The sequence below is a fragment of the Lissotriton vulgaris genome, chromosome 8, assembly GCF_964263255.1.
Source record: "Lissotriton vulgaris chromosome 8, aLisVul1.2, whole genome shotgun sequence".
In the NCBI taxonomy this organism is placed as follows: domain Eukaryota; kingdom Metazoa; phylum Chordata; class Amphibia; order Caudata; family Salamandridae; genus Lissotriton; species Lissotriton vulgaris.
In genome coordinates, this window is record NC_141696.1 from 237,410,800 (window position 1) to 237,482,888 (window position 72,089).

Genomic DNA, 72,089 nt, shown 5'->3' on the forward strand with positions numbered 1-72,089 from the left:
GACGCTTCGTCGGATTAATCCTCGTGCTAAAAAATACAGAGGATAACGTTGAGTGACGGCTCTGTAGATGGATACAAGCTCTACCGTCTAAAGGGATGTGGTTTACCTTTCACTATCCGGAACACTACGCGGAACTCCGCCGGGAGACGCCGGAGTTCGTACTGGCTTCTTGGTGAAGGCTCACGCATGCGTATGCGGTATATTATAATCCGATACTAAAAACGGACTTCAAATAGACTCAGGCTGATGCTTAGGGGTTCTAGTGTGTGTACGCCCGCCATATGTAAGCAGGCGAGATAGCTACAGAGATAGTATGTAACTGCTATGAAATGGACAAGGGTTAAAAATAGAAATGGAAAGAAAAGTAGTTTTAAAGGTGTGTGTTGTTTATTACAATTTACTTAAATTATAAGTCAACATTCAATACCATGCATAAAAATATTTCGGAGCTCATGACATTTCAGCATAATTACATTCTTGTAATTTCCTTTACATGTAGAACACAGGTCGCACGCAGGCGACTTAGGAGCAATTATTAGAGATAACATCCTAAATCTACTCGATAGTTGATCCCTTTTGGATCCTGAGAATCTAGTTTCCTTATCCAAAAAACTTCCCTTTGAAGTAATAATTTTGTCAAATCCTTGCCAGGGGTGGAATTAACTACCTCGAGCACCTGGAATTTAAGCTGTGCTATAGTGTGCCTATTTTTGGTCCAATGTACTGCTAAACTGCTGTTGGGATTGTTATTACGTATAGTACTTTTGTGTTCTGATATACGTGTTTTTATCTTTCGTTCTGTTTTGCCTATATACAGAAGCCCGCAGGGGCATTTTATGGCATATATCAGATTCATTGAATTGCAGTCTGCATTGTGTCTTGTTTTTATAGTTTCCCCTGTGTAGGGGTGCTTTACAGTGTCGCTTACTATTACGTTATTGCACTGTACACAGTTGTGACATTTCCTTGTGCCTCGATAGGTTTCTTGGAGGTTCTTTGTTGGTGGTTTTAACATTTCTTTGATGTTTCTGGACCTTTTATATGCAAAAATAGGTCTTTCTTTGAATTGTCCTTGAAAACCACTTTCATTGCTGAGCAAGTCCCAGTGCTGATTAATGCTCTTTTTAATTTCTCGAGAACTGGTAGAATATTTTGATTCAAAGACTTGGCGTTTTTTCTCAGGTTTAGTTGTAGATGTTAATAGTGATTCCCTGGTTTTTTCTGCTACTTTGTGTTTAGTATCCTCCAAGAGTGTTTCAGGGTATTTTTTATCCAGATATTTATCTGTAATAATTTCCAAGTTTTGCTCAAGTGATTGCGTGTCCGTGCAAATCCTTTTGGCTCTTAGGATCTGTGAATACGGCAAATTTTCGATTAAATTCCTAGGATGAAAACTGTTGTACATCAAAGCTATATTTTTATCTGTCACTTTATGGTGTACCTCAGTCTGAATTTCCATATCTTCTATTTTTACTAAAACGTCCAAGAAGGGAATTTTCGTGTTTTCTATGCTCTTAGTAAACTGCAAATTTTCATCCTGTGTGTTGAGTTGAAATATTTTCTGTTCGAGCATCTCTTTACTGTTGTGCCATATTAAAAAGATGTCGTCAATATAACGACAGTACAAGGTTGTGTTGTCCATCCATTCTGGGTCTGCCAATAAAAATGTTTCTTCAAATTTCGCCATGTAGGTGTTGGCATACGCTGGTGCTCCAGAAAATCCCATGGATGTTCCTTTATTCTGTAAAAAGAACTCGTTCTCGTATTTGAAATACCCATGGTGGAGGCAGAAGTGTAAAAGTTCCAATAGGAATACTTTGTCGGCTCTAAGTTCATCTTGTTTTAAAAGAGCCCATTCAACCGCTTCAATTCCTCCAATGTGCGGAATAGAGGTGTACAACGCTCTAACATCCAAAGTGCACATTAACATGCCTTCTTTGAATTGAACAGTAGCTAGTCTTTGTAGAAAATGAGTTGTATCTTTGGTGTACGAGTACCAGGTCTGTACAAAGGGTTGCAGAAAATGATCAAGGTACTTGCCCAGGGGTTCGAAGATAGTGCCACACCCGGCAACTATGGGACGAAAAGGTGGTTTCTGAAGGTCTTTATGGATCTTAGGCAGCATGTATATGCTTGGTTGTTTGGGGTGCTGCACTGTTAAGAAATGTCTGGTTTTGGCTGAAATCTATTTAATATTTTCGGCTTGGTTTAATAGTTGGTTAAGGGTTATTTTAAGGTCTTCTATAGGATCTTTGTCCTTTTTCAAATAGATTTCTGTGTCATTGATGTGCTCTTTGATTCTATTTTCGTAGAACTTTTGATCCATAATAACAATGGCTCCTCCTTTGTCAGCTCTCTCAATCCGTATATTGGAATTTTCAGCTAGTTCTTTCAAAATTTGTCTCTCTTCTTTAGAAAGGTTCATGGGTCTCTTTTTCCATGTGTTGATTTTCTTTATGTCGTTCAATACTAGGCTTTCAAAAGCATCTAGTATCTTGCATGATGTCGGGGCTATGAAGGAAGATTTAGGTTTGAATTCTTCGAATTCAGGGCCTCCATGAATTGTTCCAGGATCCGGAATATTCATAAAGAAAAATTTCAGGCGTAATACTCTCATAAATTTAAAGAAATCGATTTCAGTTTCAAGTTGATTTGTATGATAAGTGGGTACAAAATTAAAACCTTTGTTGAGTACTTTAATTTGTTGATTATTGATGACCTGAGTGGAGATATTCACCACTATGTTTGTTTTGTGCTCCTCAAGTTTGGTTTTGATATTTCTTTTCCCTCGCCTGGTTTTCCTTTTAATTTTCCTGGTGGTTGGCTTGTATCCCCATCCTGTGGAGAAAAAGACGTTTTGCTGCCTGATGCTCCTCCTGTGCTGGATTCTCCTACGGCTCCAGTGGTTTTTTCTGTTGTTTGTACGGTTGGGGGTGCTCTGTTAGTGTGAGTTTCACTCTCCGAAGTCACACTTTCTTGGGATGAAGTATTGGTTGTTTTTTTGAAGTATGTTCTTCTTTGGGCGTAAACATCTGACCACGTATACACCTCGTTCAACTTGTAATCAAGGGTGTCGCGTTTATACTTCCTCAGTTTACCTTCTTGTATGTCTTTGGTGTATAGGTCGAGTCTTGTGTTCATGTCCTCTAGAAATTTTGCCCAGTCTGAAGGATCCATCCGACTTTCTAAATCGGTTTCTATCAGAGCTATCTCTTCCGTAATTTCTTTAATCACCACTGCTAGTTCTTCAATTAATAGGAGTAACAAATCTAAGGAGCACTTGTTTAGTACAGCGTACCATTTGTCCATAAAGTCCTTTTTCATATGAAACCTAAATAACATTGGCTTAATGGGCATCCTCAGTCCTCTCGGGATCCTTTTAGCTCAGTGGTATTGCACCAAGGTCGATGCGTGCAATCGTTGGTTCAGTTGTCTTTTTGTCAAGAATTCTAATTGTTTAAGCTGTTGCGGGAGACTGCTTCCCTGCACGTTGAAGGAACGTATATCATGAATTAATGAGTATATTTCTGTGGCCTGTTCATTAGTATATGCCAAGGCATTGGCTCTATTTTCTGTTAACCCTGTAATAGCGTCAAATGACATTTTGTAGTATGGGTGCTCCTGCCCTTAGGACTATTATTCAAAATGTGAAATGGAGGCTGGGCACACCTTCTCTCTAGGTTTATATAACTCAGTTTCACAGTTCTAGTTATGCGTGCTGCTTAGGTTAGCACAATTTCCATCTTATGCTTATCTACAATACTAACAAAAACCAAGCGAAACCACTTGACCTAATGCGCACTGTTGCACTTCCTGCTGGAGTGCTACTGTTCAATTTATCAACATAAGTCTTTACATTTGTTGGACAACAGAACCATTACATAATTCAAACAGACATTGCATGATTTCCTTCATTATTGTTTACTTGTGTTTTTCAAAAAATATATATCATTTGTTAACCAATTGTAAGCATCATTGGATTACATTATTAACAATCCTAGTTATAGCATTGACATTTTTTAAACTTGCTTTCGACGCCCTATGCATTTCGAGTCCCTTGGCCCTTCCTCAGGGGCTGTATCTTGAAAAAATCAGAATAATTCATAATGTTTGTTGAGGTCCTTCAACTATGTAGAGTATGCAGTCAAAGAATATCAAACAAAATAAATCTGTGTGCAACTACTTATATGCATGCCATTAATGTGAGAAATAACTGAAGTGGAGAAATAGAAAGGTTGAAAATGGCAGAAAGTGAACAACTTTCTACGTCGTATTTTAATGTGACTAGTGAAAAAGAAGGAAAGAAGGAAAACCTTATGCCATACACTGTGCCCTCATGGCCCAAGGGGATATGTATGCTACCCGTGTCACACATTCATGACTAGGTGTATACCCTTGCACTCTAATTACTAACCTTTGCTCTATGTAAACCTGGAGTCAATAGTACTTCACTGGGCGCGTTCTAGTATCCGAGCTGGTGCTGAAATGCATATATAATACCACTAAGTTGTCACTTCACGGTTATTTATGCTTCTTGCTACCGAGATGCTTCAAACCAATCGTACCTGGGTGTTTGCGTGTTGCTCTTAGTCAATCTTAATGGAAATGCTGTGATACATCTAAGGACGCTTCGTCGGATTAATCCTCGTGCTAAAAAATACAGAGGATAACGTTGAGTGACGGCTCTGTAGATGGATACGAGCTCTACCGTCTAAAGGGATGTGGCTTACCTTTCACTAGCCGGAACACTACGCGGAACTCCGCCGGGAGACGCCGGAGTTCGTACTGGCTTCTTGGTGAAGGCTCACGCATGCGTATGCGGTATATTATAATCCGATACTAAAAACGGACTTCAAATAGACTCAGGCTGATGCTGCGGGGTTCTAATTATTACAGATAAATATCTGGATAAAAAATACCCTGAAACACTCTTGGAGGATACTAAACACAAAGTAGCAGAAAAAACCAGGGAATCACTATTAACATCTACAACTAAACCTGAGAAAAAACGCCAAGTCTTTGTATCAAAATATTCTACCAGTTCTCGAGAAATTAAAAAGAGCATTAATCAGCACTGGGACTTGCTCAGCAATGAAAGTGATTTTCAAGGACAATTCAAAGAAAGACCTATTTTTGCATATAAAAGGTCCAGAAACATCAAAGAAATGTTAAAACCACCAACGAAGAACCTCCAAGAAACCTATTGAGGCACAAGGAAATGTCACAACTGTGTACAGTGCAATAACGTAATAGTAAGCGACACTGTAAAGCACCCCTACACAGGGGAAACTACAAAAACAAGACAAATTGCAGACTGCAATTCAATGAATCTGATATATGCCATAAAATGCCCCTGCGGGCTTCTGTATATAGGCAAAACAGAACGAAAGATAAAAACACGTATATCAGAACACAGAAGTACTATATACCTATATGAGGGGTATCCAAGGGGGAAAATGTTCTCCTGCTGCTTTGATGTTGGACGGATTCCTAAGCTCATTACCGGTGAATACAAACAGGGTGGTATTGGGGGATTTTAATACCTGTTTCGAACCTATGGGGTTGGATGATGGTATGCTCACCGAGGACGAGGATTCTTTGTGGGGCATCCCGGGTCTGGAACTACAACCCATCAAGAAATGGTCCCAATCAGCCATATTTTTGAAGGGTCTTTGTTTGAACCAGGGAATGCGTGCAGTAACTGGGCGTCTGAAGTCCGATAGGATGGGGGCAATGACTTTTGATAATGGTAGATCTGGCTCTCGCATTGACTATATCCTGGTGAATGTGGAAATGTGGCCTAGTTTGCTGGATATGGTGGTAGTAAATAGAGTCGAGAGTGACCATAATCCCTTGGTTCTATCGATTAAAGAAGGAGCTTTTGCAGTGCACACGGTGGCAGAGGCGTCCCTGCCACAGGTCTTATTGACCAACAATGAAAGAAGGGTTAGTTGGCCCAAAATAGCCCTGGATGAGAGGTTCTGTTAAGGATTAGAACCATGCTGAGCGATACAATGACCCAAATCAGCGGGTTCAGTCAGGAGTCGGCCCTTCTGGATAATATTACATCACTACATAGGGATCTTTTTTTAAATCTCAAAACCTTCTTTATTAAATCTATTGGCCCTAGTAGGAACAAGCTGAAGCCCCTAGCTTGGTATGACAGCGCCTGCAGGGAATCACAAAGGGCGCTACACGCAGCCTTAAGATCAAGTGATCAGTCCTTAATTCGCTGTTGCAGGGCCACTTATAAAGTTGTGCAGGCCACTGCTAAGAAGAATTGAGACGAGACCCGTTGGAAGGAATTGTTGGAGGCTTGCCAGAGTAATAACATGACCAAATTCTGGTGGCAGCTTAAATGGGGCAATCGCCCACAGGACAGATCCCCCCACAAATAGTGTAGAGCCAAGGGAATGGGTTGAGTACTATGGGAATCAATTCAAAGAGAATGTTACAAGTCCCGCAAATTTGATGCACATTACTACCAACGAAGCCTTGGTTTTTACACCTACTGAAGTTAGGGCAGTGCTAAGGGTTATCCCGGGGGGTAAAGCACCAGGTCCTGACTGCATACCAGCTGACATGTTTAAGCAGGAACAGGACCTTTGGGTCCCATATATTGTTCCCCTGGCCAATGCATTGGCAAGGGGTGCGAAAGTCCCTGAATCATGGCTTGGGGCAGAGATCCTCCCCATTTATAAGAAGGGTGACCGTTCAGTAATTGCTAATTATCGACCCATAAGCCTCATTGATGCTGTACAAAAGATTGTGGCCCGCCTTCTTTTAGGTTAGGATCCAGACTTGGATTTCTGACCATGATGTTTTAAGTCCTCTCCAGGCGGGTTTTCGGCAACATATGGGGACCTTAGAGCAAGTTTTTAGATTTATGCTAATATATTGGAAGGTGGTCCATCTTGGGGGAGGCCTGTTGTTTGCGGCATTCGTGGACCTCAGGTCAGCCTTCGACCTTGTACCCAGGATTAAGCTCTGGGAAGTTTTGCTGGATCTAGGCATGCCCAAAAAGTTGGTGGTGCTCCTGATCAATCTGCACACAAACACCTACGCCAAAGTAAGATGTGGGTGTCCAGGGGAAGTCACTGATAGCTTTAAAGTTGCTAAGGAGGTTAGACAAGGGTGCATGTTGGCACCCACCCTTTTTTCTTTGTTTATTAATGGAGTGACCAAGTATTTCTCTAACTACCCAACGGACGCGCCCACCCTTGCTGGAAGGAAAATTCCCCTCCTCATGTTCGCGGACGACACGCTTATTATTTCTAAAACGAGGCAGGGATTTCAGTCCGCCCTGGCCCGTTTTGAGTGTTTCTGCAGTGAGCACGAGTTAGAGGTGAATGTCAATAAGACCAAATTCATGGTTCTGCGAGGCCCCAAGGCTGTGAAGGCCAAGGTGTCAATGAGCGGCGCCATTTTGGATCAAACGGAGGTTTTTACATACCTGGGTTTCACATTAAGTGAGAATTTGAGCTGGAAACCTCAAATGGATCTTATGACCCTGAAACATGCGCAACTTGGGGGAGCCTTATTGATGGAGAATGCAAAATCTCTCACCAAACCCATGGCACCGTTGGTTAAAATGTATGGTTCCAAGGTAATTCCTGCAACTATCTCCGGTGCCGAACTGTGGCGGTATAGTGATTTATCCTCTTTGAGGGTGGCTCAGAATAGGTTCCTGAGAATGGCAACTGGCCTCCCACAATCGACACCCTGCTTACCCTTGCGGCTAGACCTAGGTGTCAAATCCATAGAGGATGAGGTACGGTATAGACCACTGGCGTTTTGGCGGCGTCTGTGGACTACACCGGAATTATCCTTGTTCGCTGAGGCCATTGATGATGTGAGGGGTCTTGAAGGGTCTCACAGGGTACCCTGGTTCTGTCACCTCAGGATGCTCTTGAAAAATCTAAACCTGGAGGCACTATGGGTAGATCCAGCATGCGCGACCTTTCCTTCAAAGAAGGCACTTAAAGATATTTACTGGCATTGGATCACTGAGAGGAGATCCGCTATGGTTGATGGTCCTAACATGACACTGGAATTTTTGGTTGTAAAAGATGTCCCTAAATATGAAGCCTATTGGGACTTAATCACCAAGCCAAATGATTGCAAACTGTACCACCAACTACGAGTAGGCTCGTTACCTGTGCGGGGGCTTACGCACTCTTGGACTACTGGTGGTAGTGATAAGTGTCCCTTCTGTGTAACAGCAGTAGAGAATACTGAACATCTTTTTTTCTGCTGCCCCATGTATTTGTTACCCAGGAAAGTTTGGCTTTTACCAGTTTGTCGGTTACTAGGCACCAGATCTGCTGTTGCAGCGTCTAGGATACTTAAAACTGATACTTCTCCCTCCATCGCTATTGGTGTAGCAAAATTTGTGAGCTGGGCGTGGTCAATTCGAACCCGTAACCTTGGCAAATGATGTTCCTATTATACAGTTTTTATGACTATTTTTTTAAAGTAGCGCTGTTTTTATGTAGCAAGGGGTCTTCTCGTTCATCAACGTCTAAAAATGTAATACCTTTTTTAACATGTTTTTAAATGTAATGTATTTATTATCTTATATGTAAAATGAATCGTTTTTTTTTTTTAAAATATTTATGTATTGTCTTTTATGATGTGAATCGAATGAAGACCTCTTGACTTGAACTATACATAATAAGAATCCCAACAGCAGTTTAGCAGTACATTGGACCAAAAATAGGCACACTATAGCACAGCTTAAATTCCAGGTGCTCGAGGTAGTTCATTCCACCCCTGGCAAGGATTTGACAAAGTTATTACTTCAAAGGGAAGTTTTTTGGATAAGGAAACTAGATTCTCGGGATCCAAAAGGGATCAACAATCGAGTACATTTAGGATGTTATCTCTAATAATTGCTCCTAAGTCGCCTGCGTGCGACCTGTGTTCTACATGTAAAGGAAATTACTAGAATGTAATTATGCTGAAATGTCATGAGCTCCGAAATATTTTTATGCATGGTATTGAATGTTGACTTATAATTTATGTAAATTGTAACAAACAACACACACCTTTAAAACTACTTTTCTTTCCATTTCTATTTTCAACCCTTGTCCATTTCATAGCAGTTACATACTATCTCTGTAGCTATCTCGCCTGCTTACATATGGCGTGGGTACACACACTAGAACCCCGCAGCATCAGCCTGAGTCTATTTGAAGTCCGTTTTTAGTATCGGATTATAATATACGCATGCATGAGCCTTCACCAAGAAGCTAGTACGAACTCCGGCGTCTCCCGGTGGAGTTCCGCGTAGTGTTCCGGCTAGTGAAAGGTAAGCCACATCCCTTTAGACGGTAGAGCTTGTATCCATCTACAGAGCCGTCACTCAACGTTATCCTCTGTATTTTTTAGCACGAGGATTAATCCGACGAAGCGTCCTTAGATGTATCACGGCATTTCCATTAAGATTGACTAAGAGCAACACGCAAACACCCAGGTACGATTGGTTTGAAGCATCTCGGTAGCAAGAAGCATAAATAACCGTGAAGTGACAACTTAGTGGTATTATATATGCATTTCAGCACCAGCTCGGATACTAGAACGCGCCCAGTGAAGTACTATTGACTCCAGGTTTACATAGAGCAAAGGTTAGTAATTAGAGTGCAAGGGTATACACCTAGTCATGAATGTGTGACATGGGTAGCATACATATCCCCTTAGGCCACGAGGGCACAGTGTATGGCATAAGGTTTCCTTCTTTCCTTCTTTTTCACTAGTCACATTAAAATACGACGTAGAAAGTTGTTAACTTTCCGCCATTTTCAACCTTTCTATTTCTCCACTTCAGTTATTTCTCACATTAATGGCATGCATATAAGTAGTTGCACACAGATTTATTCTGTTTGATATTCTTTGACTGCATAGTCTACATAGTTGAAGGACCTCAACAAACATTATGAATTATTCTGATTTTTTCTAGATACAGCCCCTGAGGAAGGGCCAAGGGGCCCGAAATGCATAGGGCGTCGAAAGCAAGTTTAAAAATGTCAATGCTATAACTAGGATTGTTAATAATGTAATCCAATGATGCTTACAATTGCTTAACAAATGATATATATTTTTTGAAAAAACAAGTAAACAATAATGAAGGAAATCATGCAATGTCTGTTTGAATTATGTAATGGTTCTGTTGTCCAACAAACGTAAAGACTTATGTTGATAAATTGAACAGTAGCACTTCAGCAGGAAGTGCAACAGTGCGCATTAGGTCAAGCGGTTTCGCTTGGTTTTTGTTAGTGTCACACAATGTCTCCCACCGATCGGCCAGGGAGGCAGGACTCTCGGGCGCTCCTGAAGGTGCCGTGTGAGGCGGCACCTCCACCACTTACTCTACGTGTAGGGCTCCTTGCTCCGCCAGAGCACTTTGGGCCCCACGGGCCGAGATCCGTCCACTCTTCTTCGTGGCACCCTGTCACTCTCAGCTTGCCTGGACCTTGGCCCCCTTGCCTGCTTCCGTCTAATATCGCCGCCTCAGGTCACTATGAATGCACTCCACCGTCAGCCCCTGCCTCCAAAGCTCCGACCCGGTGGTCTCCGGTAGTCCTCAAGCCACAGTGGACCTCACCCTCTCCTTCCTCTGCTTCAAGTGCATTGCCAGTCTGCCCAGAGCTATGAGTGCACAGACCTGCAGCTACCCGCCGACCCTCTAACCCCGGGGTGATCTCTCAGGCACAATCCAAGCTGTCTCCGCCAACACTGTCACCGTCAGCCGCAGCACACCCCCCAGGAGAGGCTCACGGGCCGGTCCTCCAACAACACGGCACTGTCATCCAGCTTAAAGCTAACAGGGTCCCCTGCAGCAACTCCGCTCTCCTCTGTGGTGCTCAGTCCAGCAAGCGGCGGCTCCCCAATCCCTGCCACTGCCGAAGGCCTCCAGCCAAACTCCGCTCGACTCACCGGTATCTGCCGCGGGCCTCTGCGGTCGGCCTCCTCTGCTATTTCCGGACCCCGCTAAGCAGTCCACGCGGTAGGCCTCCGCAAATCGGCGCTCGGGGCCTCGCTCATGCCCTGATTCCAGCCGGGTAGTCTGTTCTTGGGGTGGTATCTGGCCACTTCCCATGCGCTGCGAGCCCAGATCCCCCGCTCACCGGCAACTCCACCAGGGCTTGTGCTTGCCTCTGCTTCTGTGCGGCGAGTTGCCCCGCAGGCCCCCTCAGTCTCCAGCCCAAATGCTCCAGGTGTCCGCGCAAGATGGCGGCCGGGCTCGACCCTGATGAGGGTCCCCAGTGTCCGGCCGCTTGGGAGGGGGCACCAGCTCGCCCCTGCCAGGATCGCCACAATCCTGTCCGACGCTCCGTCTGCAGTACACGGGCTCTTCAGCCCAGGAAGGCACGGAGCAGTGTGGCAGGGCTCACAGCCGCCCACCATGGTCCCAGACCGCACAAGTCCTCCGCCAGCCACCGCAATGCTCAGCTCACCTCTCCGGGCTAAAACCGCCCTCCAGGAGCCGCTCACTGGCTCTCAGCTGCACCTGTCGGACCCCAGTCAGATTCCGCACTGGGATATGGACCGACTCTAGCGATTACAGCCCGAAAGCCGGTGCTGATGTAGGCCGTCGGCAGGAGCTCCGGAGCAGTGCGTCTGCTCACGCGGCCATCTTAGCCACGCCCTTATGTATACTTTTATAATCGAGAATCACTTGCCACCTTCACACATACTTTGCTCCCATCTCTCCCCACATTCTGCATTCTGTGGCATAGGTGCAATGCCATGTTTGGTTTGTGTACATGGCAAGCCACGGTTCCCACAGTACGTAGTGTTGTTGTGTCTGCTAGGTGTTTTTTTGTCATGTTGTATGTGATTATTCCCATCCACACAAGTAACTCCCAAAGTTCAACTTGGCCTTCAGTACCTACTTTGAAAACAGATTTCATTAAACTGAGCAAACTGAAAGCGCTTTTGTTTCAAACAGAATTGTCCCTCACTTCTGCAAAAGAAATGTATCGACTGCAGCTAGCACGAACTTCAAGTAAAATACAGTCCCTTTTAAATACGAACCTCCCATTACAATTTGTGAATTGTAAGGACGGCTACATGTCGAACGGGTAAATGGATTTACCCCAAATTTGGTGGGGAGAAGGGTTACAATGCTCCTACCCTCCTCTTTCCTACTTTTTTGGGCCTTTTTTCCCCTTACTCGCTTCAAAAGAATCACAAAATGGCTCCCAACACTTCCTAGTTGCAACCGCTTGCACCGCTCACAGCCAATAAGCAGCAAGCTTGTGCTCGTACCGCCTCAGCCAATCAGATGGCAGAATTCCCAAATATCGATATCTGTAGATTTCGTTATTTCTCCTTACTACTGAACGGATTTACACCAAATAAACAAAAGCGTGCTTTCTAGACCAAGACCCTTCTCCCTGCCAAATTTGGGGTAATTCCGTTCACCCGTTCGACCTGTAGCCTTGTTTAAAGTTTCCTATGCAAATTGTATGGAGAAAACACATTTGGGACCTCCCTTTTTTCTCCCCCCCTTGATGAATCACCCCCAAACTTCCAACACAGGAGCTGATATGAACAAAGAATTTGTCTGGAAAATTCATGAAGATTCATCGAACAACGCCAAAGTTATAAGCAAAACAACCAATGCTCTTCCAATGGAAACTTGGTCCTAACTGCCGCTCCGTCTTCATCCCAGGTGCTCACTCCAGAGGTGGTGTGCCGCTAGTAAATCGAAAAACCAGGCAAACCCTTTTGTAGCCAAACAGAAATCACACACAGAAATTAATTCAAGCAAAGTGCTTTATTGTGCAGAACCCCCTGCACTGACAGACGCGTTTCGCCTTGCAGCTTTTTCAATGTCAGTTTCTTTGTGCTAGCACGAAAGTATTTAAAATAACAATGCATCACGTGTTGTTCTTAAACATCAAAGCCGGACTCATGCAACATTAAAAATCCAATTCATGGCGGCTATCTTTGAATGTGCTAATTACAATAAGTGCTATCTGCAAAGGGCAAATGTGCATAATTAAAAACATCATTACAATTTTTAGGGGAGGAAAAGTTCATGTATATTCACTTATTGGTGGTATTCCAATCTGAAATTATAAAGCATTCTTTGAATTAAAAAAATATGCTAAAAACATATCCAAATGAAATAAATATTTGAATTCGTAAATGTAGCAAACACTGTAGAATCTTTCAACATCAAATTAGTATCTACGCACGGGCACTTCACCTTAGCTATGATGTGTACGGTATACAATGTGTTTTCATGTTGTTCGTGATGACCATCTAGGTGCAGTTATCATGTTATCAGAAGTGGAACATAGTTGTGTGAAGTTTTGGTGTATGTGAGAGACAAATGTACAAATGATAATTGTAATAAACTAAACAGCTACAGGCACATGAGCAGCGAGAAGCTGTGTCCCTATACACAAAAATGGTGGGTAACCCAAGAGGGCCCGGTTATTAATAGGGAGATATTCACTAGACAGAGATGCTGTCAAAATGAGTAAATTCAGTGTTTAATTTGAGCCTTTGACCTCACCAATGCTCATTTTTAGGGACTAGCACTTATCTTTTCACATCAGACTGTTGTGTTTCTATCTGGGACCCTAATTCGATATTCCCGATTCATGCCCTTGTGTGGTTATAACAAATAATATCCTTATAAAGGCATAGGAATCATATCCATATTTAGTAATAGCCCATGCAGTCCAAACACGGCAAGGCTACTCACATAGACTCCTAGAAAGCACAACGCGGAATTCCCCATGCTTTTGTTTTGATTTGCACAAGAACTCCTGGAGTCCAGAAAGAAATGTTAGTTCTTAGTGACGTTTTATGTCCAACCTTACGTCAAACCCGGCACCTTTCAGGTATAAATATACCAACGTTGCCTTAAGCAAACACTTGGTGGTGGGAGCAGAGCGACGTTCTACTTGACCGGGAGCCCAGCTGTTGCTAGAGCCGAAGGAAACCGCCCCTCCCTTTGACGCACTGAGAGAGACGCTGTCTTTTTCTCCAGCCGAGAAAATCCAGCTCCGGTGTTCCCACGTCACCCTCGCGGGTTGCTGGGAGATCAAGTCCTGAGAAACGAGATACAAGACCTCCTTCATTCTATAACCAAGGTACGGAGATTAAAACCTTAGAGAGAATTCTTGATTAAGATTCTTGGCAAAAACCTAACTTAACTTAAAACTGCAACTTACTTACTCCTTCCCACGTATTAGGCTTAGGTCAGGTACACTGGGGTAGGTGTATCTTAGAAGCACCAGTTGGGTTCGTTAGTCAATGTTTTTATGTATGTATATATTTTATTCATTTTAAAGTATCATATGGCTAAGAAACCATATCAATGCTTTTAGAGTACTATTTCATAATACTACTTTTACTGTATGCACTTTACTTTATAATAAGTATTGCAATTGTGGCAATTCATTTCTCTTGCATGAGAAAGAAGACTGCTCAATAAAATAAAACCTTTTATTGAAAACGCCCGTCTCTCTATTTCTCTGCACTCTGGTGAAAATAAGCATGCACGATTGACTGAGTGAAATAGTTGTCTATTGTTTTCACACGAATCTAGAGATATAGGGCCTGATTCACAGAATGAACTTAATACTCAATCCTAAACTTACTACTATTTTGGTATTCACAGAATGTACTTACTACTTTTGGCATTCACAGAATGAACTTACTACTTTTGGTATTCACAGAAGTTAGGATTTTGTCTTAAGTTTGTCTTAAGACAAACTTAAGACAAACTTAAGACAGACTTAAGACAAAATCCTAACTTCTGTGAATACCAAAAGTAGTAAGTTCATTCTGTGAATGCCAAAAGTAGTAAGTGCATTCTGTGAATACCAAAATAGTAGTAAGTTTAGGATTGAGTCTTAATTTTTTTCTGTGAATCGGGCCCATACTCTTTATTCTGAGGGAGCAAAGCCTTCATGTTTATGTGGTTGTCAGAAACTAATCCCTTCTTGTCTAAATCAGGACGGTTAACCCTTTCCTGAACATTCGAGAAAGTTTCTAGTGACCTCTGAGCTAGCTGGCAAAACTAATTAAGTCTAACATAGTCAGTAGAGACCTAGATGACCTCAGTCCTACGTCTACACTGATGTTATTCCAATGCGCAGAGCCTATTGGGAATAGAGGAACTACACTACATGGCGCCCAACAATTGGTAAGACGATAATCTAACGCAAGAAAACTAGAGTAACTCAGTCGTGCTTTTCACACAGACCCCTTTTTCCGTGAAAACTCCAAAAGACGTCTGGAGTAGATAAAAGGTTAATATCCGCCGGAACTTAGTAGGATGAGAATCCTATGTATTCGTTTTTAGTTTAGTCAACATTGAAGGATACAGTGCTCCAAAATATTGTGCACCTAATATTTGTTTCCTTGAAACTTGCTCTGCAACAAAAAAAATTTTAGTCAATAAAATGACGGAAAGTGAAGAAGAAAGAGAAAGAGAAGCCTTAGCAACTCAACTCTTAGCGGAAGACACAAGTCTCCGGCAAGATGACCCGAATGCTATAATCATTCCGGTCAATATAAGAAAAACTATAACTCTTAAACTTATAGAAAATGGACTATCACCAAGAGGTGGTACGGTCATATTCGTGATAGAGGCACATGAGTATCGGCAGACAGAGGTATTCTATTCATGGATACATTTTCCAGCAGCACACGCTGTGACAAAAGATTTCCACTATAACAAAATAGAGGAACCTCCGGATGTATACACTCCTTTCGAGGATGTTGAAATCCCACTAACTTACCAAGAGCACCTGTTCTGGTTTAATGACGCCCTAAAACATCAAAATCACATCACCAGGCACGGTCCACTAGCTAGACCAGGAGCCACGTGGCCGGTTCTAGCCAGCTACACACCACATCCCGACATTGAAAAAATGTCAAGCGAAGAACTCCTAGTTAAACTAAAAGAATTACCAAAGGCATAGAGAGAATTAGTTCAATTGGCAAGGGACAATATAACGTACCTGCAAAAATTGAAGGAGACGGATATAACAGACCAACGATTTAAACTTGCCAGAATTATAGAAAAATCCTATGAAGAACTAGGAAGAGATAGTTTGGGTGGGAAACCAATAAAACCCCAACTAACTGAAAATCCTGAAAAAACATTTATTACAAATAATCTAAACACTCCAAAAAAGAGTTGGGATGGTAATAAACAATCCACTCCCAAGGAAAAACGATTCCAGTCCAGAGGAAGGTCTCCTCAACGGAGAGAAAGATCTCCTGGCCGAGGAGGCAAGTCTCCCCAAAGGGAACCCTCTGAGAAAAGATACAACCTTAGAGATAGGGATAAATTGAGAAAACCTGACAGATATCAAGATATTGATACACGTCCCTCTCGATCTTTTCAGACTTCCTGACAGAAATCGGAAAGAAGAGGACGTTCAGAACACAAAGAAGAGCACGTCAAGTCCAAAGACCAGGAACCTGCTCATCAAAGTAAAAAATTACATTATCCAAAGAAGAAGGTAGCCAATATTAAAATTAAACATGCCGAGGATTCTGAGGACAAAACGGAAAAACGGAGAGTGGACCCAGACAATGCTAGACAGCGCAGGGGAGTTGACCATAGCTCGCAAGATCCTGATGAATATTCTGGAGACAGTGGACACGAATGAATACATTCAAGTGGAAACTGCAGACACCAGAGTTAGCAAACCCCATAAATTATACGAAATAACATTAGGCATAGAGGGGGACAAGACTAGGAAAGTGAGGGGTCTCTTTTGGGATAACCTTTCGAAAGGCTATGACATCCTGTTAGCTGAAAAAGACTGGCCACCAGAATTTGTCAGGGAGTGCACTCATGGCGAAGAAATGATTATGCCGTCCTTCTCAAATCATATTCCAATTCCTAAAAAATACACATTTGCAAGAAAATGGGCAGTGGCCTAAGCTCCTGCTTTATATAAAAATCATGTAGGATGGGATGAGGACTCTCCTCACCACAAAATCCAATTAAAAAATCAACCCAGTGCACAAAGGCAGTACACAGTTAAACAAGAAGCTAAAAAGCAAGTCAGGGAGATTTTAGATCAACTTGAATATCAGGGGGTGATTGAAACATGCACCTCACAAATGAACAATCCTTTGTTTCCTGTCTCCAAGCCAGACGATTCATATCGTCTAGTTTTGGACTACAGACACCTAAACTCCTGCTGTAAAACATTTGCAGTACAAAACTCACACAGTGCAGCACTAATGAACAACATCGTGTGCAAAAAATATAAAACGACATTAGATAGCTCTAATGAATTCTTCTGTCAAAACATTGCACCTGAAAGCAGGTATTTGACCGCTTTTTCAATAATGGGGTCGCAAAAACAATTTTGTCGACTCCCACAGGGACTCAAGAATAGGCCAGGATTATTCTCAGCAAGGGTAACAGAGTTACTACAAATATATGATGATGAGGCATTATCCGATGTTGATGACATCTATCTTACAGACGATGACCTGGAGACTCACTTAAAAACAGTGAACACCATAATACTTGGGTTCGCATCAGAGGGTTACAAATTCAACTTTAAAAAGTCAAGAATTGCCCATCTAACTGTCCTACTTTTAGGATATGAATTATCAAGTGAAGGCAAAAGCCTGGCAGACAACTTCTTAGAGAAGTGTGCAGTACTCCAAGCACCAAAAACGCTGAAAAATTTACAATCAATACTAGGTTTCCTGAATTTCGGAAGAACATACATTCTAAATTTTGCACAGAGGGTTAAACCTCTCTATGAATTAATAAAACCTGATTTCAAACCAATAAATTGGACTCAGAAACACACAGAAATTTTAAGATCATTACAAACAGACATGTTAGCTAAAACAAAATTGCAAACACGCGAAAACGTACGCAACATTTTAATCCGAGTCATCCCAGGAAGATGCGGATTCACGTACCTGGCCTCTAAAGAGGGGGAAACGGTACCAATAGCTTACAAATCACACTTGTACACACAAGCTGAAATGAAATTCAGTTCAACTGAAAAACGTTTGACCGCGGTTCAAACTGCTGTAGCAAAAGAAAGAGCCATGGCACAAGGTAAACGAATAATAATCGTTACACCAGTACCTGCCCTAGAAGCAGTAACAAGGGCAAGCATTCCAAACGCTAAAGCTCTACATCCGAGTTGGATACAATGGGTTAATTCTCTTGCTGCAACAGACGTAGTGTATGAATTCGATCCTAATTTAAAAACACAAGAATTCCTCCAATATGAATACGAACGTCCTCTGCCAACCGAAATCCTGCCTCTGGAACATTACAGCTGTATAATATATACAAACGGATCAGCACAACCCGCAGTTGGGGGTAAACAAGCATATAATGCTGCGTGCACGATCATTAAAGGTCATTGGCACGAAGGAAAATTTAGACCACTGGTCACTAAAACCCAATCTCTAGGAGATTGTACAACTCAGCGAGCTGACCTTCTGGCATTTAAGATGGCGCTTGAAAATACCGATTGCAAATTCCCCACACTAATAGTGTGCGATTCATATTACTGCGTTCAATCTTACAATGAATACTTGCAGAACTGGGTTCAAAACGGCTTCAAAGATGCAAAAAGTGGCACAATCAAGCATAAAACGCTTTGGGAACAAGTAGTTCTTTTACAGAAAGAACTACAAAAGACTCACGTGATACATACACTGAGTCATCAACGTGATGGTGTTCACGTTGCGGGGAATTCATTGGCTGATGAAGCTGCGAAGGCAGCTGTGCAAACGGCTTCCGTAGCTGCTATCACCCGGTCAAAAACAAAAATAGACAGCGATATAATGCAAGCTGTCAGTGTTTCAGTAAAAGATGATAGAAAAACACTCCCGAAAGGCTTTCCAGTAAAGTATTCATACATAACTGATGCAAATAATGTTCCATTTGCTCGAATCCCTGGAGTGGGGGATAGGGCAATTACAAACATGGAACACAGATTAGGACTTATTTTAGCGGCACACGAAGGGCTAGCTTCTGCACATGCTGGTATTTCTGCCACAATATTGTTATTAAAACAGAGATATTGGTGGCCACGCATGAGAAAACAAACTAGGAACTATGTTCTAGAGTGTGAAATATGCCAAAGAATGAAAGTATCAACGGTGAAACGACCAGCGCAGACGCCCCTTCTAATCTCAGATAAACCATTAGCATGTGTTTACCTGGACCACTGTGGTCCCTTACAAAGGGATGGCAACTATAAATATATCATGGTCATAGTGAATTCCTTCACGAGATTCATTTGGATGTGGCCCCTGCGCTCGGCTGACGCTGGAACTGTTATAAAAGATTTGCAAGTCTTTATCGGCACATACGCAATTGGCATGCTACATTCTGACCAGGGTCCTGCGTTTAGCTCTCGAGCTTACAAAGAGGCCATGACCAGCATGGGCATTGCATTGCGGTACTCTTCTCCCTTCCATCCTGAGAGAAATTTGGTAGTGGAAAGAAAAAAACGTGAAATAAAGCAATCTATAACAGCGAGGGTATTAGGTTTGGGTGACGGGTGGATCAAACATCTAATAAGTGTCCAACGTAGTCTTAATAACATGCCAATAAATTCTCTAGGAGGTATCAGTCCGTATGAACTTTTGTTTGGTACTAGAATGATTATCCAAGATTTGGATTGTCAAACTTCAGTGGTAGAAGAAAAAACCTTTGATATCAAAGATCGTTTGGCTATTTTACAGGACTTGAATGAAACAAGAAAGAGTCTAAGTAACATAAAGTTTAAGCCAACAACCACTGAAGAACCACCTGTCCCAGCAAGACCTGTCTGGATTCCAAAGATTGGGAATCTGGTCAGAGAAAAGATCACGGTGAAGAAGAACAATTTGGGCCTTCTTACAGAAAAGCAGTACCTGTCTTAGCTGTCAGCGGAACAAGATCAGTAGTACTACCGCCACTTGCTGGTAAAAAGGAAAACAGAATTTTTTCCATCGACCTGGTGAAACCACAAACATGTGGCCGATAATAAATAGCTGGCCCAGTGGACTCCCAAGAAATAGCAGAAGACCAAACTTTGCTACAATCCAAGAGGTTCAAACTGAGAGACTAATCATATTTGATAAACCTGCAGTAAATAAAAAAGTTAAATATTTGTGAGGATATCCACCATTTCTTGTAGAATCATTGGTCCTAATCCTACAATTCAGCTATATCTCTTTAGATCTTTTCTTCTTGTTTGCTCCATAACATACTGCAGTATTCCTCTGTAAATGGTATATTTTTGTATACACAAATTCGCTACATATATGGTATGATTGATCATAGTGGTTCTGCCGCCAGATATATTCCCTGAAGCCTGACTTTTCTTGAACAACATCAACTGTTAATATTCTTATAATGGCTGCCCACCTTGTGAGTTGTGTCTAAATTTGAAACCCTCTGCTCTTAGTAGACACATTTAGCGCTTCATTGGATCGATAGATATTCACCACAGTAATAATAATCTCTTTAAGTTTATGGGTGAAATCTATAATCCTTTAAATAGTTTTATTCTATGCTGATCCTTTTCAACCAGTTCACCTTAGTGTTTGTCAAACACTCACTGGTTAAGTATGATGTTCATTAGAACAACCTTTTACTACACAAAACATTATTTGCACTTTAGTATCACTGTACACTTACTACTTTTTTGCTGCGAATACAGTGTGGGGTCATAGGCGTTCATTTCTTTTTTTGATAACCAATTGGTAAGGTCTGCACAGATAAGTTCATCTTAAGCTGTTTTAGGCTTTTCACTACGTGACAATCATATTTATGCATTTGGGCATTGGATCTGTGATTAGTGTCATGTATTTAGAACTCTTCTTAAAAGCATTTATGAACTTTAATGTTTGAAACACAAGTGTATAATGCTATGATTCTAGTACCTACAATGTTTTATTGTATGATCATATGCTTTAACAGAACACTAATATTTGTACATATATGCTTTTTTGTTTTGGAATAAGGCTTTATTACCAGATTTGGGATCGTAGAATTAATGTGCTGGTATGGACAATCCTACAACTTCAAGGACAATTGTATTGGTACAAACAATCACTCTTGACGCCACTCATTAGACAATAACATCTGTCGTTTTCCAAATTGTCACAATTGTATTAGGACCGTTAATATTTGCAAATCAATTGACATAATGTAAATATCTAATACAATATTATGATGTATATAAATGCATTTGTGCAGGTATTATTTTTTGGAAAACAGACTCGTAATTTATATTGCAGTATGTTTTCACTTTTTACCATTTGTGTAGTTCAAGCAATCACCTTAGCACTGTCACCAATGTATTTAAATTCAGTTGTTTGAGCAGCGAGGTTATGTGAGCAAGGCTACACGTTAGCCGAAACGCGTCATCCTGCCCGACATCTCGCACCATTTATAATTAAATAAAGTCACTGCAGCCAGCAGTGTATGCTGATTTTGGAGTCCGTCTCTTTCTCCGTTTGGTGGTTACAGGCGCCGGAGCGGTAATTGTAAATAAAAAAGGACTATGCAACAAAGCCATGGAACTTGTTCCTCTTGAAACCCAAATTGCAACAGTTCATGAAGATACACCAATCTACAACGATGTAGCCTCGGACTATACAAATGTAACAAAAGAAAATGCAAAGATCAATGGAAATCTGGAAGCAATCCCACCAATTGACAGAACTGCATCTGGCTACTTTATCAACTTTGATGACTTTTCCGATGATCCAAGTGAACATGGAGACAAGCCAGCAACAAAAATTTTCAAAGAAAAAACTGACCGAACTTTTTCACCAACTAAAAGAAACATATCTGATTTCACAATGGATTGAATTTTGGACTGTGTTAGGTGTACTTTTCCTCCTGCTTTGGCTCATCATGATTTTATGCTTGGGTAAGTTCATTGATGGAAAATATAGTACAATGGACACAGCAAGTCAGAACATCAATTTGGTCCTAAAGTCTCACAGATCCTCTCACATCGAGAAAAGTGAACTATCATCAGTGAACATCACAGCCAATCCAATACCCGGTGGGATAGCATGGGACAGAACTGATTATGAAATCTATGGCCCGATTGAGCTCTTGAACTATCCACACCAGTTAAAGGTTTCGTTAGGTGACTTTGTGATACCAAGTTCTTTCTCTGATGATTAGGACTTTGAAAATATGAATAATATGATGTCAGATTTAGTAATGTCAGCTAAATTCACAGAACATGATTATTTGCAGGGTTCATCAAATTATAAAAGAATTATACTGTTACAATCACTATGGTCATCACTATTTGCATAAATCTGCTCAACCTTGAAATATTTTTACTTATAATCAATGGGAACATTGTCCAACTCCACCAAAAGGAAGTTCGAAGACATTTTATGAGAAATGTCCATACTTCTCAGGGTTTAACAACAGTGATCCAGAAACGTTTTATTTTAAAATGTTAAATAAGACAGGAATGAAAATAATGTTGACAAATACTAAATTGATTTAATCTGAAAAATTGTAAGACAAAATGTGTACATTTGATTTTGAATTTTGGAAAAATAACATTGAAACAAAAACCATCTGGAGTACAAAATACTGGCAGGTACAAGGTCTAGAATCATTATTTAGAGCCTGCATGATCCCAGAACAAATAATATTCCTGAATGATACCATTCAACAAACTAGTTGTCTTGGTTTAGCTAAGATAAAAGATTTAAATAAACCGTCTATTCCGAAGCCCATACCTGATAGTGATAGTACTGCAGATGTGGAAATAGACGTATCCCATATTTTTCATCAAAACAGAACAAATCCTGATTGGAAAAAATGGTTGATCTGCCCCAGAGACACAAATAACTGTCAAGATAGATTCCTGAACAAAACACAGGGGTTCAAACCGACCAGACCAGACCCAAGATATTCCCAGAGACAACATCCAGGGATAGTTACAACATACAGTGTAGGGAAACTATGCCTTGAGTGGCTACAGAAATCCACACTGGCTGAAATTAAGCAACACTCACTTAAAGAAGGTGCTGGCTTGCGAGATTTCATAATGGAACAGCATCAACAACGTTTCATAGCGGCCGGTATATACACTGCATGCAATGAAGCTTGGAAAGTAATGCAAATTGAAACAGCAGAAAAGATATGAGAATTTGATTGTATACATTTGGAAAAATCACTTTCTGTAGTGGACAATGGGATAACGACTCTGTCCTCCAGAATATATTCACTGGACAGCATTGTATCAACTGCCTTTTATATAATAGAGAAAGACTTGCTAATGTTACAACATGGTCAGTCCCAATTGCGTTCTATTGTACAGCTTGGCTGGACATTGCAAAACCTACGTTCAGGCTACGTGCCATGGCGTCTAATCAACATAACGTCATTATTTTCTATCTTTAACCTTACTGATAAACAAATCAGTTTGGCACAAAAGGAGCAGACTATACGATTCTGAGCATTGAAAAACTTGAGAGATTACCATTGACAATGTCAGAGAGACCTGTCATTGAATAGATAATACACGGAACAATTACAATTCGGATAACAACTTTCCAGTTTAAATATTGCCAAGAATATATACCAGCAGGCCAGTATGTAAAGTTGGGTAAAGGATACATCAAATCAACCTGGGATTTACCTTACACACACAAATGTTATAGTGAAGGGAAAAAGGAGGTATTCCTTAGTGGTAATAATTGTAAAAAATCACTAAGAGGTACACTTCTGTGTCAAGGTATTAACTTGCTTGGAACCTGCGAAGGGTCTTCAAATAACCTTTCATGTCACCTGCAAGGCACTCCTACAACACAGATAGAGCCATTTTTCAGACAGCTATCCAACGGCAGCTACGTTCTAATAAATGACCACAGCTGTTGTGGAATGGTGCCAGGAGAATCCTATCTCGTAACCGTTACTTCCAGGGTCATTTGCTGTATGCAAGTATTGTATCCAAACAGCAATCCAGACATGGAGGCGGCAATATGGCCTTATGTGAATATCTCTTCTATTCGAATTGATACTTTAAGCAGAATGAAGTCGAATCTTTTACAGAGTACTGTGCCTTTGACATCGTCAAAAAGAAACCTATGATCTGCAAGTTGCAAGGACAGCGGCAGAGATACACACCCTTTTCTCGACAAATTGCGCCGAGCATTTCGTAGAAATTTTAAGTCAAATTTTAAACATGTCTGATACCAGTGGCATCGCACATGTATTTAAGACAATTTTTTCGGGACTGTTAACACCACAGTTCTGGGCATCTTCCCGAATTTTGTCCATTCTGTCTTTGGCGGCCTACCTTTAATTTTGGGACTCGTTGCAGGAATTTTATTTTTGTTCCTTCTGCTACGATATTGCAAACCAAGCCACAGACAAGACTCCAGCAACGATGGAAGAAACGATCCTAGCAATACGCTACCGAGACAAAATCACTAAGGTCCTCGGATTAGCCCGGCTAAGAGATCTGAGTACAACTTGGTTTCTTTCATTCAACCAATCTGGCAAGATTGCATCTTACCTGTGCTTCGATGTCTGCTATGCGGAGAAGAATGCGTGTTGGACGTCTGTCTTACACTATCATCAGCAGTACCAATGGATACCGATACTTTACTTTGTCCGGTAACGACTCATGCAACGTGTTGTCCCCAGCGGCTACCTATTCTGATGACGGCATTCGTTGAGACTTCACCATTACGAGTAGGTGGTGGTGAAGTATGAGAGGAAAACAGCACCAAACAGGTACAACCTTCTGTGAGCATTGCTGATCCAAACATCGATGATAGCAATCACGCTCACAACTGCACAGTTACAGCATTTTAAAACTTGGTCGAACTTTCACCTGATGTTGTAGACCAATTTTTTGCAAACCTGTCTGATATGATGTTCTCCCCTGAACAACGAGAATAACTTTTAAAAACAACAAGCACACAGCGTTCCCTGAACTCTGAATTCGGCCTTCAGTTTTGTTACATCAAATATTTACCCTTTTTTCTGGCACATGGTACTCTGCTTAAAGTAGAACTATTCTTAGAGAACGGAGCTTCTATTTTTAGAGACATTAGAGACAATATTTTACCTCAGCCTCTAGCACATGTACAGTATCGTATAAATATGTGATAAAATGGTCTCGACCTTCTTTTCTGTGTACAGAGCCATTTCATGTATAATTTTCACAATTCATTCAGCTGATATATAGATGCATTTAACTGAATGATAACCCTGCTTGAAAAGCGTACAGTACCAATACTCATTTTCGTGTATAAACCATACACCATTTCAAATGCAATCTATGTATTTTGGGGTGGGTTGGAAAACACACATGCATCGTTATATGTTTAATATTGCTTATTTAGTAATGATGGACATTAAAACGTGGAGTGGGTGTTGTGTTTCTATCTAGGACCCTAATTCGATATTCCCGATTTATGCCCTTGTGTGGTTATGACAAATAATATCCTTGTAAAGGCATAGGAATCATATCCATATTTAGTAATAGCCCATGCACTCCAAACACAGCAAGGCTACTCCCATAGACTCCTAGAAAGCACAACGCGTTCTTTAACCCCTTCACTGCGGCGGCTATTCCGCCGCAGTGCTATGGGGGCGGGGTGGAAATGCGGCGGGCGCATGCTGGTGACGGAACCGCTCCGTCACCAGCGTCGGTTGCGCTGCGCTTATGACGGAGCGGTTCCGTCATGGCCCCGCCCGCTCAATAGAACGCTCAGTGCAGGCACGGAATTCGCGCCGCGCAAGAGCATCGGGCGGGCCATGACGGAACCGCTCCGTCATCAGCACAGCGCCACCGCGGCTGACGACGGAGCGGTTCCGTCATCAGCAGGGGAGGGGTTAAACAAACCAAGCCTCCAGCAGCCCGGGAATTCCCCCTGCTTTTGTTTTGATTTGCACAGGAACTCCTGGAGTCGAGAAAGAACTGTTAGTTCTTAGCGACGTCTTATGTCCAACCTTACGTCAAACCTGGCACCTTTGAGGTATAAAGGTACCAACGTTGCCTTAAGCAAACACACGGTGGTGGGAGCAGAGCGACGTTCTACTTGCCCTGGAGCCCAGCAGTTGCTAGAGCCGAAGGAAACCGCCCCTCCCTTTGACGCACTGAGAGAGACGCTGTCTTTTTCTCCAGTCGAGAAAATCCAGCTCCGGTGTTCCCAAGTCACCCTCGCGGGTTGGTGGGAGATCGAGTCCTGAGAAACGAGATACAAGACGTCCTTCATTCAATAACCAAGGTACGGAACTGATTAAAACCTTAGAGAGAATTCTTGATTCAGATTCTTGGCAAAAACCTAACCTAACTTAAAACTGCAACTTACTTACTCCTTTCCACGTATTAGGCTTAGCTCAGGTACTCCAGGGGAGGTGTATCTTAGAAGCACCAGTTGAGTTCGTTAGTCAATGTTTTTATGTATGTATATATTTTATCCATTTTAAAGTATCATATGGCTAAGAAACCATATCAATGCTTTTACAGTATTATTTCATAATACTACTTTTACTGTACGCACTTTACTTTATAATAAGTATTGCAATTGTGGCAATTCATTTCTCTTGCATGAGAAAGAAGACTGCTGAATAAAATAACACCTTTTATTGAAAACGCCTGTCTCTCTATTTCTCTGCACTCTGGTGAAATTAAGCATGCACAATTGACTGAGTGAAATAGTTGTCTATTGTTTTCACACGAATCTAGAGATATACTCTTTATTCTGAGGGAGCAAAGTTGTCATGTTTATGCGGTTGTCAGAAACTAATCTCTTCTTGTCTAAATCAGGACGGTTAACCCTTTCCTGACAATTCGAGAAAGTTTCTAGTGACCTCTGAACTAGCTGGCAAATCTAATTAAGTCTAACATAGTCACTAGAGACCTAGATGACCTCAGTCCTATGTCTACACTGCTGTTTATGTTATTCCAATGCGCAGAGCCTTTTGGGAATAGAGGAACTACACTACAAAACATTTACGGAGAGCAAGAGAGGGAAACCACACAAGGAGTAACTAGGCGGAAGACAGAAAAGCTGTGACAAAGAGAAAAAGCAGGAACCTGAAAGAATGAGATAGAGAGGCAGGGATTGTCTGTTAGTGGATTAAAGAGTGGCCGAATACGCAGGATGCATATTCAGTGCCCGGACACTTAATAGCTCCTGCGCCCAGCAATGTATTTATTTTTTACAAATTAAGCGCTTAGCAAAAGGAAGCTAAAAGGTCAAGAGCGGAAATTGGTGCTATAAGCAGTAGTCATGCACCATTTTAATTTATATTTGTTTATTTAATAAACTATTTGTTTGAAGGCAGGAATATTGCCTACTGCTGAATAAATACACGCCATGAAGAAGAAAGGAAGTTATGTGTTGCCTTAGTATCATAACATCTGTTGACACAAATATACTGTCAAATATCTTGTGTTGTCAAAAAGTAACGTGCTACAGAATACTGCAGGTAAAAATATTGTTTTAGATTCAGCATATGTTTTTTTAAATTCAGTTGAATTTTATATAGCGTTTTACATTATTTTGTTGGGTTTTATAGTTTTTTTTGTTATAGCTTATTATTATTATGAATAGTAAATATGAGCCTTCCAAAGTCCAACATTTTCCATACAGTTGCTTACGCTGGGTTGGAAATAGTGAACTGGCCCCTCAAAAGTCTAATCCTTTCCCTACTGTTGCTAAAAATTGAGTGGGACAATTAAATTTGACCCCTTCAATTTCCAACATTCTCCCTACTGTTGATTACATTGGAGCAGGAATGGAAAATCTGACCTCTCTGATGGACACTTTCAGTACTGTGACCTATGCTGGGATTGGAATAGTAGATCAGACTTCTCCAAAGCTTAACACTTCCTTTACTGTTGCTCAGGTTGGAGTAGGAACAGAAAAGTTGATACCTCCAAAGTCCAACACTTTCCCTACTGTTTATTAGTTTGGAATGGGAATGGTAAAACCTGAGTTGTCCAAAATCCAACACTTTCCCTAAGATTATCTAGTTTTGGGTCGGAACAGTAATCTGACCCCTACAAAGTCCAACAGTTGTCCTACTGCTGATTATTTTGGAGTGTGAATGGTAGATTGCTGGGAATGTTTCTCTCCCCTCACCCCAGATGCAGTTGGTTAAATACATAACTTGGAATATTAGAGAGCTCAACGTTTGGCGGAAGGCAAAACATGCTAGCGCACTTACAACGTCTTAAGGTTCACATCTGCCTGCTACAGGAGCTGCATCCGGTGGAGGCGGCTCAGGCAAGTCTGCGGTCAGGCTGGATTGCACAGTAACATGTGGCATATTACTTTAACCATGTGCATGGGTTGCAGTGTTTAAGGCATCCCGTGGCATACATGTCACGCACTGTGCGATAAGCAGGGACAATATGTAATATTGGCAGGCACACCACAGAAACACCCCTTGATTATTATATTGGTTTATGGCCCCACTGTCGATGATCCACATTTTTTTGAGGAGGTTTGGAGACTGCCTTGGATGGTTAGGCTGGAGGCGATTCTTTGGAGGAGATTTTAATGCGATCCTAGATGCAAATGAGGACAGATAAAGCACCTTTCGACACCCACACCAGAAAGCCACTGCACAACTGAGCGTCATAATGACAGATAACAATCTTACTGATGTTTGGTGATTTCATCATTGCAGCTCAGAGGGCACATGCATAGCACCTACTCACAATACGTGTTCGAGTATCAATTATCAGTTGGCGACTAGAGATGTGTAAATGCTTGGGCCATCAATGTTATACACCTCCGACGGACATTGTCCGATCATGCCCGGGTGCTGCTGGAAATGCACCCCCCCCCGAGTATGTAACACACACTTTCTCCTGCTGTGTGAAGTGCAGATGGCCATACTTGAATACTTCGAACACAAATGTACACTTGTTCTCCTCTCTGCCCACTCTGTGGGAGGCATTCAAGGTGGTGATCTGTGGGGTCTCAATATCTTAGCAAGCTGGACTACTCCAATGGCTGCAGGGAGAGCTGATGCAGTTAGAGGTGAAGATTCGAACCTTGGAGCTCCAATACTTTGATACCTGCAGCAAAACTATTCTGGCATCCATTAGCAGCAACCTCTCAGAATATGACAAGGTAGCACACAGGGAAAGACACTACCTGGATAAAGATGCCCTTGCACAGCCATATGATGAGGGGATAGAGTGGGTAAGTCCTTGGCAAATCTGCTGGGCAAACCCTGGGCGAATGATTATATAGCTGAGCTGATAGGGTATCAGCAGAATGTTCATGCTGGGGTGGACTCTTAACAATCTGCTATTATCTCCTTCTTTCCTGACTTAGGTACGTCCTTATAGCAACAGCCCCCTTGACTTCACCCCCTATTTGTACTCCATGCAACCGTTCTAACTGGAGGAGGACCACTGGCACTACCTTGAGGAGACATCATGGCAGAAGAGATTGTCCAGGTTATTAGTGCACTTCCACAGTCAATGCCCCATCCCTGGATGGCCTCACGGCCGCCATTCTAATGATGTATGATGAATCCTTATCGAGTTGAGTGCTCCCCCCTTTCTTTCATGTATCTCTATTTGTCACCATTTTAATACCTGATAAAGACCCCTGGTGATACAAATCATACAAGCCCCTTCTCCATGGCAAACATGGATAATACAATCTAGCAAAATGTATAGCCTTACTGCTCCTCCAGCTTCTGCTGAGAATAGTGTGATCTGTTCAGCCTGGGTTTGTACCCGGCCATTCTGCATACTTTATTTGCTCTCCTGCACACAGTCTTTTTATACACAACTAAGGCATTTGATTCGCTCAAATGGCCCTACCTATTCAAGCTACTAATGCGACTTTGGGGTGGGAGGCATCTTCACAAGACTGACATGCCTTCCCTGCTTCCAGCGTACTACCAAATTGTGGGTCAATGGAATGATAACTCCTCTTTCCGAGATGTCTCGTGGCACACAGCAGGAACGCCCACTTTTGCCCATATTATTCTCGAATGCAATGGAAATTTTGGTAGCTAAGCGGCAGCAACACCACTTGCATCGAGGGTTAGGTTTACCCACTAACAGAGTTTTGGTTTCCATGTACATGGATGATGTCACTTTGTACATAAGGGATCCTAACAACAATCTAGATCTGCCTATTAGAGAGTTTATTCGATTCGGCAGCATTGCAGGCATAATTATAAATTGGGCTAAATCTATTCTGTTCCCCCTTATGACGGCGACCCGGCAGTTTGAGTCCAGATTACTCCTGACATCGGCACAGGACATGGTCCTTTGCATGGGGATCTGGCTTAGCTAGGACCTTGATGAGCTCTGGTGGGCTATGATTGATGTCCTAGCTTGGGGATCGTGTAGAAAGATGGATGAAGCTCCCATTGTCCCTCGCTGGGAGAATATCTCCAAAATGGTGGTCCACCCTACATTTTTTGTATTAGTTCATTAATTGACCAATACTGTTGGTGTGCTGCTTCCTCATGTGGCTTATTTCTCATATCATAACACTGGCATGTGCAGGCCAGCAACCCCGGGTGGCTTCGGAAATATCGACAATTGCCTTTGAACAGGGCGGACGTGGAGCCCCCGATATGGACCTATACTTCTTTAGTGCACAAGCACAATTTGCCCATTACTGTCTCTATCCAGCACAGTTATAACTGGACACAGCACCTGAACGTGATCATGCTGCTCCTTGTTCATTGCAGACAGCTCTATACCTTCCCCGTGAGCGGTCATATAGACATGGTGGCATGCACAGTGGGAACATGTATCAAATTAAGATGAATTTTGTGGCAGGATCATTTATTTGTCCTGTTGGTGCTAATTATTGGCCATCCTTCCATTCTGATCATTATGGATACTGGCACTCATGACCTGCTGTGCTGAGCAGCATACCTGGGCGCACAGCAAGATGCCAGCAAGGCCAACCCTGCTCCCAGGTCTCCTGACCTTGTTAAACATGATCTGGAGCTGCCCTCCCCTACATGGAGCCCTGTCCCCCAGGCTGATTAGTACTGTACACATTTTCTAAAGTCTGTTGTACAGAGAGATGTCATAATAGCTGCAGGTACCACATCTATGGTTTAGTCCTCGCTGCGTGGTTGGTCTCACTTTCCTCAGCCCCTCCCTTCCTCACTTCCAACCCCATGTTGCACATCAAGTCTTGCTGTATACTTTTGGACTCCTTGTACCTTGCATGCAGTCATTACTGTTTGTATGGTATTCTTTATTCACTGAAAAACTTTAATAAAAACTATTTTTTTTAAATCACTCCGGGGTACATTGTGCAATACGGGCCATTTTCATGAACGTTTTACGTATTGCTTGTTGGAAACCTCTGTGATTTTGTCCTTTCTACTTCTGCCCATTGTTTGTACTTATTTTCATTTGATGCTAGTTTAAAACAGAATATGAACCAACAGTGGGTTTCAGTGCTTTTTATGACTTTGGTAGTTGGGTCTTGGCTTGGTGTTACTACCTAATAATGATTGACGTGTTCTTGTCTGTTAGGCCAACTATACAAGCTGAATCAGGGATTCTGTGCTTCATGGCCCTCATGTAGTTTGACATTGAGGACCATATCTATCAAGGGCTTGTGTTGTCCTTGCATCACACAAGATGACGCAAGAGCAATGCAAGCCCTTAAAAGAGATGTACTATGTCATGCAGAGCCACCTTGAGGCATAGTAAATCTGGAGTAACGCAATGCAGCACAAGCTGTCACTCTGCCCTGGGGAGGCATTCCATGGGTGGAGCATGGGTGTTCCCATGCATCCACTCATGCTTTTTTGGTGCATTCCTGGATTTACTAACACTAGTAAACCTGGGAATGCATCGAAATGCAACGCCTTCTCAGGGGAGCCGTAATGAGGACAAATATGCTGATGTCAATGATGTCAAGCAAGCTTTATTCGACGATTGCCATAAAAGCATATTCCACATATAAAAATACATGCATAAAATGAATAAAACTAAGTTGAAATTTCCAGATCATAAAATTCATAACATACATAAAATACAATCAATTCATTACCAATACAGGTATGGACAATACTATTGCACAATGGTTTAGCAAAGATACATGGCCTACATAATTCTGATTATTCTTTCAACAATCGGCCTCTAATTGACCATGCCCAGCCTAAAAATATGCTTATTTCTCCTCATTGTTTCTTCTTTCTATGTGTGCTGCAATCAGAAGCACACGTAGAAAGAGGAAAATGCCTCAGAAAGTCGTTTTTGTGCAGGAAGGTTCCTTCCTGTTGCGCAGGCACCTTGGCACCATGGCGCAAGCGTGCCTGCGCTGGCTCAAGGCTGCACCCCAATGTACATATTCACCATTTTCCTTAATTATTGGAGTTTTCTCCCCCTCTTTACCGCAATTTATATAAATAATTAGGATCACTTTAGTTTGTGATATATATTAATGTTGGATGTTTAAAAGTTAAAAGAAATAACAAAAAAAAAATTCTTCAAACAAATAAAAAAATATTTTTGAGATACATTTCAAGACTGAAAGAGTGGTCTATGAAGTTGAGAACGAGGTGCTCAGCTTTTTGGTTCTTTGAGAAAATATTTGAGCAGTATTGGCAATTGTTTCGTTGTACATGAATCTGGCGTAGCCTTACTGCGCTTAAGCCAAACCCTTCTTTGTTTCTAGAGCATCTAGTATGCCAGCACAGAGGGAGAGCAGGGATGCGCCATATCTTAGTAGATATGGAGGATTCCTGCCCTCTCAATTTGACACAGCGCAGTGCCGCAAGTTGTCTTGCTGCCTTCTGTCAAATTTTTGCAAATCTGCCCCTAAGTTTGAAGCCATGGTCAATGCAAGAGTGCTTTTGCGTGTAGAAGTTGATCTCTGATATCTTATATCTGTTTTGTATTGGTCGTGTGCCAGTGTCATCCCATCGTGCTCTTGAGTAAATGGTGGCTCTTTGCTCCACCTTTGAATTGGGAAAGTGTAAAATAGATAATAATCACTGGATGAGCCATTTGTAAGAGAAGTAAGATTTATTCTAGAGAATGAAAAGTCCCTTCCATCCAGTAGCTGAAGCCAGGTACAACTGACTCTTCCTTTCCACAGAAGATTATATTTCCATGGTACAAGTTGAAATAAAACAACATGAAGCAGAATGTACAGTGGGGAGAACATGGGGAGAACTGAATAAGAGGTGAAAGAAAGTATGTATAAAATAAGCACAATATTACAGAATGGAAGAGCATTTATTTACACAACAATCCACACAGTATTGTGAAATCCAATTGCGTTATGTTTTTCCCTCGTACTGTAGTTTAGTTTGGAGCAAACACTGTTTGCTCCATTCTGTGTCTCCAAGCAGTAATAATGAGGGAAATGGATTTGCCTTTTTTTTGTGCAGCAGTCCAAACTTTCAATGATACGCCTCGAAGCCACTCACCTAAATTAAGATTAACAGAACGTGTTCATGTAGCAGGATGTTATACAGTGAAATATGTTCAGTGGTCAGTTAAATACTGAAATATGCACATTTACTGGCACATTCATTACATTGCCTGACGCATTTTATAGCAATTTGTTGGATTTGGTTAAGACAGGAAGGATTACTCTGTTATATACCAATTATGAGACCATTAGGTACTCGTGGCCATGAATCAGGGAGAGCAGTAAACATGTTTTTGAGTTCCAAAGTTCCGTAAAAGTGGCTGAACATTTGAGCTAGATCGGACTTGATCACATTCCAAATGGATTGGCCTTTTCACAGGGCTGGAAACCTGGAAATAAATATATCTTATGGAATGCTGTTTTAAAAAATGCAGTTATTGTTCCTTTATGATTTAGAAGTAAGATCCCAAAAGGCTATGTCAGACCTTTCTGTCTACCCTCTTCCTCAGCTAGGAGGAATGGGGACGGCCTGCAACCTTCAATACAACAGTGTTCCATCATGTTGCAATATAGATTTAAAAACTTCAGTGTACGTACATAACAGCGAAAGAGTTGCTATCAAAATTTCAATTGTTGTATTTGGGTAGGAGGGAGAATGATCCACAATTGATTTTCTAATGAGGAGACCTACCAGTATCCTCCTATACTGATTTTATTAAAGTCAAAATACATTATGACATTCTTTGCACCGTTGCCTCCCTAATTGTTAGGGCTGCAGTTTCTTTCCAGGTGTTCTGCCACATTTCAGTGTGATAAATGTTATTTTACCCCTGTATGGCAGCTTGTGCACAAAACATGCAATATTGCGATTAGAACATCTGCTGTTTTTGTTTTCAATGTATTTGCACCCATTTTGTTTTGTATGTGAATATAATCCAGCCAATCGCATGTTGAAATTCATCTGCCTTTCCATTCTGCATGATGTGTTGGTGCTTGAACAGAAGAATCTGAAAGAAGGAAGCCTGTCCATCAATTTCGTAGACAAGTCCCCCTACTCAGAGGGAGGAGAATGCCACGAGGCGGATGCGTTAGTTTCCTCTATGTCTGGGGTGCAATAGGTCCTAGGCTTTGGTGATAGCTAAATGTCTAGAATTAATGCATGGCTCTTTGGTAAATCGGTGCCAGATTTAAAGGAAGTTTAACTAAGTAATTTTTGTTGGGCACCATCATAGAATTCAGCACTTTATGAAAGGCTTCGAAAGCAAATGTCATAAATACCATCAGTGTAGAATCATATAACAATGAGGCAAACAATTTTAGAAATAATAACGGTGCAGTAACTTTTATTTGCAGCCATTTCATTCAGTTCCTGGCCACTGACATGTAGACTTTCAATGTTGCTTTCTTTATTTTTAAGTATTTTATAGAGGCTGGCATTGCAGTGGGATTCCACCTGTGCCAGCGTTGATTCTGCACTTTGACTGGCATGCACAAGCAAAAGGATTGGTGTCAGTACAACGCGTTGTATTACAACGCGTTCCGTTACAACGCAGATTTTACAACGCGGGATCCATTACAACGGATGTCATTACAATGCATGGCATTACATCGCAAATGCTATTACAACGCATGGCATTACATCGTAAGTATAGGTAAGTATACCTTTTTAAAAAAATGTTATTTAGTTTATTGTAATTAATTTATTTAAAATAATTAAATTAAAAGACATTTTAAAATTGTCATTAAATTAATTTAATTAAATAATATCTATTTAATAAATAATATCTATTTAATAAATGTAATTTTATTAAAAATAGTAATTAATTTAATTTAATAAAAAAAGTAATTAGTTTAAAGTACATATTTTTTATAATGAAATTAAATTAAATTAATAATAATTATTTATTTAATTTAATTAATTTAATTTAAAAATGTAATTAGTGTAAAATAATTAATTTAATTTTTTTAATATATTTTAATTAATTTTAAAATGGTAAATATAATTTAATTATCCCTAAACACAAACCCTACCCTAAAACCTAAAAACACCCCTGTACCCCAAAACCCAAACCCTGCCCTAAAACCTAAAAACACCCCTGTACCCCAAAACCCAAACCCTGCCCTAAAACCTAAAAACACCCCTGTGCCCCAAAACCCAAACCCTGCCCTAAAACCTAAAAACACCCCTGTACCCCAAAACCCAAACCCTGCCCGAAAACCTAAAAACACCCCTGTACCCCAAAACCCAAACCCTGCCCGAAAACCTAAAAACACCCCTGTACCCCAAAACCCAAACCCTGCCCTAAAACCTAAAAACACCCCTGTACCCCAAAACCCAAACCCTGCCCTAAAACCTAAAAACACCCCTGTACCCCAAAACCCAAACCCTACCCTAAAACCTAAAAACATCCATGTACCCCAAAACCCAAAGACTGCCCTAAAACCTAAAAACACCCCTGCACCCCAAAACCCAAACCCTGCCCTAAAACCTAAAAACACCCCTGTACCCCAAAACCCAAACCCTGCCCTAAAACCTAAAAACACCCCTGTACCCCAAAACCCAAACCCTACCCTAAAACCTAAAAACACCCCTGTACCCCAAAACCCAAACCCTCCCCTAAAACCTAAAAACACCCCTGTACCCCAAAACCCACACCGTGCCCTAAAACCTAAAAACACCCCTGTACCCCAAAACCCAAACACTGCCCTAAAACCTAAAAATACCCAAACACCCCAAAACATATACATCAGTACCCCAAAACATATACTCCTATACTCATAATTATTTAAAAAGTTACTTAAATTAATATATTTAATTTATAATATTTAAAAACGAAATAAATATTTTTTTATAATTAATAATAATTAAATCAATTATAAAATATTAAATAAAATTAAAAAAAATTAAATACTTACCAATACTTACGATGTAATGGTATGCGTTGTCATAGCATGTGCTATGTAATGCCATGCGTTGTAATGGCATGCATTGTAATGGTATTTGCGATGTAATAGCTGCGTTGTAACAGCATTACGTTGTAATAGATGCGTTGTAAGAGTAACACACCCAAGCAATTTGTTGTACTGCGCCAAACTCTCCGGAAGTGTGCTTTCAGTATATGGGCTTTGTATCCCTAACTCATCGCCAGTTGTAGCATCTGGTCAGCCCAGATATTTGCCAATAAGCACGTCAAACACAGAGATTAGTTTGTACACATCTTTATTCCACTGCGGTAAGTCAGGACTCAATTTTCTAAGCCTGACTTCAACTCACCTCTCCAACGCTATTTGTCACAGGCCTCCGGTGTACAGTGGGAACCAAAAAAGTTCAGAATTCTTTGATTTGCAAGACACTACGATGACCAGCAATGATTTTCCCTGCCAAGGCCCTCCATGGTGCTATGGGAGACCTGGGCAGGAAAATCATTCAAAAGCAGTGTAGGGAATAAGCTCTCTGCATGTTCAAGTATTATGTTTTTGATTTCTTAAACAAGCTCAAATTTTGGGGGGAAAAAAGAAGGAGGAGCAGTGCCAAACAGAAAGCATGCCCAATTGGCATTTGCCTCTTCCTGTTACTGCATCCACCTAACTTGTGGATTCACTCAAGACAATGAGATTCTGACCGTACATTCAAGGATCTCTAACTGTGTCAGACCTCCTCCACCATGGGAGCAGATGCCAGGGACCTCTTGTGGTCTGGCAATCTGGAGGACAGCCACACACACTGATAATCATCCCTGTGGTCTTAAATAGTTTTTAGGATAGCCTTTTAGGTCAAAAGATATTACCGCAGTGCACCTGCATCTCACACTAATGCCTGTATTATGTATATTTAAATTTCATCTGGCAGATCACTTTCCTGCTGCATGTGTTTTGATTATGCTTTGCATGATCTATTAGTACTTTCATTACATATTACAGGACTGGTACCTCCCCAAATACTATGTACTTTTACTGTGGTCCGTTTTGTGCAACCTCTGCTTCAAGAGCTGTGAAAAACTAGGGTTATTATGGAAATCACGTTTTACTCAATTATTTGTTCTCTAGAATGTGCCTATTTTATTTACCTAAACAGCAAAATGAAGGCAACTGTAGTCCTTCACATTCTTTATAATTTCTCCTCTAATTTCCATGCATGTTTATGTTAAGTGATGCATGTCATCTAAACTTTTTCTTTAGACTGTATTGTGCCAGTTATACTGTGGGATTGTGACCTGCTAGGCATTAGAAGTGTGGAAGTATCTGAATATCAAAAAGAGGACATGATGCATTCCTCAGTTGGGGCAGGCTGTGACATATTCATCAGAGTGCACCAAATGTAGATGTTTTGGGCTAGTGAACTGCTGCATTTCATCTATCTTTAGGTCTGTAAATGGACGTCAATACCTGTCTGCTTTAACTCACATCACCACCACCACCCAAAAATACTCAGAGAGGAGATTTGGATCTGGCCTCTTCAATCATTGACAGGAATGGTCCATGCAGTTAAGAGCAGTGGGCCGTGGTGGAAGCTGGGGGGTACTCGACAGATGATAACAAGACAAAATAATTATTTGTTTAATTTTCCCTCGTCATCTGTCTAGTCCCCCACACCCCACCCCTACCGCTCTTACCTGCACAGGCCGCTCCTGGTCATTGATTCTCTTGGGTCAGGATATATCATGCTGTTGCATATTTCATAATTCTTATGTTCATTATATAATAATATGTTACTGTTTCTTTAATCCTTTGCTTATTTCTTGTTTCTCCTCAAAACTCAGTCTGTATTCTGTTACCATGGTTGGCTTGATTCTAGGTTCCATGTAAGAGTACTTTTTGGATGGCTTTGAAGATGTTACCTATTGTACAGTGCTCTCTAAAACAAATCCTTTCTTTTTATATTATAAACTTTACTGGATTCTTACAAATTTTGCTACTCTCCGTTTTGAGCACTGGAGCAACCATTTTACGAAACCTACGCAAAGAAGTTTTTTTTTAAGACTTTCTACTATAAGATTTCTTAGACTTCTACTATATAAATCCTTGCGGAAGAATTCATTTTTATCACTTAAATTATATTTTCTTCGTTATTTTTGAATTTTTCTTCCCACAATTTTCATATATTCCTTCAACTTCAATTTTTGCTATATTTACATTTTTGGATTGCCTCCACAACAAGATGACACCTTATCTGTTTATCGGACTCCTTTCTTCAGGTAAAGCATTTTTGTTAACTTACATTTTATCAAAATACACTCTACTGCCTCGGAAAACGGTTCCACGTGCTCGGTTTACCTTCAAACCTTGAGCGTGCATCCTCTCGAGCGCCTTTCCGGAACGTTGCCTTCTCTGTCACTCTCTAGCCCCGTTCAGAAGAGACACTCTACTTAGCTTGTAACTTGTTGGCATCATGTTACGTGTCTCGTCATTGCGTATATGTGGCAGCCATTTTCAGTTACCATATCACCGGAGACAGCATCGGCACCATCGGAAGTGTTTTGCTGTCCACAGAAAGATTACATAGATGAAAATTGTTGGGTTGATGAGCGCTGACCGACTATATTACTGGAATCACGTGATTTACCAGCACTATAGGTTTGTGCAGCTTTATTTTGAACTGTATTAATTATATTACTTATTACAGCTATTTTTATTTTATTTTAAGGAATATACTATTTTATTTGTGGCAAGTTACAGTGTTCTATTTATGCATCAAAAGTACATTTAAACCATAAAAGAACATTTTTTGATCACTGTCTGTATACTAGATATACGGATATGCAGTTTGATCCACCATCCAAATTCCTTCAAGTTAAAGGTGAACCCCCCATACCATGGAATAGATGGAAGGATGAATTTTTAACATTTTTAAAAGCTTTTGATGGAGATAGATTTTCTGCAGAAAGAAAAAAGAACATTTTGTTGCACTCTTTAGGTTCTGAAGGACAGGATGTCTTTAGGACACTTCCTCAATTTGACGGTGGTGGTGATAGAAATGTATTTTAAGACGCCATGACACGGCTAGAAGCTAGATTCAAACCTACATCCAGCATAGCTTTAAACAGATACAAATTTCATACTAGACCTCAAAAGGAATACAAATCTTTTGATGATTTTCTTACAGCGTTACGCTATCTTTCAAACAATTGTAACTTTGGTGCTATTACTGACAAAATGATTAGGGATCAAATTATCGTCCATACTAAAAGCAAACAAACTGTGGATCATGGGAGATCCAGACCTCAAAGATGTTATTATCACTGCTAAAGCAATGGAACAATCAGACAAACGGATAAAAACTCTTGATAATAAGTCTAAAGAAAAATCTGACGATGTATGTGCTGATAAATCTGACTCAAACATCAAATCCTCAAATGCTTCAACTTCATATCAGAATGTTCCTAACTCTCAACAGAATGTTAAGAAGTCTGATAAGGATTTTCATTGTTTTAGGTGTGGTAGCACTAGTCATGCTGTTTCTTTCCCAAGATGCCCTTCTTTGGGAAGAGAATGTAAAAAATGTGGTAAACGTGGACATTTTGCCAATATGTGTAATAATGTTTTCACTAGTAACACAAATTCCAACAGCACCAGTAGAGGAAGAATTTCATGTTTAAATAATGATGATGCTTGCAAAAATGAAGAGTTTGAGAGAAGGATTGTAGTATATATTACTGACTGTGGGGAGCAAGGAACACCTTACGATGTTCTCAAACAACCAGATTGTTATGTACAAGTTTTGGGAGTATCTCTTAAACTTATGGCAGATTCAGGGTCACCTTGGACCATATTTACCAAAGAGTATTTTTGTGAAGTATTCAAAGATGCTGGTACCTTAAATGATCTAAAAAAAATCTGATATTATTGCCAAATCATTTGATGGGTCTGTCATTGACATGGAAGTTTATATTGGAGTAGATATGCAGCTCAAAGGTCATGTTGCTTTTGTGAAATTGTATGTTGCTGTTAAGGGAGTGAATGTACTTGGATGGAGGGATCAATGGAGCCTAGGTATTATGCTTAATCCTAGAAATCCTGACCCTGTTATGGTCATCTCGGAGAAGTGTCAAGAATCTGATGTCATCAAAGGTGTAATTGATGTTTGTGAGATGTCTCATGAAATTGTTGAGTCATTTCCCAAAGTTTTTTCTAATGATTTGGGTAAGCTAATAATTTTCAACATCAAATTAAACTTCAGAAGGGGTCTATCCCAGTTAAACAGAAACTGAGAAATGTACCAATCAACGTTAGAAAAGACCTAAAAATGTTTTTGCAAAAACTTATAGAAGAGGACATCATTGAAGAGATTGAATCTTCTGAATAGGTTTTGCCCATTGTTTTGGCTCGCAAATCAGACCAAAGTTTAAGGTTATGTGTGGATTTGAGGGCGTTGAATGCCAATTTAAATGTAGACTGTCATCCCCTACCTAAAATCAATGAGGTTGTTTGTATGCTGGAGAGAGCAAAAGTTTTTTCGACCTTCGATTTGCGGTCGGCATACTATCAAAATATGCTGACTGAAGGTTCTTAGCATTTGACTGCTTTTCTTAAACGGGAAGGGTTGTTCAGTACAAGAGAATGCCGTTTGGGCTAGCCTCCACGGCGTCAGTTTTTCAACGTGCTATGCACCACATGTTTAAAAATCTTCAGAATTACGTTAAGTGTTTTCAAGATGATATTCTTGTTTTCACCCCGAATAATGATTGTCATAAAGAGTATGTGAGGGAGGTTTGTAAACGTTTGGAGTTGCATGGGCTTACTCTCAAGGATAACAAATGCAAAATGTTTTGTGACAAGGTTGAGTACTTAGAACATACCCTTTCTGGAGATAAAGTCATTCCCAAAAAATCCCTTGTAGATGCTATTATGGAAGCTCCACCTCCAGAGAATAAGGACAAGTTGTTGTCCTTTACAGTAAGTTCATTAGGGGTCTTGCCACCAAGATGGAGCCTTTAAGAGAATTAATTAGACAAAAATTAGAGTTCAAATGGGGTGATAGGCAAGAATCTGAGTTTCAACTGACAAAAAATGAAATTGCTCATGCCCCTACCTTGAAACCTTTTGTGTCAATAAGTTATGTATTGTTACTGTGGACGCCAGTGAGTATGGCCTTGGTGGAGTGTTATCACAAAAAAGTGCCAATGATGAGTGGTGTGTAGCGTTTGGTTCCCAGCACCCTGAATGAAACAGAAAGGAAGTACTCAGTTATTGAAAAATAACTTTTGGGATGTGTTTGGGGAATAGAGCATTTTAGAAATGTTTTGTGGGGTAGTCGTTTTCTTTTAAGAACGGATCACAAACCTTTGGTTGCTATACTTTCTCCAGGTGGAGGACGAAATGCCACTGCACAGATTAGAAGATTGATGTCTAGGTTACAAGATTACCATTTTTCTATAGAATATGTTCCTGGGAAAATAAATGTGACAGCTGATTGTTTGTTTAGGTAACCCTGTATTCTGGAAAGTGGAAACAATGAGGGAGATGATGTAGAAATTGTTGCATCTCTAGGAGACTTTGTAGCCAGGGAATTTGCTGCTATCTCTGAAGATGATAGGAGAAATAGTACTAATGGAGATAAGAATTGGGATCTGTTGAAAGACTAGATTCAAAAAGGGTGGCCTAGAGTGAATCTTATACCTCTAGAGTTGAAATCTTTTCAGCAAGTATCTAATGATTTGGAACTTGACAATGGAATTATTTTTAAATGTGGTAAGTGTGTTCCTCCTAATCACATGCAAGACATCATTCTCAAACTTGCTCATGAGAGTCACATTGGGATGTCTTCTATGAAAAGACTCATAAGATTCAGTTTTTGGTGGCCTAGTATGGACAAGATGATTGATAGAGTTGTGAGGGACTGTTCCCTTTGTGTGAATAGTGATAAAATGTTAAAGACTCATCCTACGCCTCTGATACCTATAGCTTGGCCAGAAAATCTTTGGCGCAAATTAGCATTTGATATATCAGGTCCATTTTATTGTTTACCCCAAGAGGCACGTTTTGCTCTTGTTTTTATTGATTATCATTCAAAGTGGCCGGAAGTTAGATTTGTTTCTCATGCCACTTCTCAAGTGATTGTAGAGTTTTTCAGAGAAGTTTTTGCATGAGAAGGAAGCCCTGAGACTCTAATTACAGAGAATGGTGTACAATTAAAATCTTATGAATTGGAGGAATTTCTTTGTTCTTGTGGTATAAGACATATTATTACACCTTTATACGAACCACAGGGAAATGGTCAAGTTGAAAGGTTCAATCGAGTACTCAAGGAATGTGTGGAATGGCCAAGGAAGAGTGGAGGTGAGTAGAAGCGTGTATTATGTGAACAGTAATGGATGTACAGGATTACACCCCATTCAGTTACAGAACTTAGGGCTAGATGTAGGTAAATAGTATTTACCGATTCATAAATACCGAATTTTACTGATTCGGTATTTACGAATCAGTAAATGCTTTGTAGCTAAAATTGCGGTAAAAATGACCGAATCGTTAAGATTCGGTATTTACCGAATCGGTATTTACCGAATCGGTAATTGCCATTCATTCCTATGGGCCTGGATGCCCATAGGAATGAATGTCAATTACCGAATTGGTAAATACCGATTCGGTAAAAGGGGGAACAGATTGAAGGGTGGCAGGGTGTCACTTTGACACCCTGTTGCACCCCTCAATTGTGTATGGGTGCACATGTGGCACACATACATGCCCTAAGGGCATGTATGTCTGCCACATCGCTCCGCTGTAAAAGCAAAAAAAATGCTTTTTCAAAGGTTTTCATTATTTACCACCAACTTGTAGTTGGTGGTAAATAACGAATCCTTAACTGAGGAATGCACTAACTTGAGTGCTCCCTACATCCTGGATTCGGTAATTTACCGAATCGGTAAGTTAAGAACTCGGTATTTTACCGAATCCATAAATTGCAGATTCTGTAAAATACTGAATCCTAAAAAAATGCCACCTACACTTAAAAAGCCCAATACTGGTCAGTAACGGCCGCAATTCGGTAATTTTGGCCGTTATGACCGGTATTGGGCCACCTACATCTGGTTCATAGTCCGTTTCGTCTGTTGAGAGGTAGAGAACCTGTTTCTAAACTTTGCCCCTGGTGGATTAAAGAAAAAATGTGTGATTCTATGTCAGCTGACAGCTACAGTACTTCATTGAGAGTCAAACATCATCAGGACAAAATGAAGATGTACTATGATGCAGTACACAAAGTTAAAGTTCCTAATTTTGTTGTGGCTGTTTTTGTGAGGATACGAAAGCCTGGTTTTGTTGCGAAAGGTTTTTCAAAATATGGTCCTATTCGCAAAGTGGAAAGATTTGGAATGTTAGACGTGTAGTAAAATGTCAAGATAATCATTCTTCTTTCCAATCCCCAAGCTGAAAAGAAGGACTTTCATTGAGAAACAATTTGGACACATCGAGAATTGTTCCTGATCAGAGTTTGTCTGATAAAAACACATCTGTAGCCTCTAGTGTGAAAATCAGCACTAGGGCCATTAACTCTCCTGTTAGATATAAGGACTATTTTTAGTTTTATTTTGTTTTGTTTTCTTTTTTTCTTTTAGGGGATAAGATGTGTTGCATATTTCATAATTCTTATGTTCATTACATGATAATATGTTACTGTTCTTTAACGCTTTGCTTATTTCTTGTTTCTCCTCAAAACTCAGTCTGTATTCTGTTACCACGGTTGGCTTGATTCTAGGTTCCATGTAAGAATACTTTTTGTATGGCTTTGAAGATGTTACCTGCTGTACTGTGCTCTCTAAAATAAATCCTTTCTTTTTATAATATAAACTTTACTGGATTCTTACACATGCATTGCTTGAAGAATGTGTTATTCACATTTTGGACGAGGCCAATTCAGTATTTCAGACTCACCGATAGCCAATGGCTAATAGATGTGTTAATTTTCATGCAGCATCTTCTATTGCAGTTCACGGACAGTGAAGCAAAGACCATGCACTGGAATCGAAGAGCATTTAGGTTTATGAAAGTATTTCAACTCTCCTCTTGATGCTGCACCATTAGTGAGTTTACACGTAAATATGATTTTGTACTTAAATGTGATGTGTGTACCTAAACATGCGATCTCAGTTCTACTAATGTTGCAGCAAGTGCGATAATGAGATACTCTAATGCTGCTTATAGTGATTTTGCACCAATAAGTGATTTTAAACCTACATGTAATTTTATTTTTCTTATAAATGGTTTGCAAAGTGATGCTGATGGTCGTTTTGCATCTCCATGTGCTGCCAAATATGTATGATGTCATAATGATGACATGACCCACCTACTGTGCCATTTTAATATTTCATTTTTATTTTTATACTAAGTCGTTTTCCACATAAATGTAATACCACACTCCTTATGACTTTGAACCAAGGTGACTTCGATCAAAATGTGTTTGTGTATCCAATTGTGTCTTTAGTTCCTGAATGTGTTTCTGCACTTTGTGGAAAAGTGAGCCCAGATTAGTATCGATGCCCGAGCTGCTGGCGCAAGTCGCCTCTTAGTTCCCATTCTGAGTAGTTACCAAATAAAGAGACGGGCGCTGGAAACAGGAATACCAGAACAGGATTTATTACTCATGAGGAGAGCCTGTCATTTCGGACACGAAACACAGTGTCTTTCGGGAGGTGCTCTGACAAGTTCTCGGAGGCATCGCCTTTTATACCTTTACAGAACATTCCTTATTGCAACAACAGCATTGTGAAACAAGAAAACGACATCCCCCTAATCCTCGTGTCAATCCCACCCCACATGTATCCATAATAGAAACCCTTGACCTGCTGATAAGAGGAGGGGGTAATCAAGCAGCTGAGTGTTCCGCCGATTCTTGGGACATGTGCGCCTGATCATAGCCCAGGGGGTGGGGAGGCCAGAATCAATAGTGGGTCCTTTGAGGAGGAGCGATTTCATACAATAAGGGGCAGTAAACAGTGTCTCCCGGCTTAGGTGATGGCCTCGGACATGTGTGGATAGTCCACTGCGGAGGGAGGGTTACTGACAGAGGGGTTATTCATGAAAGGAAAGGAGGTGTTGGTCAGGCGCGGCCGTGACTCCCAAGGACAGGGTCTTGCAGAAGAAGAAGGTTTATGACTTGTCCATGTGAGGGAGGAGGGGAGAGCCAGGGTGCGCACAGGGACAGAGTCGCACAGAGAGAGAGAGGTCTTATGACCCGCACATGAGAGAACGGGGGCAGTCAGATACAGCTGGGGGTTATGTCAGCTGAGGCGAGGGATGCTTCTTCAAGAGGAAATGGGGGACTTCGCGTGGGTCAAGCAGGAGGGTTGCGTTTCGTAGCAGGGTCGCGTAGAGGGAGAGGGTTTCATGGTCTATGTATGTGAGGGGGGGGGTTCAAATACGCGCAGGAGGGAAGCCGGGGATTCTGATGAGCGGGCAAAAAAGGCCATGGTGCCTAAAAATGGCTATCAGGTACATGTGGACACTGGCTTTTACTGGCGGAGTGGTGTGGTTAACGTACAGGGAAGGGAATGGGAAAGGGCAAATGAACGCTGCTTATGTACATCAATTTCGTTATTTTCCACAGTCGCCGCTTTTTACATAACAAAGTTCATTTTCCCTATTCTTCCTAGTAAATGGGCGTACATATAAACAAGTGTGGTTGACGAAACGGCATTTGTCAATACTAACATATCGCATATAATCATGAACAGTGGGTGTGATTGGCAGAATACAGCACATAGGAAATAGTATTTGCAAACGAACTTCATAGCATAAATGCTTCCGACTTTCTCAAAAATGTGACCAATGAACATTTTGACCAAGTAATTGAGGGAGGAATTCAGTCCAAATAAGATCTCTTCGTCACAGTGTCTTTTTAGCAGTGAGCCATCACTGGTAGGCTCTAGTCCGTGTCCTTTCGTTGGCGCTGTTGAGCACCGGCGGTGGAGCTATAGGTCCAGCTCGGATCCATCCTTATGCGTTGCAGGGTGCGGTCAGTCCTCTGCTGTTAGGCCACAGTCCTGTTCCCTAACCAATCCTTTTAGTGGCGCCTTATGCTCGGCACCCATATTCCTGTGGCGTAACCCCATTTCCACCTAGATGCTGTTCTTCCTTTCGACAAAAAGTCACGTGGAAAAGGGGGTATGGTTCGGTAGTCGATGGGGGAGAGAGAGAGAGAGCGGAGTGGGTCAGATTTCCTGGGACACACCAAAGGGACCAAGGGAGCAATGGATAACAAGCGGGCAGGCCCATCAACCGGGCTTGAAAAAGGGGGGCGGAGGCTTCAGGCACGCGTGGGTAGGCGGACAGAGGGCTTCAGGACAGCCTTTCATCCTTTCGTTTACCACATTGGAGAGTGCTGCCTCGTCCCGTATCTTGTTGTGCTGCAGCTCCACCTTTGGTCAAGGTCGCATGTGTCTCATGATCTCCAGCCAGGCTGTGCGCCACATCCGACCCTTCTCCTCCGATGATCGTATATCTTGGAATGGGTAAAAACAAGTTTTAGAGAACTGGCAGGAGAAGAGATTTTTAACATTTGAATTCCACTCACAATCCTAGCACCTGGGGGTCATGCTCATTGGTCATGGTCAGAAGTCTATTACCGTGAAGTAAGTATGTGGGTATTTCTACTGTGTTTGTACCAAGTCTAATCGGCGTTCATTCATGATACATATGGACAGAGGTCAGATTCCTATCACTTGCGTATTTCATCAAAAAATAAACATTCAGGGGAGACTCGTCCTTACAACCCGAGCCTTAGCAGTCTTACATTTCCCTTATTAGAGCCAGCTAACCATTTTTAAGCAGAGCGGGGGTGCAATAATCGTAGGGCAGTGATAACGCATTTTTCTCGAGGGGCGACAGTTGGTCATGGTCATTAATTATGTATCGGGGACAGCAACTGGGGTCAATCAGGTGGGGCGGGGACGCTTCGGGCATTCGCGCTTTAAATGAAAAAAAAGGGGGGGCGGGGCAATTTGGGCATTGGGGTCAATCTGGACATTGGCGCTTGTTTCTAACGAACGAAAAAATAGGGTGCCATTGACATATAGTTCCCCTTTTTAAGAAGGCCAGATTAGGGGACCTTAGTCGTCTCTCCTGTCCTTTCTTTCAGAGCCAATTCGAGTTCATTCATTTTGCAGAAAGGAGAGGTAGTAATATGGCAAATTACAATCATTTTTTATTTCCTGTCAATTTCCTTGAACACCTTCGTGTTCGATAAGTATCCAATCAGACCAGTGTCAGCGGTACACAATTTTATCAAAAAAAGGGAAGATGGAACAGGGGGACTCTCGTAGAGAGTGAGAGTCATCCGCAACCTAAACGAGCTATTCAGTACACGTATGACATGTAGAGAGAGAGAGAGAGAGAGAGAGAGAGAGAGAGAGAGATAGGCAGATAGATAGAGGGGGAGAAGGAGAGAGAGAGAGAGAGAGAGACGTGTACGAAAATAGGTCATTTAGTGTGCTCACAACACAGAACAGCAGGGGTTAGGTAGCACAGAGACACGAACAGAGGTTAGACATAAACTCATACAGTACATACACACAAAACTTCAGACGAAGGAAGACAGTACATATATTACATACAAAGAAATTCATGACAAGACATAGAACAGTTATTGGCCAAAAAGATCTCCTTTCATCTTTAATATCCTATTTATCTACGGGTTGAGTTCTTTTTACCTATTCCTCCTTTTTCCTCTCGCTTGCTATTTTTGCGAGCGTTCTCAATTACTGATACTTACACCTCGGTCAGCCGGTCAGAAATTAACCTGGTCAAGCTATTGCCCACGGTTGGATCTTGAAACGCTTTTGAGTTTCTTCTTTTGGTGGGAAGTTCTCCAGGCTGAGGCAACAGAGGGTATTTGATCAGGAGTGTAGTCGGACAGCTTGGTTATATCTATAAGAGTGTGAGAAGGAGGTGGTACATTTCGAACATCAACAACATTTCTACCTTCCCAGACGGGTGGTGCCTGGGTAACCCTTACCTCCGGACTTTTCCTTGTCCTTTCCCTATCTAGTTAAACGTCATGGTTGCATTATCTAACGTGCTAATTTCGAGTCAATTTCCGTCATACGGTACCCGTCGAGATTCTATGTCAGTCCATCCTCCCAGTCGCTATGTTCTAAGGAGGAACAGTCATATCTAAGTCTAGCATAAGTACTATGCTCAAATCTCCTCCTTCCCTTATCGTCGGTCGTTCGATCATCGCTCTTCCATACTTCAGCCGACGTTCCGACGCGACCTGCAGAAGGAGAAGAAGAAGGGGGTGGGGGCAGCATTCAAAACACACCAACGAGCATAGATCCGAAAATGTTGTTACCTACCACATACTCGACCTATCTCCACGGGGTGCATTCTCTACCATCTCGGCGTTTAAGCCCAGAGAGACCAGTAGTGTTAGATAGATAATCATCGATGGTCTGCGTATCTACATGAATCGCTTGATCGTGGCATTTTAGGTCATGTGCAAGGGTGGTGGTCAAGTGGCATTTCTTTGGTATCGTTTTAAGGGCGTCTGAAACACTTTTCCGGCTGTCTGTGACACAGAATGTAGTTGCTAAGTATCAGGCCCCTTTAACCTTCAACCTTAGTCATACTGCACGTATTTTATGTCGGTGACAGTAGCCATACATTTCAATAACATTCATAAATACAAACGCTACGATGATATTTGCGTGTTCAAAAACTTTAATGAAAAGGTTGGCACACAAATACGGGCCTACAACCCAGTGGGCCGGCTACGGAGCAGACTGGAACTGGGCATAAGAGGAACGAAATCGGTGGCCATTTATTTCATAAAGTGCAGCAGTGCAATGAAAATCATATCGAACTTTCTTAAGGGGCAAGTATAATGCGTGTCAATCGTTCAATAATATCATCTCATTATTCTACTATTTACTCAATACCTAACGTTTATCAATTCATTGTTCAAATGCTCAATCAGTGCCTATTTCATATCAATTCATTGCCTCCAACACATAATTAGTACCCACTCTAAATCGGTTCATCGTCCCAGCACATATTCAATATCCATCTTATATCGCTTTCTTTTCCAAGCACATACTCAATATCCTTCTTATCTACTTTCATTGTCCAAAACTGCATACATATCTCGGGGCATCAAAGCTGAGCAATCAGGGTGCAACAAAAAGTCTCATTTTGTGTCGGCGCCATTTTGGGCGAGGTCAGGCAAGTCCCAGTATAGTCAGATTGCCTCCACTGACTCGTAGTAGGACCAGAACCTTCCGTTGGCAGTTCAAAAGTTTTTCGCAATGTGGTAACAGTCTAGTAATATGGACCATCAGTCAAAGAGTGGGGAGGGCGGCAACAATTTTTCCTACCGGGTCATTCTGGTGTTCCACCAGAACTGAACAAGTCTGTACCTTTGCTGTATTTTAGCCATTTCCAAACTGAGGCTGGTGCCGGCAGGAGTGCGCCGATGTCGCGGTTCCCAGTGAGGGGGACGGGGGCGCCCATGCGGAGGGGTCGGGGGGGCCCCCCCGGCTCTCATAGAATCTTCAAAGTTGAGGAGAGAAGGCATGGGGCGTGCGCCCGTCCCGGGCAAAAACCCGGTTTTCGATGTGGACCCTCTTTAAGCAGGAGCGTTGGGGTGTCGCTGGAAGCCTCCACCTGGAGGGAGGTGGGGGAGGCTCGTTCGCGCCGCCTCCCCCTTCCAGCGACCCTGCACCGTTCCTCGGCTCCAGCGCTTCGGTATTGGCCGTGCCAGCTGATGAAGATGGGGGGGGTCGGTGGCTGAGGCAAGACATCCCCCCCTTTCATGTGGCGGGACTACCTGCAACTTTCAGGGGTTGCCGCTTGTGGCGGGACTACCTGCAACTTTCAGGGGTTGCCGCTTGTGGTGGGACTACCTGAAACTCTCAAGGGTTGTCCGAGACATAATTGAAAAAAACACTGACGACCTCGCCTTGGCTCCGGTCTTCGATGGTGGCCGGATCAGGCAAGAGAGGGGGGGGGGGTCGGGTCGGTGGCTGAGGCAAGACATCCCCCCCGTGGCCTGCAGGGCAGCAGAAGAGGGGAAAAGGAGAGACCTCCACGATTCCTCGGGCCGTCCGCCCTACAGCCTCCCCTTCCGATGGCGGCCAGCCAGGCCCTGCTCTGCACACGCTGAGGCCTCGCCTTCCGGATGGGCGTAACCGCGGACCTGTTGCACTTCGGGAGTTTTCCGGAATGGGGGTAGGTGTCTTATTGATTTGTATCTATTTCATGTTACCGTTATTTGGGTGTGGCAGACAATGAGGCAGACATGTTGGGAGCAGGAATAGGCAGTGGAGCCTAGCTACCTCGTGGCTATTTTTGCTGTCAAACTTTTCGCCATTTTATATTTCTCATTACGAACTGTTTCTAATGTTTCTTATTTTTAGTGAAGTCGAAAGCTCATCAGGGGGTTACTGACTTAGCCCGATTTCTTTTATTTTTCCTTCCTTTCCTTAGCGTGTTTCGAGCTAAAGTTTTCTGTTAATAGGGTACGGTGATCACTTCATTTTTATATGTCCTTTCACTAGGGGTACTCCTGGACGGACCAGGTGAGTTACCTCTAATAAATGGTCCGGGTGGAACTAGATTATCAATCAGTGGGGAACACATGTCCCTTCATTATGGTATCATCCTGGACGGACCGAATGATGTACCTCCAATCACTGGGGTAGTCTCCTGGACGGACCAGATAGCCTACTTCCAATAAAGGATCAATGAGTGGGGAGCATATGTCCCTCCATTAGGGCAGCCTCCTGGGTGGACCAGGTGAGCTACCCCCAATAAATAGTCAATCAGTGGGGAGTGGGTAGGCCTGACGGATTACAACGGGGACAAAAGTCTGCATCACCTACCCTTCTCTATCTGCAAAGACTAGACAGAATATTTCTATTCCACGTTGTTTGCAAACAGAAAATACCTCAAACGAACAATTCCTTGGACAACAATGTCCAGTCAATCAATCAATCAGTGGGGAGAAAAACAGGCATGACGGATTACAACGGGGACAAACGTCTGCATTACCTGCCCCTCGCTATCTGCAAAGGGAGACAGAATATTTCTATTCGTCTCTGTTTGTGGACAGGGAAGATCTCAAAGAGCAACGATCGATTATTAATCGATATCAAACAATCAGTGGGGAGAAAGGTAGGCATGACGGATTACAACGGGGACAAAAGTCTGCATTACCTACCCTTCTCTATCTGCAAAGAGAGACGAACGTTCCTATTCGCCGCTGTTTGCAAACAGAGAATGTCTCGTTCTCAAGAAGAGAACCAATATTTCAAGTAGCATCCAAAGCTAAATGAACCAATAACAACAATATCAGTATCCAAATACCAATTCCAATACAATCAATCAAACAATCAGATGGATAAAACCATCCTACCAATCAGGCGTAAAACGCCCTACTTAATCTTACCCGGACCGGACCATACGAACAGTTCTTTGTCTTCCTCCTCCAGCGCCCGATCGTTCTCTTACTCCATGCAGCATTCCCGTGGGATTCCAGTCAGGACAGTAGGTCACTCGAGAGAAGTCCGTTCAGAGTCGGTGAAGTTCATTCGATCGGCAGCCGGACGAGGGCCCTCTCAAGGCAGGTATACTCCGATCATTTAGATGTTCACCTCTTCGTCTGGATCTCTCTTACTGGACCTTATGTCACTGATGGACCCCGCGTTGGGACGCCAATTGTGGAAAAGTGAGCCCAGATTAGTATCGATGCCCGAGCTGCTGGCGCATGTCGCCTCTTAGTTCCCATTCTGAGTAGTTACCAAATAAAGAGACGGGCGCTGGAAACAGGAATACCAGAACAGGATTTATTACTCATGAGGAGAGCCTGTCATTTCGGACACGAAACACAGTGTCTTTCGGGAGGTGCTCTGACAAGTTCTCGGAGGCATCGCCTTTTATACCTTTACAGAACATTCCTTATTGCAACAACAGCATTGTGAAACAAGAAAACGACATCCCCCTAATCCTCGTGTCAATCCCACCCCACATGTATCCATAATAGAAACCCTTGACCTGCTGATAAGAGGAGGGGGTAATCAAGCAGCTGAGTGTTCCGCCGATTCTTGGGACATGTGCGCCTGATCATAGCCCAGGGGGTGGGGAGGCCAGAATCAATAGTGGGTCCTTTGAGGAGGAGCGATTTCATACAATAAGGGGCAGTAAACAGTGTCTCCCGGCTTAGGTGATGGCCTCGGACATGTGTGGATAGTCCACTGCGGAGGGAGGGTTACTGACAGAGGGGTTATTCATGAAAGGAAAGGAGGTGTTGGTCAGGCGCGGCCGTGACTCCCAAGGACAGGGTCTTGCAGAAGAAGAAGGTTTATGACTTGTCCATGTGAGGGAGGAGGGGAGAGCCAGGGTGCGCACAGGGACAGAGTCGCACAGAGAGAGAGAGGTCTTATGACCCGCACATGAGAGAACGGGGGCAGTCAGATACAGCTGGGGGTTATGTCAGCTGAGGCGAGGGATGCTTCTTCAAGAGGAAATGGGGGACTTCGCGTGGGTCAAGCAGGAGGGTTGCGTTTCGTAGCAGGGTCGCATAGAGGGAGAGGGTTTCATGGTCTATGTATGTGAGGGGGGGGGGGTTCAAATACGCGCAGGAGGGAAGCCGGGGATTCTGATGAGCGGGCAAAAAGGCCATGGTGCCTAAAAATGGCTATCAGGTACATGTGGGCACGGGCTTTTACTGGCGGAGTGGTGTGGTTAACGTACAGGGAAGGGAATGGGAAAGGGCAAATGAACGCTGCTTATGTACATCAATTTCGTTATTTTCCACACACTTAACAGTTTTTCTACAGTTTTACCGATGTTCCTCCAAGGCTGATTTTGCATCTAAAATTAATTTTGCACCCACAAGTGTTTTTGAACCTAAATTAATTTCCACGTGTGAGACAGTGGGTTCTGAGCCTTGCCTAGAGTTTCTGATTTTGGATCATCTGAATTTTAGACCACTGCTTTGAGTGAAACTCTCTTAGTGAGTTTTGCTCACTGTGCACTCTAGTAAAATGGACTTCAGTGTAAACTGTTAATGCCAACCTTTTAAAATAAAGATCCCTGCTGCACAGTTGCGGCAAAAGGCTCTGTGCTGGTTACCGGTAAACACATGTGCACACACATGTACACCTGTTTGTGGGATGAGTGAGTTGGACTACTGTCTAAATCAGCCCAGTATCTACACACTGGTAGCCTGTTGCAAATAGGACCTTGAGGAAATTGGTCATGGCCGGTGCAGGCCTTTAATATACATCCAAAAGAAATTTTCTTTATTTCCTTTTGATTCTGTAGTGTTGTATTGTAAATCTGCAGTGTTATCATATATTCACACTGTAGGTGAAAGCTGTCGCAAAATACTAACTTCACATTTGCCTAAAAATAGAGGAAAAATTAAATTCCCTTTTTCTATCTTTGAATTGTACAAATTCAAAAGATAACATGACTTTGACCATTGTTGGACTATTTCATACACTTTGGGTGTTGCAGTATTTTCCCGAGTTAGCCTTTGTTGAGATTTTGGCATTACACTACCCTGTTGGGCTAAGTTACTTTGTACCCAGGAGGCAGATCAAAACCGGCACCCCCCCAAAAAAACATTTGAGGGGGTGGGAGTTCTTCTGGTTGATGAAGACGTTGAGGGAGCAATCTGCCATGTGGTAACTCATCCCCACAAGGCATAAGTCATGCTTAATTACAAACTTGTCGAAACAAAAGAGGATGATGGACGGAGCGTTTGAGCAAATCAAACACTCACCCCCAGTCAACTGATCTGGGTTAAATCCATCACCATTCTTTAGCTCACTCAGCCACCCCAGTTCAGACATGGCCATATGCAAATCAGTCTGACCCTGTGCCTCATGGGAACAGTCCAGCCCGAACTGCCAAGCCATGTCTTTCCTGGACCGGAAACAAGCATCCTGGGACCGGTTTCGGATTCATAATCCTCATCAGCCAGGCTATTTTGAATCCAGTGGCCAAGTGAGCAAGGGACTCATGTCTGAGCATACCCTGCCAACTTAGGGCGAACAAAGCAAAACAAAAGGGGATGATGGACGGAGCGTTTGAGCAAATCAAACACTCACCCCCAGTCAACTGATCTGGGTTAAATCCATCACCATTGTTTAGCTCACTCAGCCAACCCAGTTCGGACATGGCCATATGCAAATCAGTCTGACCCTGTGCCTCATGGGAACAGTCCAGCCCGAACTGCCAAGCCATGTCTTTCCTGGAACGGAAACAAGCATCCTGGTACCGGTTTCAGATTCATAATCCTCATCAGCCAGGCTATCTTGAATCCAGTGGCCAAGTGAGCAAGGGACTCATGTCTGAGCATACCCTGCCACACTTAGGGCGAACAAAGCGATACAAAAGGGATGATGGACGGAGCGTTTGATCAAATCAAACATTCACCCCCAGTCAACTGATCTGGGTTAAATCCATCACCATTCTTTAGCTCACTCAGCCACTCCAGTGCAGACATGGCCATATGCAAATTAGTCTGACCCTGTGCCTCATGGGAACAGTCCAGCCCGAACTGCCAAGCCATGTCTTTCCTGAACCGGAAACAAGCATCCTGGGACCGGTTTTGGGCTCATAATCCTCATCAGCCAGGCTATCTTGAATCCAGTGGCCAAGTGAGCAAGGGACTCACGTCTGAGCATACCCTGCCAACTTAGGGCGAACTAAGCGAAACAAAAGGGGATGATGAACAGAACTGGGGTGGCAGAGTGGGTTAAAGAATGGTGATGGATTATACCCAGATCTGTTGACTGGGTATGAGTATTTGATTGGTTCAGATGCTCCATACATCACCACCCCCTTTTGTACCGCTTTGTTCACCATAAGTTGGCAGGGTATGCTCAGACGTGAGTCCCTTGCTCACTTTGCCACTGGATTCAAGCAAGCCGGGCCGAAGACAGCTGAAATGCAGAAACCGGTCCTCGGAAGCTTGTTTCCGGTCCAGGGAAGGCATGGCTTGGCAGTTCGGGCTGGACTGTTCCCATGAGGCACAGGGTCAGACTGATTTGCGTATGGCCATGTCTGAACTGGGGTGGCAGAGTGGGCTAAAGAACGGTGATGGATTAAACCCAGATCTGTTGACTGGGTGTGAGTATTTTATTGGTTCAGATGCTCCGTCCATCACCCCCCCCCTTTGTACCGCTTTGTTCGCCATAAGTTGGCAGGGTATGCTCAGACGTGAGTCCCTTGCTCACTTTGCCACTGGATTCAAGCAAGCCGGGCTGAAGACAGCTGAAATGCCAGAAACCTGTCCTCGGAAGCTTGTTTCCGGTCCAGGGAAGGCATGGCTTGGCAGTTCGGGCTGTACTGTTCCCATGAGGCACAGGGTCGGACTGCTTTGCATATGGCCATGTCTGAACTGGGGTGGCAGAGTGGGCTAAAGAACAGTGATGGATTAAACCCAGATCTGTTGACTAGGTGTAAGTATTTGATTTGTTCAGATGCTCCGTCCATCACCACCCCCTTTTGTACCGCTTTGTTCGCCATAAGTGAACCCAGCGGCGTCAGGGAGAACGCCTGAAACCTTCGAGTTCCCCTGTCTTGGGAAACAGAGACACGGGATACTTCTTGATGACGTCAAAGACCAAAGTTTATTGGTTGCAACCAGGGACAGAGATCTACGAAGTACACACGGGTAGTTCGTCAGAGACTGCACACTTCGATAAACGGAGCTCGGTCTTTTATGCCGAAAATCATGCCTCTGGCAACATTACAATTTACATTTGGTGCATACAAACTGACCAATAACAACGTAGCATTTCAAAAGTAGCAAATGACGACAGTCAAAGACGATTCCATTTTCCGTTGTCCAGCCCACCAAAAACGATCGCACACATGCTTGGTTTCCTGTTCGATCAGGCCGGACAAACCCATCGTAAACCCATCAACCCAGATCGATGAACATGTCGTAAAGGAAAGGCAGAAACAGATGGAAAGGAGATAGAGAGGTGGGAACGGTGTACCATAAACTCGGACACATCCTGCCCTTTGATCTTAATCAGGCCAGCTGCTGAACAAGGAACTGGCTCAGCGGGATTCGCCCCAGGCAAGGAGTCAGTTCGGCCAGGTCAACCAGAAGTCAGCTAAGGCGTACGTGTCTCAAGGACTTTCTCGGCCGCAGTCATCGGGCCTATGTTAGGGCAACCACACAAAATGGCAGCCGCATACAAAATGGAACCCGGAGGTTCAGACTAAATCCTTGAATACAGAGTGTTCTTTTATATCGATTCATACGAAAACACTCAGACACGTTACACTCGCCATTTGTGGTCTGTTGAGACCAAAATCGTCCATTTCCGACGATCTTTATAAATCGGGTTTCGGAACTATCGAACCCAATTCGGAACCACGGAACCACAGACCCTCCTTTTGCCCTATCATAGGCAATAAACCCAGACCCATTTTAATCTGAATCCGGATCTATATTCATCAGGTCATCGATATGCTGCTGTAGCATCATCCTATTACTAAGCATCTCTCTCTGGACAGGTTTCCGTACACACAAGGTAGCACAAAGGCCACAAATAGCAGGAGCACACTGTACACAGAGACAGAACATGAACAGGATTGCTAAGACCATCCCAATGACCATCAAAATCTTCCAACCCCAAGTGGATATCAATCCCCATAACCATCCCATCAAAGACCAATCTCCTTTGTCCAAATGGACAGAATCGGAGATTTTGTGCAATTTGGAAATAGCCTGGAAGACTGATGGAGCGTTGTCTGGAATAAAAACACAGCAGCTTCATTGAATCAATGTACAAACTCCACCTCGATCTGCCAGGATAACATCAAGGGCAAATCCATTCTGAAGTGTCATAAGTCTATCCGACTGGAGCTCAGCAGTCAAGTTACCAAGGGCACCAGCAGTTTCAACTATAGTGGACTCGACCACTCTCGTTAGCTGACGAATATTCCTACTGTTAGCCATAGGTCCCCAGAACGGCAGAAAACCCTTAAAGAAATCTCCCAATTCTTGTCCTGCAGTGTCTTCTTGGCTAAAGACATCTCTAGCAATTCTCGTCTTGTGGTAATCTGCCGCAGCTGTAAAAGTGGGAGGTAACAGAAAGGAAACAAAACATGTGCCCGAGAAGTCGGGGGGCAACCATGTGTACGCTTTGTCATAGCAAACAAAGTAGGTACCCTTAGCAGCTAAGAACGCTGGGGAAGACTGAGACGGAAACACGTAGGTCTCAGCGCAAACACTCTTCTCTAACTGAGCCTTCGGATTCTTACCATTGCCCTGCAGACAATAGTAGCCCTTATGGGGCACTATCCAGATCGGTGGAGGACTTTTCGCTCGCTGGTTAATACTCAGACTAACTCCATATCCAGTGACGTTCCAACCACTATATGGTTGCCTCTCATCTTTCGGAATAGTCTCAACTGCATTAGTCCCTTTAATCATGTCGACTATGCCTTTAGCTAAAGGACTATACTTCGGATTGTCTTTCGGTGAACGTAGGGGGTGGACACTATGGGCATAGATGAACATGGTTCTGTAAGCTCGAATCGAACCATTTAAACTGAAGGGCAAAACCAAATAAGGAATACACTTATCGGTTGTATGAGGCATCAAACCACAAATCCAGCAGTTCGTTGTATTAATCACTAACTGGTGCTGGTGCAAAAGTTGAATGAAAGAATTGTTAGAAAATTCCAAACGTCTGACTACCTCATGTTCGGCCAAAGGATGGAAAGAATGAGAAGAAATAGTAGGTGAAGGTGTAGGTTGCACAGTGGGATTAGACGTTGTTTTAAAAACAAATGCTACATAACCAGCTATGAATATTACAAAACTCAATAATAAAAATAAACATGGTATCAAAAAGCATTTCTTCGACATTATTTTGCATATACGTTTTCTAAAAGTAAATGTCTGTACAGGTCTCTCCAACTCAAAGAAATCCATCCTAAACTAAATGTGCTGCCCACGGTGGTTGGTTGATTCTGCTTGAGAGTGCCTCTGCTGCACCCAGGAAGGCTGCCTCGGGCCAACAGAACCCTCGACCTAGTGTCTCAGGCTTACACTCCCAAGACTGGTAGCAACCACGACCCTAGCAGCGAGAACCGGATGGCAGTTCAAGAAAAACAAAAATGAGTAGATCCTTGGTGGAGAGTTAACCTGCAAACAGTAAAAAAAAATCAACTTTATTAATATTTTATTTGTCCATAATTCTCGATCTCAGATTGTATCGATTTTTTCCAGGTAGTTCTTGATCAGTGAACAAAAGATGAGGCTCTGTAGTGTCCAATCGCTCTGCAGGAGGTACTGATGCTTGTAAAATTTGATCGCTCTCTTTTTCTGAGCTAGTTCCAATCAAACGGGCATCGCTGAACGGTATGAACCATGGGATTGTTTCTGTCTCAGAGTCCGCAAGACCCTCCTGGACCCACTTGTCGTAGGGCAAAGGCAAAGGTGCCTTTTTGGTGTGCGAGCCGTGGATCCAGTGTCGTTTCCCTCGCACTCGAACCACAGATCTTATAGACAAAAGCACCTGATAGGGCCCAGTCCAGCGGGGCTGCTCGTTCTTCGTTCGCTGGAAATTTCGAACAAAAATCCATGCACCGGGCTCAATGGTGTGCCCAGGATTCTCTGTAGCTTGAGGAAGACTGTCGTGTACCTGTTGGCGTAAAACACTCATTTTAGTTGTCAGTTCACGCAAATAGTCAAGCAAAACAGGGTATTCGAGGTCACTGAACCTCGTCGGTCTTGGTACGCCCCAAACATTTGCCGGGCGTTCAAACACAACCTCATATGGACTCAAACCCATGCGTGAATGCACAGTCATTCGGGTGGACAAAAGTGCTAATGGCAGGGCATCTGGCCATTGTAAACCAGTGCTCTCCTGAATTTTGGCTAATTTCAACTTAAGGGTGCCATTATAGCACTCGACTAAACCAGCTGATTGGGGATGATTTGCAGCGTGGAATTTCTGCCTAATCCCGAGACCCTCTTACACTCTCTTCATAACTTGACCTACAAATTCACTTCCGTTATCACTCCAGATGATTCTCGGCATTCCGAATCTCTGGAAAAATTCCTTCATCAAAACTTTTGCTGTGGACAAAGCAGTATTGTCCTTAAGGGGGTAAGCTTCTACCCATCTAGAAAAAGAGCAAACAACCACTAACACATACTTCAAGTTGTTGCATCTCTCCATATGGATAAAATCTAGCTGCAAAGCCTCGAACGGATACGTAGGAGGAGCAAAATGACCAGCTGGTGTTGGAGTTCCCTTACCAGGATTATGCATCAAACACACCATACAGCTCTTGACTAAATTCTCTGCGCATCTGGGGATTCCTACATTCTGCCAAACCGGAGCCAACGACTTGCAAATCCCTTTCACACTGATGTGTACCATTCCATGCGCCATTGTAACAACTGGAAGCACATAAGCGTTAGGCAACAACCATCTCTGATGCTCAGACAAGTCAGTCCAACACCCATTTGAGTCCAACCTACCCTTACTTTCTCTCCATTCATCAAACTCTTTCTCTGTGGCCTCACTCTGAATAACTTTCACGCTTTCAATGGTGTCTTCACACATACTCTTCTCTGGAACCCATCTCGCCGGACCCGCAACATACATACGACTCATCACGTTTCTAGCAGTTTCTTTCGCAACTTCATCCGCAAACGCATTACCACGGCCAACGTCATCCGTAACCTTTTCATGGGCACTGCATTTCACGATCGCTACTTGCAAAGGTAACGTAAGAGATTCAAGAAGTTCATTCACCAATTGTCCATGCTGGATCTTCGTCCCATGCGATATCAAAAATCCACATTCACGCCACAAACGTCCAAAACTATGAGCCACACCAAACGCATACTGACTATCCGTATACACATTCACTCGTTTCCCCTTCGCCAACACAGATGCTCTCGTAAGTGCAATCAATTCAGCCGCTTGTGCTGAGTTATGTGGGATACGTGCAGCTTTGACGACCGTATGCAAAGTCGTCACAGCATATGCTGCAGTTGTATCACCATTCGGTAATTTAAAACACGAACCATTAACCCACAAAGCATCATCACAGTCAGGAAGAGGAGTATCCCTCAAATCTATTCTCCCTTTCGTCTCTTCTTCGGTTCTTAGAAAACAACCGTGTTGCTCTTCACTATCATCATCTGTCTCAAGCGAAATCGGCAACAATGTAGCCGGGTTCAAAGTATTGCACCTCTTGATGTGCACATGGCTTGCTAACAACGTAAGCTCATACCCTGACAACCGAGCACTAGTTAAGTGCTGTGTCTTTGTACGATTCAACAAGGTATCCACTGCATGTGGAACCATAACCACTAACGTAGTGTCCATAACAAAACCCGCAGATTGTTGAATCGAAACAGCCGCTGCCGCTGTGGCTCTCAAGCAACTCGGCAACGCTCTGGCTACAGGATCTAAAGTCCACGAAAAGTACGCACATGGGCGTTGCTTCTCGCCAAACTGCTGAGTCAAAACCGATAATGCACATCCCTCTCTCTCGTGGACATACAATGTGAAAGGCTTATTGTAGTAGGGAGTGCCAAACACAGGAGCCGAACACAACGCATTGCGTAATTCAGAGAAGCTCTTTTGACATTCATCAGTCCAAGGAATAGGACTTGGAGTATCCTTAACTGTAAGGGCTATCAAAGGCTTCGCTAGCAGGGAAAAATTAGGGATCCACTGTCTACAGTACGACGTAATACCCAAAAACGCACGTACTTCTCTCTGTGTCGTGGGACACTCATTCTCGCAATAGTCTGAATTCTTTCTGAGGTCGGTTTCCTTCCCTCCTTCGATAAGAGGTGACCTAAATAGGTAACTTCTTGGCGACAGAATTGTAATTTCAAGAGAGAAACTTTATGATGACAATCAGATAAATGAGACAACAAGGACACAGTGGCATCCTTACAGATGTCTTCGGTATCAGCAGCGACCAACAAATCATCGACATACTGGATAAGGGCTGCACCGTCAGGAAAAACTAACGAGTCAAGTTGTGTCTTCAGAGCTTGACTGTAAATCGATGGACTCTCGCAATAGCCTTGAGGAGCGTGTTTAAAGCGGAAACTTCGTCCTCCTAAAGAGAATCCAAAGATATCTCTACTCTCCATGGCAATCGGAATGCTGAAGAAAGCATTCTTCAAGTCAATCACTGAAAACCAAGTGGCAGAAGCTGGAATCAATGTCAATAATGCAGTAATGTCAGGCACAACAGGAAATTGTGGAACAACAATTTTGTTCACTTCACGGAGGTTGATAACAAATCTATATACAGGAGGCTGTGAAGGATCAGTTCGCTTCAAGACAGGCAAAACAGGACTATTACACACATTACCTCGCGTCTCTTCAATAACACCTGTGTCAATCAGGTCATAAATGATCGCTAAAAGTGCACGCTCACCATCACTTGAAATACGAAATTGTGGAATGCGCGGTAACTTAGCATTCACCTTCAGTGTCACAACATATGGGGGAATGTCTAACAGGGCCACATCATTTGGACCCGTCGCCCACAATGAATCTGGTAACGAAGACAATTCAGGTGGGAGACAATCCTTCGATACATATATCGGAGAGATCACACTCTCACCCCATGTAAGGTGTACTCCTAACGGAGAACAGTACAAAGTCGCATACAATCTCTTCAACAAGTCCAGGCCTAGCAAGTTCTCATTACAACCTGTAGTCAAAAGAAGGGGTGCTTCAAACCTACGAGGACCAACAGAAAGAGGCCATGGAACGGAAATCGGATTCGTAACGGGGGCGCCAGAAAAACCTATAGAAACATTATTAAAGCCAGACAAAGGTGCGCCAGGGAGTTTAGAATGCATAATAGAACTCTTTGTAGCACTAGTGTCTAGCAGAAAAGGCTCTGACACACCTGATGCAATCACTTCAACGTAGGGTCCACTTTGATCTACTGGAATCAAAACAACTCCCTCTCTTTGTCTATGGCTGTCCTAGCAATCATTACCGCGCGCTTCGTCGCCTTCAACATAATAATCATCCACATAGTACTGTGCTGTCCTACCAGACGAATTCTGCTGTTGGTCGAAGCTATTCATTGAATTTTGCGGAGGCAAAGGGCGCGCGTTCTGTCCGCGACCTCTACCTCTAGATGCTTGCTGAGCACCTCTACCTCTCACACCAGGAGCACTGTTTGCACGTTGCAACAGAACCGGACAACTATTCTTATAATGGCCCTCTTCTCTACAATACGCACACTGATTAGGCCCATACGGAATACGCTGTTGAGGAGTCTCGTCTCTTTGCGAGTTCCTCGAATACTGTTGAGGCTGTTGGTAATCGCGCTGATTATTAACACGGGGTGGATGAGCATGTTGTAGAAGAACTCTAGTCTTCAATTCCTTAGTCTTCTTATCCGCTTTCTCTAACTCATCCTTACGCCTATTCTCATAGTACTGAGCCGTAGCAAGAATCTGCGCCGATGTAGAAACGGGCCAAGCACTCTCGGAATCCTTCAACTTAGTACATAATTCAGGAAGAAGATTGTGCACAAATTTATCAACAAATAATCTCTGGCCACCCTCGGTAGCCATATCCTGACCACTATGATCAACAAAAGTTTCTTCGAAACGCGATAAAAAATCCGACACAGTCTCATCTTTCTTCTGCTCACAAGTAGACAATTTATCCCAATTAACACGGACCTCGGGCATCAAAGTCTTCATGAAAGTAATAATTCTAACAGGAAGTTCCGGAATGATATTTTCAGGTTTAGCACCTCCAACTTGTCTATCATTTGCAGCAACAAGATTCACCCACGAATCACCCAATTCATTATCATGATCCGTATGTCGAATGACATTCCAGATGGGCTGTGGAACTACATTCCCAAACAACATGTCTATGTCTGCCAAATTCATGACGCACGAACTCACAGTTTGCGTAAGCTCTTTATAATATCCCGCCGGATTCTTCCGCGGATCAGGTAAAGTCTGTTTAAGCGCTAAAACTTCTGGACGTTTCCATGGAACATGAACCCATACTCGCTGAAAGTGCGCAACAACAGGTGGATGGGCATTTGCATCAGCAGGTCTCCATACCGGAGATACCTCTCGCATCGGATACTGACGCGCATGTCTCCTAACTGACGAATCTGGCTCAAATAGTCGTTCAGTAGGGACATCGCTTCGGAGCGACAATAACGTCGACACTGCTTTCTCGATGTCGTGTAAACTCACAATCGTTCCTTTTGCAAACTCGGAACGCAATCGAAACAATTCTGCAGGAGCTTTACCCACTTCGTCCGTCCATTGTTCATGGAGGAACGCACACATAAGCTCAAAAACATAACGTTGCTTCGGTGCTTCCCATTGCTGGAAAACATCCATAATAATAATAATACCCTCAAGATCATACTGGGACTTATATGTCACCCATCTACGCGCCATATGATCCAAAACCACTTGCTCATCTGTATCAGGCAGCTGACTACGCAGCTGTCTACGCTCACTTACAGGAGACATACCCAATTGTCCCAACCAAGGAGTCAGAAAACCAGAAAAGGCAGCAGTCATCCGCTGTCTAGGAGAAGGAGTAGTCGGAAGAACAAGAGGAGACGAAACAGTAGTAGTAAAATCCATAGTCGGAACAGGCATAGAAACAGTAGAAGCAGGAAAAGGCAAAGTTGGCGGCCCCTGAGGTGGCTGCGCCAAAGGAACAGTAGCCAACGAAGGAGCTGGCTGTGGAGGAATAACAGGAGGCAAAACAACCGGCAATTGCACAGCCACGACCGGTGGCGGTGGTGCCGTAGCATTCTGCACATAAGGTGGCGGTGAATTTAACAAATGCGACATTAAGGGATCTTTTGCAAGATCCTTCTCATCTTTCTGCTCTTTAGACGGCAATACTGGGTAGCATCGGTCTACCGCTAACTTCTTCACTCTAAGCATCTGCTCACTTTCTTGCTCTTCTTCATTATCTCTGTATGCAATGGCAGCTTGCACCATTGACATACCCTTCTTATTTTTCTTCGCTAACTTTATTTCTTTCTGTTTGGCTTCTTTGCGCCATATGCGGAAAGAGTCAAACATCGCCGGCCGGGCTTTCTTCTTAAACAACTTCACTTCAAGGTTATCTAAGATTTCTGTCTCAAAACTACCGTAACGGGGCCACTTTAGGACACCGTCACTCTTCGTGTATTTTACCCAAATCTCATTATAGCTAATAGGACCCACGCCATGCTTCACATACAGTTCGTATGTAGGAGTTCCGATCGGAGGAACCGGACACGAATCCTCTAACCGGGAATCCCTCAAAGTACCACAACTAAACAAGTTTCTAAGACTGCTAAAACCAGGCATCTTGCACACTAGTCTAGCTTCAAACAACAAGGGAAATCTAAAAACGATAATCTCGTGAATAAACGAATCCCTTGGCTTTGGGGCCTGCAGGTACCAAATCAAAGCTATCCACTAAAGGATATAAAACAAACTAAGGACCAGGAGATGCTCCGTTTATACTTAACTGAAATGTCGATGGCGTCACCAGAAGACCCGTCAATCGTCTCGCTCTACAAACGTCTAAGGCTCCAAAACAGGGCGACAGTCAGGGCAGCAGTTCTTCATAGCCGTCGGAAAGTGGGAAACCTCGCAGCAAAGACTTTCGGACCACGACGACATACAGGGGTCGATGAAGTGGCTGGCATTCCTCCAGAATTTTCTCACGAAGCTTCTCACGAACCTCTGGCTTGGACCGGTACCGCTGAAGTCGCCCCACATTGGGCGCCAACTGAAGGACCGGGTTTTAGAACCCAGCGGCGTCAGGGAGAACGCCTGAAACCTTCGAGTTTCCCTGTCTTGGCAAACAGAGACACAGGATACTTCTTGAAGACGTCAAAGTCCAAAGTTTACTGGTTGCAACCAGGGACAGAGATCTACGAAGTACACACGGGTAGTTCGTCAGAGACTGCACACTTCGATAAACGGAGCTCGGTCTTTTATGCCGAAAATCATGCCTCTGGCAACATTACAATTTACATTTGGTGCATACAAACTGACGAATAACAACCTAGCATTTCAAAAGTAGCAAATGACGACAGTCAAAGACGATCCCATTTTCCGTTGTCCAGCCCACCAAAAACGATCGCACACATGCTTGATTTCCTGTTCGATCAGGCCGGACAAACCCATCGTAAACCCTTCAACCCAGATCGATGAACATGTCGTAAAGGAAAGGCAGAAACAGATGGAAAGGAGATAGAGAGGTGGGAACGGTGTACCATAAACTCGGACACGTCCTGCCCTTTGATCTTTATCAGGCCAGCTGCTGAACAAGGAACTGGCTCAGCGGGATTCGCCCCAGGCAAGGAGTCAGTTCGGCCAGGTCAACCAGAAGTCAGCTAAGGCGTACGTGTCTCAAGGACTTTCTCGGCCGCAGTCATCGGGCCTATGTTAGGGCAACCACACAAAATGGCTGCCGCATACAAAATGGAACCCGGAGGTTCAGACTAAATCCTTGAATACAGAGTGTTCTCCTATATCGATTCATACGAAAACACTCAGACACGTTACACTCGCCATTTGCGGTCTGTTGAGACCAAAATCGTCTATTTCCGATGATCTTTATAAATCGGGTTTCGGAACTATCGAACCCAATTCGGAACCACGGAACCACATAAGTTGGCAGGGTATGCTCAGACGTGAGTCCCTTGCTCACTTTGCCACTGGATTCAAGCAAGCCGGGCTGAAGACAGCTGAAATGCCAGAAACCGGGACTCGGAAGCTTGTTTCCGTTCCAGGGAAGGCATGGGCTGGCAGTTCGGGCTGTACTGTTCCCATGAGGCACAGGGTCAGACTGATTTGCATATGGCCATGTCTGAACTGTGATGGCAGAGTGGGCTAAAGAATGGTGATGGATTAAACTCTGATCTGTTGACTGGGTGCGAGTATTTGATTGGTTCAGATGCTCCGTCCATCGCCAGCCCCTTTTGTACTGCTTTGTTCGCCATAAGTTGGCAGGGTATGCTCAGACGTGAGTCCCTTGCTCACTTTGCCACTGGATTCAAGCAAGCCGGGCTGAAGAAGGCTGAAATGCCAGAAACCGGTCCTCGGAAGCTTGTTTCCGGTCCAGGGAAGGCATGGCTTGGCAGTTCGGGCTGGACTGTTCCCATGAAGCACAGGGTCAGACTGATTTGCATATGGGCATGTCTGAACTGGGGTGGCAGAGTGGGCTAATGAACAGTGATGGATTAAACCCAGATCTGTAGACTGGGTGTGAGTATTTGATTGGTTCAGATGCTCCGTCCATCACCACCCCCTTTTGTACCGCTTTGTTTGCCATAGGTTGGCAGGGTATGCTCAGACATGAGTCCCTTGCTCACTTTGCCACTGGATTTAAGCAAGCCGGGCTGAAGACAGCTGAAATGCCAGAAACCGGTCCTCGGAAGCTTTTTTCCGGTCCAGGGAAGGCATGGCTTGGCAGTTCGGGCTGGACTGTTCCCATGAGGCACAGGGTCAGACTGATTTGCATATGGCCATGTCTGAACTGGGGTGGCAGAGTGGGCTAAAGGACGGTTATGGATTAAACCCAGATCTGTTGACTGGGTGTGAGTATTTGATTGGTTCAGATGCTCCGTCCATCACCACCCCCTTTTGTACCGCTTTGTTCACCATAAGTTGTCAGGGTATGCTCAGACGTGAGTCCCTTGCTCACTTTGCCACTGGATTCAAGCAAGCCGGGCTGAAGACAGCTGAAATGCCAGAAACCGGTCCTCGGAAGCTTGTTTCCGGTCCAGGGAAGGCATGGCTTGGCAGTTCGGGCTGGACTGTTCCCATGAGGCACAGGGTCAGACTGATTTGCATATGGCCATGACTGAACTGGGGTGGCAGAGTGTGCTAAAGAACGGTGATGGATTAAACCCAGATCTGTTGGCTCAGATGCTCCGTCCATCACCAACCCCTTTTGTACCGCTTTGTTCACCATAAGTTGGCAGGGTATGCTCCGATGTGAGTCCCTTGCTCACTTTGCCACTGGATTCAAGCAAGCCGGGCTGAAGACAGCTGAAATTCCAAAAACCAGTCCTCGGAAGCTTGTTTCCGGTCCAGGGAAGGAATGGCTTGGCAGTTCGGGCTGGACTGTTCCCATGAGGCAGAGGGTCAGACTGATTTGCATATGGCCATGTCTGAACTGGGGTGGCAGAGTGGCCTAAAGAACGGTGATGGATTAAACCCAGATCTCTTGACTGGATGTGAGTATTTGATTGGTTCAGATGCTCCGTCCATCACCACCCCCTTTTGTACCACTTTGTTCACCATAAGTTGGCAGGGTATGCTCAGACGTGGGTCTCTTGCTCACTTTGCCACTGGATTCAAGCAAGCCAGGCTGAAGACAGCTGAAATGCCAGAAACTGGTCCTCGGAAGCTTGTTTCCGGTTCAGGGAAGGCATGGCTTGGCAGTTCAGGCTGGACTGTTCCCATGAGGCACAGGTTCAGACTGATTTGCATATGGCCATGTCTGAACTGGGGTGGCTGAGTGTGCTAAAGAACGGTGATGGATTAAACCCAGATCTGTTGGCTCAGATGCTCCATCCATCACCAACCCCTTTGTACCGCTTTGATCACCATAAGTTGACAGGGTATGCTCAGACGTGAGTCCCTTGCTCACTTTGCCACTGGATTCAAGCAAGCCGGGCTGAAGACAGCTGAAATGCCAGAAACCGGTCCTCGGTAGCTTGTTTCCGGTCCAGGGAAGCCATGGCTTGGCAGTTTCGGCTGGACTGTTCCCATGAGGTACAGGGTCAGACTGATTTGCATATGGCCATGTCTGAACTGGGTTGGCAGAGTGAGCTAAAGAAAAGTGATGGATTAAACCCAGATCTGTAGACTGGGTGTGAGTATTTGATTGGTTCTGATGCTCCGTCCATCACCACCCCCTTTTGTACCGCTTCGTTCACCATAAGTTGGCAGGGTATGCTCAGACGTGAGTCTCTTGATCACTTTGCCACTGGATTCAAGCAAGCCGGGATTAAGACAGCTGAAATGCCAAAAACCGGTCCTCGGAAGCTTGTTTCCGCTCCAGGGAAGGCCTGGCCTGGCAGTTCGGGCTGGACTATTCCCATGAGGCACAGGGTCAGACTGATTTGCATATGGCCATGTCTGAACTGTGGTGGCAGAGTGGGCTAAAGAACGGTGATGGATTAAACTCAGATCTGTTGACTGGGTGCGAGCATTCGATTGGTTCAGATGCTCCGTCAATCACCACCCCCTTTTGTACCGCTTTGTTCGCCATAAGTTGGCAAAGTATGCTCAGACGTGAGTCCCTTGCTCACTTTGCCACTGGATTCAAGGAAGCCGGGCTGAAGAATGCTGTAATGCCAGAAACCGGTCCTCAGAAGCTTGTTTCCGGTCCAGGCAAGGCATGGCTTGGCAGTTCGGGCTGGACTGTTCCCATGAAGCACATGGACAGACTGGTTTGCATTTGGCCATGTCTGAACAGGGGTGGCAGAGTGGGCTAAAGAACAGTGATGGATTAAACCCAGATCTGTAGACTGGGTGTGAGTATTTGATTGGTTCTGATGCTCCGTCCATCACCACCCCCTTTTGTACCGCTTTGTTCGCCATAAGTTGGCAGGGTATGCTCAGTCGTGAGTCCCTTGCTCACTTTGCCACATGATTCGAGCAAGCCGGGCTGAAGACAGCTGAAATGCCAGAAACCGGTCCTCGGAAGCTTGTTTCCAGTCCAGGCAAGGCATGGCTTGGCAGTTTGGGCTGGACTGTTACCATGAGGCACAGGGTCAGACTGATTTGCATATGGCCATGTCTGAACTGGGGTGGCAGAGTGGGCTAAAGAACGGTGATGGATTAAACCCAGATCTGTAGACTGGGTGTGAGTATTTGATTGGTTCAGATGCTCCGTCCATCACCACCCCCTTTTGTACCTCTTTGCTCGCCATAAGTTGGCATGGTATGCTCAGACGTGAGTCCCTTGCTCACTTTGCCACTGGATCAAAGCAAGCTGGGCTGAAGACAGCTGAAATGCCAGAAACCGGTCCTCGGAAGCTTGTTTCCGGTCCAGGGAAGGCATGGCTTGGCAGTTCGGGCTGGACTGTTCCCATGAGGCACAGGGTCAGACTGATTTGCATATGGCCATGTCTGAACTGGGGTGGCAGAGTGGGCTAAAGAACAGTGATGGATTAAATCCAGATCTGTTGGCTCAGATGCTCTGTCCATCACCAACCCCTTTTGTACTGCTTTGTTCACCACAAGTTGGCAGGGTATGCTCAGACGTGAGTCCCTTGCTCACTTTGCCACTGGATTGAAGCAAGCCGGGCTGAAGACAGCTGAAATGCAGGAAAACCGGTCCTCGGAAGCTTGTTTCCGGTCCAGGGAAGGCGTGGCTTGGCAGTTCGGGCTGGACTGTTTCCATGAGGCACAGGGTCAGACTGATTTGCATATGGCCATGTCTGAACTGGGGCGGCAGAGTGGGCTAAAGAACAGTGATGGATTAAACCCAGATCTGTAGACTGGGTGTGCGTATTTGATTGGTTCAGATGCTCCGTCCATCACCACCCCCTTTTGTACCGCTTTGTTCGCCATAAGTTGGTAGGGTATGCTCAGACGTGAGTCCCTTGCTCACTTTGCCACTGGATTCAAGCAAGCCGGGCTGAAGACAGCTGAAATGCCAGAAACCGGTCCTCGGTAGCTCGTTTCCGGTCCAGGGAAGTAATGGCTTGGCAGTTTGGGCTGGACTGTTCCCATGAGGCACAGGGTCAGACTGATTTGCATATGGCCGTGTCTGAACTGGGGAGGCAGAGTGGGCTACAGAACGGTGATGGATTAAACCCAGATCTGTTGACTGGGTGTGAGTATTTGATTGGTTCAGATGCTACGTCCATCACCACCCCCTTTTGTACCGCTTTGTTCGCCATAAGTTGGCAGGGTATGCTCAGACGTGAGTCCCTTGCTCACTTTGCCACTGGATTCAAGCAACCCGGGCTGAAGACAGCTGAAATGCCAGAAACTGGTCCTCGGAAGCTTGTTTCCGGTCCAGGGAAGGCATGGCTTGGCAGTTCGGGCTAGACTGTTACCATGAGGCACAGGGTCAGACTGATTTGCATATGGCCATGTCTGAACTGTGGTGGCAGAGTGGGCTAAAGAACGGTGATGGATTAAACTCAGATCTGTTGACTGGGTGTGAGTATTCGATTGGTTCAGATGCTCCGTCCATCACTACTCCCTTTTGTACCGCTTTGTTCGCCATAATTTGGCAGGGTATGCTCAGACGTGAGTCCCTTGCTCACATTGCTACTGGATTCAAGGAAGCCGGGCTGAAGAATGCTGAAATGCCAGAAACTGGTCCTCGGAAGCTTGTTTCCATTCCAGGGAAGGCATGGCTTGGCAGTTCAGGCTGGACTGTTCCCATGAAGCACAGGGTCAGACTGATTTGCATATGGCCATGTCTGAACTGGGGTGGCAGAGTGAGCTAAAGAAAAGTGATGGATTAAACCCAGATCTGTAGACTGGGTGTGAGTATTTGATTGGTTCTGATGCTCCGTCCATCACCACCCCCTTTTGTACTGCTTCGTTCGCCATAAGTTGGCAGGGTATGCTCAGACGTGAGTCCCTTGCTCACTTTGCCACTGGATTCAAGCAAGCCGGGCTGAAGACAGCTGAAATGCCAAAAACCGGTCCTCGGAAGCTTGTTTCGGGTCCAGGGAAGGCCTGGCCTGGCAGTTCGGGCTGGACTATTCCCATGAGGCACAGGGTCCGACTGATTTGCATATGGCCATGTCTGAACTGTGGTGGCAGAGTGGGCTAAAGAACGGTGATGGATTAAACTCAGATCTGTTGACTGGGTGCGAGCATTCGATTGGTTCAGATGCTCCGTCAATCACCACCCCCTTTTGTACCGCTTTGTTCGCCATAAGTTGGCAAAGTATGCTCAGACGTGAGTCCCTTGCTCACTTTGCCACTGGATTGAAGGAAGCCGGGCTGAAGAATGCTGAAATGCCGGAAACCGGTCCTCGGAAGCTTGTTTCCGGTCCAGGCAAGGCATGGCTTGGCAGTTCGGGCTGGACTGTTCCCATGAAGCACATGGTCACACTGATTTGCATTTGGCCATGTCTGAACAGGGGTGGCAGAGTGGGCTAAAGAACAGTGATGGATTAAACCCAGATCTGTTGACTGGGTGTGAGTATTTAATTGGTTCAGATGCTCCGTCCATCACCACCCCCTTTTGTACCTCTTTGTTCGCCATAAGTTGACAGGGTATGCTCAGACGTGAGTCCCTTGCTCACTTTGCCACTGGATTCAAGCAAGCCGGGCTGAAGACAGCTGAAATTCCAAAAACCAGTCCTCGGAAGCTTGTTTCCGGTCCAGGGAAGGAATGGCTTGGCAGTTCGAACTGGACTGTTCCCATGAGGCAGAGGGTCAGACTGATTTGCATATGGCCATGTCTGAGCTGGGGTGGCAGAGTGGCCTAAAGAACGGTGATGGATTAAACCCAGATCTCTTGACTGGATGTGAGTATTTGATTGGTTCAGATGCTCCGTCCATCACCACCCCCTTTTGTACCACTTTGTTCACCATAAGTTGGCAGGGTATGCTCAGACGTGGGTCTCTTGCTCACTTTGCCACTGGATTCAAGCAAGCCAGGCTGAAGACAGCTGAAATGCCAGAAACTGGTCCTCGGAAGCTTGTTTCCGGTTCAGGGAAGGCATGGCTTGGCAGTTCAGGCTGGACTGTTCCCATGAGGCACAGGTTCAGACTGATTTGCATATGGCCATGTCTGAACTGGGGTGGC